This window comes from Haliotis asinina, chromosome 9, assembly GCF_037392515.1.
Source record: "Haliotis asinina isolate JCU_RB_2024 chromosome 9, JCU_Hal_asi_v2, whole genome shotgun sequence".
In the NCBI taxonomy this organism is placed as follows: domain Eukaryota; kingdom Metazoa; phylum Mollusca; class Gastropoda; order Lepetellida; family Haliotidae; genus Haliotis; species Haliotis asinina.
Genome location: NC_090288.1, coordinates 59,407,576 through 59,479,664, shown reverse-complemented (window position 1 = coordinate 59,479,664; position 72,089 = coordinate 59,407,576). Strand labels below are relative to the sequence as shown.

At 41.5% G+C, this 72,089-nt stretch overlaps 2 protein-coding genes across 4 annotated transcripts in view; both read left to right on the top strand.

Annotated features, from left to right (window-relative positions):
* LOC137296367 (fibropellin-1-like) overlaps positions 1-2,574 on the top strand; it is a 19,694-nt gene extending 17,120 nt beyond the window's left edge. The window contains exon 10 of the mRNA XM_067828151.1: positions 2,426-2,574. Coding sequence (XP_067684252.1) covers positions 2,426-2,525 — 100 coding nt within the window. The 3' untranslated portion in view covers positions 2,526-2,574. The remainder of the gene's footprint in view (positions 1-2,425) is intronic.
* Positions 2,575-21,696: 19,122 nt separating this feature from the next.
* LOC137296007 (nischarin-like) lies at positions 21,697-71,021 on the top strand. Of its 3 annotated transcripts, none has more exons than XM_067827635.1 (17): positions 21,697-21,864; positions 46,495-46,578; positions 48,018-48,200; positions 48,375-48,423; positions 49,191-49,286; positions 50,911-50,978; positions 51,595-51,690; positions 51,895-51,990; positions 53,031-53,156; positions 53,915-54,110; positions 54,758-54,816; positions 57,368-57,496; positions 57,866-57,982; positions 58,876-58,972; positions 60,549-61,102; positions 61,696-62,156; positions 64,273-71,021. In XM_067827635.1, the coding sequence occupies exons 1-17, from the start codon at positions 21,778-21,780 to the stop codon at positions 66,839-66,841; spliced, it is 5,067 nt and encodes a 1,688-aa protein (XP_067683736.1). In that variant the 5' UTR covers positions 21,697-21,777; the 3' UTR covers positions 66,842-71,021. The 3 variants fall into 3 exon arrangements, with proteins under 3 accessions (XP_067683736.1, XP_067683735.1, XP_067683734.1); XM_067827634.1 differs by having other exon boundaries at positions 49,191-49,307; positions 64,276-71,021; XM_067827633.1 differs by having other exon boundaries at positions 49,191-49,307.
* Positions 71,022-72,089: the final 1,068 nt, after the last annotated feature.

Below are 72,089 nucleotides of genomic sequence, written 5' to 3'. Positions count from 1 at the left end.
GACATTGACCCAGGCAACCACTGCCGAATGGCGGCCTTCACTGCAGGGTGACGCGTCATACATTTACCACAGAAAAATCCGACTACGGGTGGTTAGAGGCTTTTCATATCATGTTCATTGATGCTATGGCACAGTGTACGTCACCAGAACAACGTCCATCGTTACTTTCAGTGTTGGAAGACGTTATTTATGTGGGTTCGAAACACGAAAATCGTCGTTACATGGGCACACCGCCTACTTTCATCACCGACATGTGCTTTGATATTTCGTGTCACTTTGCTATTACCACGAAATCGTACACATAAAACATGGATCTGAATTACACCCAGGGATCTAGGTATCTACTGCAGGTAACAAGAACTGTGACATTACACCCAGGGATCTAGGTATCTACTGCAGGTAACAAGGACTGTGACATTACACCCAGGCATCTAGTTATCTACTGCAGGTAACAAGGACTGTGAATTTACACCCAGGGATCTAGGTATCTACTGCAGGTAACAAGAACTGTGACATTACACCCAGGGATCTAGGTATCTACTGCAGGTAACAAGGACTGTGATATTACACACAGGGATCTAGGTATCTACTGCAGGTAACAAGAACTGTGACATTACACCCAGGGATCTAGTTATCTACTGCAGGTAACAAGGACTGTGATATTACACCCAGGGATCTAGGTATCTACTGCAGGTAACAAGGACTGTGATATTACACACAGGGATCTAGGTATCTACTGCAGGTAACAAGGACTGTGATATTACACACAGGGATCTAGGTATCTACTGCAGGTAACAAGGACTGTGATATTACACACAGGGATCTAGGTATCTACTGCAGGTAACAAGGACTGTGATATTACACACAGGGATCTAGTTATCTACTGCAGGTAACAAGGACTGTGACATTACACCCAGGGATCTAGTTATCTACTGCAGGTAACAAGGACTGTAACATTACACCTAGGGATCTAGGTATCTACTGCAGGTAAGAATGACTGTGATATTACACACAGGGATCTAGTTATCTGATGCAGGTAACAAGGACTGTGACATTACACACAGGGATCTAGTTATCTGATGCAGGTAAGAAGGACTGTGACATTACACCTAGGGATCTAGGTATCTACTGCAGGTAACAAGGACTGTGACATTACTCCTAGGGATCTAGGTATCTACTGCAGGTAAGAAGGACTGTGATATTACACACAGGGATCTAGGTATCTACTGCAGGTAACAAGGACTGTGAATTTACACCCAGGGGTCTAGTTATCTACTGCAGGTAACAAGGACTGTGACATTACACCCAGGGGTCTAGCTATCTACTGCAGGTAACAAGGACTGTGACATTACACCCAGGGATCTAGGTATCTACTGCAGGTAAGAATGACTGTGATATTACACCTAGGGATCTAGGTATCTACTGTACGTAACAAGGACTGTGACATTACACACAGGAGTCTAGTTATCTTCTGTACTTAACAAGGAATGTGACATTACACACAGGGATATAGTTATCTACTGCAGGTAAGAAGGACTGTGACATTACACACAGGGATCTAGTTATCTGATGCAGGTAAGAAGGACTGTGACATTACACACAGGGATCTAGTTATCTGATGCAGGTAAGAAGGACTGTGACATTACACCTAGGGATCTAGTTATCTTCTGTAGGTAACAAGGACTATGAAGTTACACCCCGATGGGACTCAATCTAACAACAGTACACGATACAGGACAATCACCCTTTCGATCAGCCTGGTTCCCTGGGTCTGTTGCGCCTGCGCCAACGTTCCGACATTGACCCAGGCAACCACTGCCGAATGGCGGCCTTCACTGCAGGGTGACGCGTCATACATTTACCACAGAAAAATCCGACTACGGGTGGTTAGAGGCTTTTCATATCATGTTCATTGATGCTATGGCACAGTGTACGTCACCAGAACAACGTCCATCGTTACTTTCAGTGTTGGAAGACGTTATTTATGTGGGTTCGAAACACGAAAATCGTCGTTACATGGGCACACCGCCTACTTTCATCACCGACATGTGCTTTGATATTTCGTGTCACTTTGCTATTACCACGAAATCGTACACATAAAACATGGATCTGAACGACCACACTGATTGAATACAGCTGTTTCCCTGGCTCACTCGTCGTAGCCTTAGCGCATGCGTAACAGACCCAGAGAACCGGGCTGCCTTTCTGTTGGATACGCCTGAGCCTCTTCTCTTTGAGAATCTGTGATAGCATGTAAGTAGGTGACACGTGACTGCATACTCAACGACGAGGAAACATAATTGTGTGCCCCTCCACGCATACAAGTTGTTCCTTTGCGTGTAGATGTGTTACGTATCATGCCCAATCAATGTCACAGACTCATCAATAACAAATACTGTAGATATGCACGTTCCGATGGTTCCAGGCGACGGCGGACGACGGCAGAAAGCGACTACGTGTACATAAACGAGGACAACAAGATGTGTTTCAGCAACCCCTCGTATGGACATTTGTCAAACATCTGAAGATTGTCTTCTCTGTAATATGTGAAATAAAATATTTTCTTTGTTAGGACCAAGCGTTAAAGATTTAGTAAAGCTAAAATAATGTTGTAGGAATGAATATAATTCTTGACTAAAATTGATCCTGATGACGTCCATTTATAACAGAGGTATGTCTTGTCAGAAAGGAACTTCAATATCATTTATATAAAGGTGGCGGTCTCAGGCTATGGTAATAGCTCATGCAATCATCGGGAACCTAGTGGTGAAAGAGATCGCTCGTGTCGCTGGGTTCGGTTTATCACATGGGTATCACATTTCAGGTGTCCCCCACCGGCATATAGATGGAATTTTGCTAAAAGCGGTATAAAACTAAACTGACTCATCCACCCAGACTCGAGCCCCTGCTGCAGACATTGCTTCTAAATTATATTGCCATGGCATGTGTACTGACACTCGATCCAGAAAGTCAGTGCATTCCTTTGCAATATCTCGTATTGTTTACTTTTAGGACGAAATTTCTGCAAAAAATCTCACGGAGTTGGTCTGATGTTTTGACTATGATCAGCTTTTCATTGAGTATTTTAGAATTTATTCGTTTTCGAGTTAGACTGCAATTCATCGGTCAGCTTTTGAGCCGAACGGGCTGTTTGATCAATTCGACGACTTTTTTAGTGCATGGTCTTTCGCAAACCTTGCTCAGCAAACATTTGCATACTGTCCGGCAACATCAAATGATGCAATGTAAGTCTATATATGTATGTAAATAATTCTGTGACGTTGTTAAGTTGGATTTGATAAGAGCCCCCAGATTATACAATTCGATTATGAACCAGATAATCTAGTGACTGACATTGCGTTCCTCGCTTTTTGGGTGGCGATGACCATCAACTGATAAACATTACTTTCAATATAATGGCAACCTTCAATATAACGCCATATAATTGCGCCGTTAGCATGTGTCACCAACATAGCATTGCCTGCTAAATTAATTCCTACCTGAAAACACCAGCTTCGGACATTTCTTTTGTGATGATCACATCCCTCATGAAGCAAACACATTGGCAAATGCTTAAACTTTAATAGAAATTGTATTTTCTCTCAAAGATATTGTTACTGTTAGGCCGACCTTTATTGTGAGGCATGAATATGTAATGAAAACAAGGGTGTATCGAGACAGTATACCACCGACTCTGGAGACAATGGAAGGCATCACTCATTCTTTCTTGGTGCAGTTTCTGGCAATACCCGGTGCCTTTGGTTCAGGGGGAATTCTAACCCAACTGGTACCATCCTATCCGGCGTGTGAATTCCTGTGTCTCTACAGCGCTATATGTGATTCCTTCACATGGGATGTATACTCGAGAAAATGCCAGCTGCATACAAGAGAGACAACAGGAAACGCTTCGGGGTTGGCCCTGAAGTACAAATATCAGGTATGGGAAGGGATACAAATTGTATTTTTTGTTTATTAAGTCATCAGAACCTCTTCTGATGTTTATGCCGATGTGGCCTGAAATGTAACTCCGCCATGAGAAATATTCCAGCTTTCCATCTTGATTCTGAAGAAATGTCCCAAGTGATGCATGTGAATGGTGCTGAGATTCGAACATATGACCATTGTTTTCTGGTGCTATATTTTCACATGTACACCAATAATCGAACAGGACTACAACGCGGCAAAAAGTGTCAAAATTAACCAAAGCGCGAAAATTCGCAACGCGACATATTTTTTTACTTTGAACTGAAAATTGTCGCTATTTAACATTGTCGCCCGTGGGATGAATATAAAAATAACATTCAAAGCGCGACAAAAGGCCAAGACACCGCGTTGTCGACAATGCGGCAACGCGACAATGTCCCTTCAAGGATTCCATATATCCCGAATCGCTTCCCTAGAAGAGGCCATGGTCACATGTGTCAAGGTCATAAGACCCTCGACCACTACGCATTATGGGAAAATGAAATTAAAAACAAGATATGATCAATGACACGGAGCACTTATTGCTTCGTAATATATTGAGTCTAAATACTAAATAACGTGGTATGTAATTAGTATATAATTTTAGTGAATAAGACAGAAATATCATTAAACTATTGAACAAAATAGAAACGTGAAATGTTGCTGAGGTGAAAATAAAATCTAATACAGATTTTGAAATGTTGTACAGTCAGTGAACATTATCATTAAGCATTCGATGGAACACAGCCAAACTTTTCACCAAATACCTTAATTGCACGTGCAAACTGAAAAACATGGAAAAACACAAACCTTGTTGTTACCCCGACAATTTTGCAATCAGTCACAAAACTGTCTGAACGGCAGAAGGTTATTGTTTCATAGTGGAAAACACCTTAAAATTGGAATAATTTAAAAAACTATTGGAATGCCATGACTGTTTGATTTTAGTAGGCTGAACGCTGAACAGTCACGATGTTGCACAAATACTGTGTTTGTGCAACATGTATTTGTTTTGCCTTTGGATGTAGTAGACAGGCAATTCATAACTTCAAGACACGCCTGCTACTACGGGGATCAACAGCTCGCTGATCGCTCACGGCCAGGGGGCTTCCCGTGTGACGTCACGGCGAGATGCCGTTGCAATACGCCTGCGTCATCTGCATAATCGCTTTGTGACCTCTACTTCCATTCTCCCAGCTATGATGTATGGTTCATCCGAAAACATTTAATGAGATCAAAAATGCTCATGAAATGCTCAGGTTTCAATTTGTTAATACACATAGTTGCATATAAAAGCCAGTTTGATGGTATTCCATGGAAGCTTTTAAATTAAAAGAGTCAATTTTAAGATTTAAGAGGTTGATCTCCCACCAACAAGCCTTATATATTACCCAATTCATCGTCATTTGTCTGTATATCGTCCCAATTTGGGGAGGGAGGTTTAGTGGAAATTGAGCATGAATAAAATGCAAACCATTTTCAGTTTATTTTCTTTATTTGAACAACGCAAGTGTTAAAACATTCTAATGAATTTACATTGTTAACCTAGGGACAAATGAAAAATATTCATCAAACGTTACACTTTACCAGATTGGCAGGTGAGGTACCGCACCACTAGAAGTGGCCATGTTGAAATAACTAAAACTCTACGATTTACTCAGCTTCATTCACATCAATACTGCAAGTTTGTATCTTCAGCAATAGGAAAGAAACGCTTTTTGAAGTATCCGTCCCAAGAATGGAACGATATGCATAAATGGGTTAATATACAAAGATAACAAAGTAAGATGTAGCAAAAATGATTGTAGCAAAATGGAGTACACACTGGGAAAGAAGATACCTTGGTGTCGGTTAATGACTCCGTCGTTTGTTGCTTGGAATTTGGACGCTTTATTAAGTTTTATTTATCCCGTTGTGCACAACATGTGTCAGTTAACTGAGGTAAGCAAATGGATTACTTACAAAAGGAAATAATTTTGGTTTATTTCAATCACTAACTCCTCTGTCCTTAAATCAAAGGTGGAACAAGCTTAAATTACTGTAAAGAGTTACGTTAAGCATGGGTTTGAAGATGTGTATAATATTCTTGATCTGGGAGTGTAGTATCTCTATAGATCCTCTCTCACCTCACCTCCGAACCTTTTTACCTGAAAAGCATTTCACCCTAAGACGTTATGATTCGTGCCCGCACACGCACGCACGCACATCTACCCCCTTCTCCAAACCACTGGAGCAGCCCCTGATGTTCGTGATTGTAATTCTCTGGTGTCCACCTAGCACGACCCAGGACAATATAATGGGCTTTATTTTCCGTTAAACTAGATATAGACAGGGTGCTGTACTTTCCCCCTTCGTGTCCACTGAAATGTGTCCACTGTGTGCGGTGTAAAACGACATTCGTGTTTTAGCTTAGCTGGCTAGAAGTGACAAAAACCTTCAAAATATAAAATGATAATTTGTGTGTCAGTCATTTGATTGAGAAAAATGTACTGTATACACAGTTTACTTTTAAAACGTGAGATCCTGAATGAATATTCAAAAGGGGGACTTCAATATTCAAATGTCACAAGATGTCAGGCTGTCAGCGAAAAATCGAATCTAACGGAAGGGACTCATATCGTGTGTCAGTTCTCTTCTAGCCTCGGAAGGGGATGTGTGTACACCACATATGCAGCGAGGACGACATGTGTGTTCCTGTGGAGGCCGGGAAAGCGTATGTCTGTCTTCCAATTACTATCAACAAAACAGCCACAACTACCGCTACAACGACCACAACTACTTCCACATTCATTCCAAACACTAACACCATCCGTCCACCTATAAACACGACAACACCTACTACCACCACGACCACAGTTATCACAACGACGTTTATCACGACTACTACCACCACAACGCTCTACACCACAACGTCAGTCACTACTATCAGCTCAACGCCTACACCCACCACGACTCACAGCACAGCTACCACCACGACTTCATCGACCTCTAGAACCACAACGCCTATCAGTTCCACCAGAAGTACGACAACAGCAGCTACAGGTAATATGTAGATCGCTGGCTTTATTACCGGCTGCAAAGTTTCTATGGAAACTCAAGTTTCAGTTATGTAAATGCTGCTATTTCCATATGAAAAACATTAGGTCCATTCAACATCTGTTGAAACAAGATACTACCGCATGAGAACGTAAGTCCTCTCTCGACTAAAGTACTAGATTGTTGTAACAGCTTATTCTTAACGAGTTGATCAACGAGTTCATTACGAAAGATTCAGAACATTGCTGCACGTATTATAACTAAGAGCAAGCCATTTTGTCACATACCGCCATTCTTCAGTCTCGCCACTGGCTTCACATTCCTGAACATACCTAATTCAAAACACTGATACTCACATATCAGGCAATTCACAAAATGGGACCTCGTGGGTCTACCTTCAAGACCTCATGACACTGTACACTCCCTCCAGAACTCTCCGCTCCCATGATCAGTTTCTCCTGTCCGTGTCTACTTACATACTCAAATCGTTTGGTGCCAAGTCGTTTCAGTGTGCAGCTGTCTCCCTTTGGAACACTCTGCCCTTCATCTGAAACTAGTGCCAACTCTGCCACTCTTCAAAAACACACTCACAACATACCGCTATCAACGATATGTTTTATATGGCATACATTCAGTTTGACACACAGATAGTTTCCGTGCTCTTTTGAGTCCAATCACACCCAACTGTTAGAAGCATGTATGACTACCTCAAACACTAGAAGTATGTATGACTACCTCAAACACTACAAGTGTGTATGACTACCACAAACACTAGAAGTATGTATGACTACCACAAACACTAGAAGTATGTATGACTACCACAAACACTACAAGTATGCATGACTACCTCAAACACTACAAATATGTATGACTACCCCAAACACTACAAGTATGCGTGACTACCTCAAACACTACAAGTATGCATGACTACCTCAAACACTAGAAGTATGAATAATTACCTCAAACACTAGACGTATGCATGACTACCTCAAACACTAGAAGTATGTATGACTACCTCAAACACTGCAAGTATGCATGACTACCTCAAACACTAGAAGTATGTATGACTACCTCAAACACTAGACGTATGTATGACTACCTCAAACACTAGAAGTTTGTATGACTACCACAAGAATCTATTGCAGCTGTGATTTATTCAAGTTTCGAGCGTTTGCATGTATTCATTCTGTAGCAGTTTAGTAGCCGTGCAATACAGCTGATATGGATTTTCGACCCAAGGCTTGCTATGGCTGGTATGCATTTTCTGCCAATATGGATAAATGCCGAGATGTAACTGATAGGCATATAATAATATATTGTAGGGGATGATGCTCAACATTCCCTTTATATAATGTGACATGATTTTGTCACACTTCAATTGTCCTCCAGTGACCTATAAATACAAAGGATGCTTCCAAGACAAAAAACGGCGGCTACTACCACACTTCCAGGTATCAACTAGGAAACTGACTGTAGATTGGTGTTTTCAACACTGTGTCAGCAGGGGCTACCACTACTTTGGCATGGAGGTGAGTGCTTATTGTAAGCTGTGACAAGATAGTGCTTCGTGATGATTTGGATGATTCGGAAATCATCTGATATGTTGCGTATTTCTCATACGACCAGTGTTTCGTGCAGTCGGCACATGGTATCTCCTATTTGTCAGACATCCCAATAGTCAGACAGGTTAAAACAACAAACCACAGCTAATACCCTGTCTGTTACCTCTTAATGAAATAACAATGATTCGTCAAATACATAACATAACAGAACTGTGTTGCCCTCAGACCGATATCATTGGCAAATGAGGTGTAACTGACATGATGTTATGACGGAAAAGTAGTTAGCCAGGAGATTTTACAATTTGCATTATGAAATGTTTACAAAATGTACTGAGATTTGTTCCTAACGTATCTTTTTACAAATAACCATTGATGTAGATTTTAACATGGTCTTTTTATGAAGGAATCTGGTTTATGCACTAAAAAGAGTACAATGTCATTCTAACTCATTACCCACATCGTTCCGACGACACAATTTACAGTTTCTTTCATCAAATTGGTGCAGATGTTCCATGTTCCTTGTTCAGTTGGTAGATGGTGGTATGACATACGAGTGAGTGAGTGAGTTCAGTTTTACACCACTCTCAGCAATATATCAGCTGTATGGTGGCGAACTGTAAATAATCGAATCTGGACCAGAAAATCCAGTGATCAACAGCATGAGCATCAACCTGCGCAATTGGCAACCGATGACGTGTCAATCAAGTCAGCGAACCTGACCACCCGATCCCGTTAGTCGGTTCTTACGACAAGTATTGTCGCCTTTTATGGCAAGCATGAGTTACTGAAGGCCTAGTCTATCCCAGACCTTCATGACGTACGATAACGGAGTAAGGGGATACTTTTGAAGGGTCGTTAGACACGTTTCAAATTAAACTATCTGTTTTAAAGGAGAATATGTTTAAATGTAATGTGGAATTTTCCACTTCTGGGACCCAGATTTCAATAGCAAACGCATTTAAAATTGAACGAGTTGTATATTTAATTCAGGAAGATGAAATAGGTGACTGTGAAAGCCACGCATAACTTAAACCAAAGCTATTAAAGATATTCTCAATAAATAAAAAAAACCAAAAACACATACGTGGGGTACTTTTCTGTACAGGTAACAAGTTTGTCATAAAACATGTATATGCACATTTTCAATGTTTAATCAACATTTTCCTAAATTTCAGGACCGTACAACAAGATTCATTTCCACTGACTAACAAGATACATATGCACATGAGCATTAATTAAGCACCACCCATTTCATGCTATAAGATTGTGTTAACACGACACACTGGTCATGATATAGAAACCAACACATGGTTATAATTTCGTTGACTGAACCGGCATGTCAATCCAACAACTACCAACACTCCTGCTACTTTCGGCTGTAATTTATTGACGGTCATAAGGGAGCACTAAAAACAGTATCAATAATCATGTCCAAAACTATTGTCACACAGACAATGTCTGTGGTCCAGCAAATACAAAGTCCTCAAAAAATGTTCACTGTTCAATCCTAAGCCAACAGTAATGGTGACATCGGTATTTGGTGTACCCTCCCCTCGCACGGAAAACTGCTGCAACCCTCCTCCTCATGAAGAGCCTGGGCTAATTCCTGTAGATTTTGAACAGGTGGATCCAACTTGACGCCCAGATGGTCCCATTAAGGCTTATTTGGGTGGTTATCAAAATGCGGGACAACAGCAGGTTCCAGTACTTCCTGTTGGTACCTGTGACCATTGAGTGTCCCATAAATATTGATAAGATTCAGCCTACAGTCATAGGAGATACACCCCGACACCATTACAGAGTCACAGCCAAAGGGTTCAGCTGCATGGATCATTCGTTGTTGACAAGTCTCATTACTCCTTCTCCAAACTCGCCATCACTAACACGAAGAAGAAAACGGCTTTCATCGGACCAATGGATCCATGTCCATCACCTCAGATTGTGGTTTTCCCGTTGATTACACCACGCCAAACGTTGAGCCTTTTGGCTATCAGCGAGTAAGGGGCGTTTGATTGGACGACGTGCCCGGAGTCCAGCGGACCTGAGCCTCCATGGGATGGTGCTGGTTGAGAGACGAACACCCACTCTCCATTGTTCTCTGAGATGTGTAGCATTGGTCATGGGTCTGCGCCTCACTAGGCGAACTAGGGCACGGTCACCACGGGGAGTGGTCTTTCTCGGCCTTCCTGATCGTGGGCGATCCATGACGTAACCAGTGAAGGCATGTTTCCTTACAAGGCGACTAATGACAGTGTGATTGATATTCAATCTGGACCCAATGCTGCGACAGGACAAACAAGCTTTATGCATACCAATAATCTGCCATCTGGTATTTTCAAAAGCCTATGCCTCGGCATGTCCAAAGTTCAATTTCAGCACTGTTCACTTATTGATGTGTCGATAAGAAAGCAATGAGAATATTTCATTTCACCTCTTTATACCCCTCAGTCGCTTGTACCATGACAGAATTGTAGCATGAAAAGCATGCATTTGAGTCAGCGCGTGAATTTCATGCTGACTGTGTGTGTATTTAGATATAACTGGTTGACTTCTCTGTTGTGAGCCCTTTTGGTACAATTGTTACGACAGTATATTTTCCGTGATGTGATTTGTTAATAATTATTATTGCGGTAGTTCTAATTGGGTCACAATGTTGAAGGTTTTAGTGTTTGTTATTGTTGGTCACATTTCCTACAGAGAATTATTCAAGCGGCACGCCTCTAAGGCAGTACTTTAGAGTTACCTCCCTTTGAAACACAACACCACGCGACCACTGCGATTATTCTAGAGCTCTCGCGAGAGTTCGTGAAACTATGACTGAAAGTATATATAAATGCTAGTTGCCGTGTAGACGGACACGGACACACATTCACTGGAGTATACATCAACTGCATACGTCAGCCCCTGATCATAAACCGCTGCTAGACCGTTCGCTGTGTTACATTCTGCATAACTGATTCTCTCTCCCACTGAGACTTTGGTGAATTTGCTATATTATATTTTGTGACCCATTGCCTCAGATTTTGTCTCACTTGTATTGTATTTCTGAAATCGGCATTGTGAAATTGTCTTGTGACTTTGTATAAATTTCTTTCTTTGCTAATAATACATATTTTAATGTTTTAGACTTGCCTTTGTTCTGTTTTGCTGGTTCACAGGGGATTCCTTACACCTTTCGTCACGGCAACCTTCTTAACCGTAACACAATCGACAATTATTTTTGGTGGTGCTTAATTAATGCTCTACTGGATTTAGCAATTTCAAAAGATGAATATAGAAACAAATCAGTAGCATTAAAGCAATATGCAATTTATCAAGAATAGTATATATCACATGTGAACGGCAATACACTCAGATAAACCATGTATTTTGCAATTTATGAGGATGAATATTCAAGAGATACCAATTGCTACTCTCATTAATCAGGATGTTTATGGAACAAAACAGTGGTGAATAATGATGACTATTCTTTCGACATCGATTCTAATGTCGCTGAGTAGAAGTGAATAAATAATATATCCATAAAAGTAGTCCTCATTCGTCATCTACCCAACTTCTAAAATACCAATCAAAGAAGACAGTAAGGCTATGATATCACCGTTGAAGGTACTTTGCAAGTTAGCAAAATGATTATACAACATCATTCAAGACAACAACCCTGTGATATCACTGAGTGTAATTTGCTATTAATCCACGTCTTCGTTTAACAGGTGTCACGTCAGTGTTTCTGTGGTAACGCGATCAAGAGAGGATATGGAAAGATGCCTGACCACAAATGCACACACACATGCACAGGTGATCCAACCACAAAGTGTGGTGGAGTTTGGGTAATATCCGTATACGCCATTACAGGCCGCGGCCATTAATCTGTCAACCCAGCAGAAACTGGGTTCCCGGTGGGATAAGTCATGTGACTACAACCTTCTAGCGCCTTACAGGCAGCTTGGCTATCTGATGTAATAGTGTTTTGTGTTATTCATTTGTTACCAGAGTGCATTTTCCGTGATTTGATTTGTTAATAATTATTATTGCGGTAGTTCTAATTGGGTCACAATGTTGAAGGTTTTAGTGTTTGTTATTGTTGGTCACATTTCCTACAGAGAATTATTTAAGCGGCACGCCTCTAAGGCAGTACTTTAGAGTTACCTTTGAAAAACATAAACACGGGTTCAGGAGCATTCCATGTTAGTGGCGATGGTCGTGTGTGCCCGAACTTTCAGGAAATGACTGAATATATGTAAATGCTAGTTGCGTGTTGGCATGGACACGGACACACATTACTGGAGTATACATCATCAGTCGCTGCCAACGCTTTCTTTATCGTCACGGTCGCCGTCAGACCGTTCGCTGTGTTACATTCTGCTTAACTGACTTTGGCGAGTTTGCTATATATTTTGTGACCTATTGCCTCAGATTTTGTCTCATTTGCATTGTATTTGAAATCGGTATTGTGAAATTGACTTGTGACCTTGTATGACTTGCTCTCGTGCTTTATAATACAATATTTGAATGTTTGGGACTTGTCTTTGTTCAGTTTTGCTGGTTCAAGGTTGATTTCTTACACCTTTTGTAACGGCAAATTCTTAACCGTAACAATTTTTAGAGCTGTGAGCATGCAGGGTGGAGTTTTGCGCTACATGAATGGATATATTATTCATTATTTGGCCATTGTGTGGATTTTTCACTCGCCATGAAAGAAAAACTACTGAATTAAAATTTATTAATATTATCAAATGATTCTGTAATCTTGCAATGAGTATTGTGTTCTAGAAATAAAATGAATTCCTAATAACTACAAAAGCGAACATATCACTAATCGGATTAAATGTTCAAGCAGTTCTCAAGCAATCTGAAAAGAAGCAATGTTGGATGCATATTTAATCACGAAAAACAGTTGAGTGAAGATCATTTGGATTCCCAGACTCAGTCTAGTTTATACCACTCTTACATGGATTGCTGCAACATTACTGTCTATTGTTGATGGCAACGTTGAACATGATGATGCTGATGGCTGCTGCTGCTGCTGCTGGTGATGATGTAGAGATTATACGTTCGCTTTCCAACATACGATATGCGATGCGTATGTGGCACTCAGGCCATTTTGTGTTGGATAGAAAGTGCAGTGATGTGAATCATCTCGGGTTTGAGAGTATTTCGAGTGTTAGAGACTGAGAAGAGTTTTATGCAGCTTCTAGCAATATTCCAGCACGACGGGGGACACCGGAAATGCGCTTCACACATCGTACCCATGCGGGGAGTCGAACCTGGATCTTCAGCGTGACGAAAGGACGCTTTAGCCATTAGGCTACCCCTCCGCCTCTCACGGTTCCTTGCTGTGTATGTTTAGTTGTTTGTGGGCTTAGTCTTGTATTGAGTTAATCTAGTATGTTGTCATTCAGAGTGCTGTAGATTACACAGCCGTGGTCTATTTTGGACCTAATTAGTGACGTGTACAACCTAATAAGCAGCGAGAAAGGCAGAGAGGGAGAGAGAGAGAGTGGGGTGAGAGTGAGTGGGCGAGAGAGCGAGAGAAAGAGTGGGTGAGTGAGAGAGTGTGTGTGAGAGAGAGGAGAAAAAAAGCGAACTTTTAAGGCATGTTCAGGGTTTACAAAGAGAAAACAGTCAGTAGATATTACATTAGGACAGTTTCTGTTCTATTTAGGAGATAAACATCATGTGTTGGCCAATTTCCGGGTGTTATTGAGTATTTGAAGCACGGGAATGCATTCAAATGAATGGTTTACAATAAGCAACTACAAGAAATGACGTTTGAGAAAGGTAACAAAACCCGTGTACATAGTCTGCAGAAGAACGTAAATAGGAAATATGGAAGATCTTTTAGCACACGCGATACATGGATGTTTAAACTGTAGAAACAAAGGGAACAGCTGGTAGTCTCGTCTACGTTATCCAGATGAGTCTTGATTCACAAGGGACACTGACGGTCACGTGTTTGGTAGCGTCACAGCAGACGTCATGCGAATCAACGTGAGACAGTAGCTCACAGCTAGATTCACACAGTTCGGATATTACGCTTATGATAGTTTTCAATGAAATGTGACAAAGTTTCTGTTGGCACAAATGACGTACCGTGGTATCGTTGCAGCGATATAAAAATACAAACATTGTATCTTTCGTTGCGAACCAATTAAAACCGTAGTTGAAAAAGGGGCTCAGATAGAAATCTTTCCTCAGGTTACAACACAAAAAAACTGAATCTCTCAATGTTCACAACCACTCAAATTCCTAGTTGTCTGCATTGGCAATTAATCTAAATAAAACATATTCTGATTTAGATCATTCAGGCATAAACCATTACAGAAGAAAGATGGCTAATTCACATCTTTATTTTTCTGCCATATTCACGAAACACTGGTCTAAATATGGAGACATTTAGGCAGCAGCATATTGCAAACTCTGAACCTCGTTATACCAAAGACACATGCGCACACTTGTGTTAAAATATTAAACTTTACTGTTAACTAAATTGATTTGAGATTATAAACTTTAAAACCTGCGTGTACATAGCATGACATAGTAAAGGATGCGATTGTGCTGATTCCAGAGCGATCATTATCAGTGCAAAAACCCCACTGAATGTTGTCCATGAAAGGGTCATTGGACAGACCAACTAACTAACGCCATGCTAACCCGCGTAGTGTGCATCGCGCACCAAACGAAACAATTCTAACCAAAAAAAAAAAAAAAAGACAACTGGCCAGTCAGGAGTCATTTACCCAAAAGACGACGCCAGGGACATGATCGGGAGGCAAGAAAGTCCACGTTAAGACCAACCCGTACGTCAGCCAAACGAAGCGCTATAGAAACAGTGGACAGACTACTTAAGTAAGTAAGTTGGATGTTATTTAGTGAGCTTAGGAGTGCTTCAACTGTACAGTATGTGCGCGTGTACGACCTGTTTGCAATATAATTTGGTTATTGCCCTGATGTTTTTAGTATTTGGAGTGTTTTGTTTAGTAGAGATTTTAGTTCAGAATGTGAATTTTAGTATTTTACTTTGCAACTTTAGGTAGATATTTTGTTTTGATTTTGTTTGTAGACTACCTGAGGACTACTAAAACCCACTTTCTGGCTTTCCATTTTTATATGTCATATGAGGGCTGTGAACAGTTTCCAGGCCTTCTAGAAGTCTGGGAGGTTGTTTTCCATCGGAGGTGCATACACGTATGCTGTACCCTTAAATGCACAATATACGTATGTTGAAGGTGCACTGAGATGACTGGCCTTCATATTCCATTATTAAATGATGGGCTGCTCTGTTCAAGTCTGGCAGGAAGAGCACGGATGATAGCCCCAGATGTGGACGTCCCTCAAGAGCCATTAATGAAGATTCAGTAAAGGCTGTGGAAGAATGCATTCTTGTGTAACTACTGCTGAACTTCAGCAAGGAAGGTCTTAGCCATGGATCAAGTCAAGCAATAATTCACGACCATTTGTGCATGAACACGATATATATATCGGCACGATTGGTCACTGAGTTCCGTAATGCTGATCTGAAGACAAATAGTGCTGATAATTATGCCAAAGGAAACTGTCCTATTGGCTGAGCACGATTTTTATTTTTTTAAAATTTAAAAGCAGATTTTAGTCTGTTTGGGTCAAAATGAATCACAATCTAACTATACTAGCCACATATAGAAACTGTGTATTGTCAAAATATAATAAGTACGACAACAATGTCGAAATGTACATATAAACTTTAATGGAAGGATCATGAGACCATAACATGTCGGGGGAATTTCAACTGAAAAGTCAATCATATTGACGTCCTGAGTCCACAAGCGGGACAGGGGTCAAACGACCATATCACAAATTCAATAACGGATATGTCCACCCTCGGCATTGAGAACAACAGTGCATCGACGACGCACTGAGCCGGTCAAACGTGCAAGGCAGGCTTGTGTGATGTCACGCCAGATTTTGTCACGTTCTGTTGCAAGGTCAAGGACGTTATCTGGCCGAATGGTGTTCCGGTGGGTGTCAAATGCGTAATCACTTGTCGTTGAACCATTCCCCTGCTTACCATCCCAATGGCCTCAACACGTTGTGCAGACGTTAGCCTTGTCATACTATGCGTTTCTATAGCTGTTTATTTTTTTTAACGCTCGCAACAGCAGGGATTGAGCTTTCCAAAGTGACAGTGTTGTGTGGCATTAATTTGCTCCGTTTCTCTTTCCCGGAATGCACCTGCAACAACGTATTGCACGTCTCAAGGACGAAACGAAAGAATTCCAGATAAGGCGCGTATTTGCGTATTTTACTCAAAGAAAATGGCGCCCAAACTCTACAACAGCATTAGCTAATGGTAGGCGATGCCTTTTGTATGTCTGTTGAAAGCCAAGACTTTAAGCGTGATGAGATGAGCTGAAATAACAGGTTCAGTCCGATGTGCTATCTAAACACAGACACAATAGCATTTACCTGATTATTGTAAGATATACTGCCTAGCTATGGTTAACAGATTTAAGCAATAATACCATTCTCCGTGTATACTCAGTTGGCGTGAAACAAATCTTGATTAGGGTTGAAACGACCCTTAATGTGGGGTGAACATAGTTTGGAATTGGAATGAAACAACCCAGATTAAACGACCGGACTGACGCTCTTGGGGGTGAAACGACCCGGAACCGGATAACACATTCGTCTATCATTACGATCAGAAGTCAAAACGTCAACCCATGGAGTGTCACCACCCTCGCTTCTTCCCATCCAGAAAGTTCAAGTCTTCAAAACCAGTGAGGTAACTCGTGGCCAGGGCCGTTCCATTTGTCTGGTCAGATAATGCGATGTAAACCAGATAAGTCTTGCACCTGCTTTGTTGACTGATATAATCAGTTTCACTAAGCTCAGTTCAGTTGTAAGTCAATTACTGTCACTTACCCATTGAACAAACACTGTTCTACTGATACGGTGACATGTCTTTTTCCTTATGGTGGAGTGTAAGTAAGAGATCGGTTTACAGCCGATGTGGTGTATTGTGATGGGACATTTGTATTTTGATCTGAAGGCTGGTACAGGAAGCTAAGTCTACAGATTGCAGGAACAAGACCCCAATCTGTTCAAAGTGGTGGATTTGTTTAAGCAAGGGCAGGCCTTATAACTCCTATGTTCTGTACAGTATCTCGATGTAGTGTCGCATCTTACCGGTCATTGCTATATATTGATATGTATCCTTATTGTGTATATATGGTTTAAACATGTTTTACTCCATTCAAAAAGAAAGTAAAGGATTGGCAAGCAAGCCTGATTGGCTTATATTTATACCTCTCCATAATACAAGTGAAGGTTCACAATTATGCATAATGTTGTACATATTTATAACAACTTATCTCTGATCAATCTTGGTTTTACTGTGGTTTTCGTTCGTGGCCAGTTGATACAAATAGGACAATAATACCGCAAAATCTGTTATGAATCAGATCGTTTTGATGTAATAATGAAATAATGGACTGGTCGTAGGATGTCCATATTCGTCTGATGCGGGACTGGGTTATCACCATTTAGCACATGCCACAGGGAGAAACCTTTTACATACAAATATGATTCATATCGAATGCTATCATATTTAGGACACAGGAACAAATAGTGGAATACATCGTAAGAGGCGACTAACGGGATCGGGGGGTCAGGCTTGCTGACTTTGTTGACACATGACATCGGTTCCCAATTGCGAATATCGGTGCTCATATTGACAGTCACTGGATTGTCTGGTCTAGACTTGATTTTGTACAGAAATGGGCTTCACAAATTGTACCCATTTAGGGAATCGAATGCGGGTATTTAACGCTTTAACCATCAGCACATGCCAACTATTTTAAGAATAGCACATACAACGGTAAAACCATGCAAAATGAGATGTAATAAAATGTCAAAACATTAACTGTGATATAGAAGTGATTCCCTCTGGACAAAAACATCCAAGCAGGTTTTGGGCACGAAGTTTTAAAATACCATTAAAAATAATGTGGATTTCACATTACACAAGGAAACACATCAAAAGATGACATGGAACTAAAACTGTGTTTTAAAGATAACCATACACATAGCATGTTTTTAGTGGTACGTTTTTTTTATATAAGGGTCAGTTAAAGAGTACGTGCACCTCATCCTGTATAACATTGTTGCAGCTGAAAATACCCTTTCCTCTAACGGGGCACTGTTAAAACGGCCTATGTGTGTAAGGGGTACTCCAATCTGAACATAGAGAGAGCTCGTTTTTTGTTTTCTTGGCATCGTCTCGTTGATATAATGTTCACTGCCACATGCCGTCTTGGAAGTATCATGTCCTCTCAGTTAGTCACCTCCTCTGCCAGTATTCCTGCGAGTACAGGTAATCGTCTGCTTCCATTCCTGTATGTGTTGTTGAAATATCCCATCTTGAAGCCAGTGTACTACTTGCTTGGCGTGAAATCCGCGGGTTTCATCAAGTTTATAGATGCAAATTCAATGCAAACTCCAGTTGTTCGTGATCCTCGGTGTTAGTGGCCACATCCACTGGTATCTTTGTGTAGGTGAGTCGATCTCAGTATAGACTGTTGGTTCTGATATTTACACTCATTGACGGCAACGTTCGGTGCAATTTTCTTCAGTAAAAAAAACAACAAAAAACAAAACAAAAACAAACAAAACAAAACAAAACAAAACAAACAAAAAAACGCAAACAACCAAAAACAAAACAGAAACGTCCGAGGTGGCAGTTAATAACTACCTGCAGTGTCAAGAGTCACTTTTCCACATCTAAAATATGAAAGTTGTCCTCGGGGTTGATACAATTCTGCAGGGGAGAATCTTCCACTTGCTCTTTTTCAGTCATTTTTTACGTCACACCAATTGTGTAGGCAGTCGAGAAGAACTTGAAGGTGCGCTCCACTTTCTACAAAGACTTCAAGTCATCCACAAAGGCTAAAATACATATTTTCTCATTATTCAAAGTCACATCCGTATCCAGTTCTTTTAGATTGACGATATGGTCATTTATTTATATATAAAACAAAGAAAGTGGGGATCCTTGCTTTAAACTACATCATATATTAAGCCATTCTGTAAAACGTCCATTAACTTTTGTAGAGCACTTCACGCATTAATACAAACATTGCTTGATACATTTTCCCATTTATACCAATTTGTAATACCATTTTTCACAAAATGTGTATGTTGATACAACCTTATGCTTTCTCAGAATCAATAACAGCTACTAAGCTGGATTTCCTGTGTGACTTTGTAAAGTATTTTTTCCGATAATTGATGTTAGTGATGAGAGGTTTTTAATAGTTGATCTTCTTTTTAAAAACTGTTTTCTTCATGTGCTATGATGTCTTTGTTCTCCGCGTATTTGTGGAAAATTCTATTTAAAACAGAACAATATAGCTTATACATGGAGTTCGTGAATTGATAATCCCTGCCATCTTCTTGGCAGTAATCCGTTTAGAATATACTTATTGAAAGTTTATGCAGAAAATGTACAGAGTTTGTAACTCTGAGAACACTGTCATCAGAAGAAAATGTTATCACATCCCGAGGATGTGTTCTTGTTAGCACCTGTTGTACGACTTCGTATGTAATCCCTTTGTCAGCCTCATCGGTGTCTTGCCATTGTGAGTTAACGTGACCATATGGGTTGGTTTCGGATACTGTGATGCTGACCTCACCATCGTTATGATAGTCAATGTACACATTATTGAGACACAAAGCGTTGTCCCCCTGTCAAGAAAGTTTCCTGTGGCAGGGAACACAGAGCCGCTGTCACCTGATAGTGTGAATGTCATAGCAGAACTGTCATGCAACTCCTACCCAAACCAGGATCTTTCGGAACATAAGCGTTATGCGACGGTGGCCATCCTGCAGTAGACATGCTGAGACTGTCACTGGAGCTAAGGGCCTTCACAGCATCTGATTCTGGTTCCTGCTTATCTAAGGCGGGATAATTCGGCATCCTCGCCTTTGCGTTCTGATATTGTGAACGCTTACTTTGCCATGAGTATTGGCGTTTGTCTGAATTGACAAACTGGTAGCATGCCGGGATAACACGGTATGTGTGTATTTCATGCAAGCCGTAAATCACCTTTCGTCTGCCTTGCCGAGAGCGATCACTGTAGATTCCTATCCAAGTTCAGTTTTAATAAATTATTGGGCCAGAACAAGCTCTGAAACGTTGTTAATTATGATGAAACCCAGAAAATTCTCTATGCTCATCACATGGCCTGTTGAGGTCTTCCTACAGGCGCTTCACAGGTCCTCTCGGGGCCCTGTTTGAGACAAATCACATGGCGTGTTGAGGTCTTGCTACAGGCGCCCCACAGATCCTTTCGAGGTCAAAACACATAACATGTCCTGTTGAGGTCTTGCTACAGAGGCATCAAAGGTCCCGAGGGACCCTGTTTGACGCCCATCATATACATGTCCTGTTGAGGTCTTGCTACAGAGGGCATCAAAGGTCCCGAGGGACCTTGTTTGATGCCCATCATATACATGTCCTGTTGAGGTCTTGCTACAGGCGCTTCACGGGTCTTCTCGGGGCCCTAGTTTGAAGCACAACACATGTCCTGTGGAGGTCTTGCTACAGGCGCTTTACGGGTCTCGTGCCACTATTAATTATACTACTCGGTACCCTGTTTGGAACACAACACGTGTGCTTTTGAGGTCTTGCTAGGAAGTACGTCTTGGAAGTATAGTCGTGAGTGCATATTGCTCAAACGTTCTAAAATTAATAATCCCAGCGACGCGTTTTCCTAACTATGATCGTTCGAAAGTTTTCAGTTTTGAATCCATTGCGGTTCTTAGAAAGCATATATAACAGAACGTAGGAGACACCAATATGTATGGATAAAATTTGCACGACATCGTACTTGCTATTGAAGTTGCTACGGGTGAAAAGTGTCAATCCTTATCGGGAGGCCGTTAACCTAACCTTGGGGCGTAAATAATGTGAAGATGATTTAAATTAAGAACTTGCAATGATTGTCAGTAACTAATCAAGAATTCCTCCGCTCTCATTCTGATTCTGGTACTATTTGCTGGTTCAACGCCTCTTGCACAGATTTTACAACAGCTTCCAAGGGACATCACTCTGAATAACTACATCCTGTCAAGAGAGGGCGTGTGTAAGAAGAAATAACATGGCGTCTAACTGTGTTAAGTAATCATGAGAAGAGATATCAGTAAACATGATAAAGAGGGTGATGAAGCATAATTGACAATGGCCCACTTCGGTAAAGATCTCGACTCCTTCAGTGCTTCAAGAACTGTGCGAATCCTGAGCTCTGAATCTGTAGAAAATTACACGGTAAGTAGGTGTACGTCATGTGTCAGTTGCGTGTGAGAAGTCAATGTTTGTGTATTTTAACCTTTGTGTTTGTGCAATCTTTACACAGGAAGTTCCCACTGAATCTGTTTACCACTATTGATATGGGTTGGTGGATTTTGAATGTCCAAATTGTTTTGTAATCACTGTGTGCTATTCTTTGTCATGTGGCGGTGGATGTAGACTTCGTCACATGTTGGTCATCCTGGGTCACAATAACATCATTAATGTAGGAAATGGTGCAACGTTACACTTAGTACAAGGAGCGGATATCAGTTTGTGACCAGTACGGGAAATATATAAAGAAATACTGAACTCATGAGTACTCTTAGGTTGGCAGTAATATTAGCATAGATTGTAAAGCCCCAGTTGATACGAAAATAGTCTTATTCCAGCCAAAGCCTACACCTTGGTATAGTGCGAAGTCGTCTAGTTATATGCAGGACTAGTAAAGCCCATGCACATACAGAAAATAATATAATATCACTGTAAGTGATATTTTAGTGATCTGTTAACACAGAACTGATACCAAGGGTGATTTTGGGATAGATTGTTTGCAAGAAAGTATCATAAATATTCAAGTGGCCTCCTTTCTGAAACTGAAGGGAGCCATACCAATTCCGATCCACTACCATCATGGTCATGGTACACTCCCGTCTTATGAGGCATGAAGACTTCAACACAAACTGAGGCATTGTGACATCACAGTCTGTGGAATCAACTAGTATTTGTGTTACTAAGTTTTGGCAATATCAAGATTCAAATTTTACTGTCATATTTTTAAAAATCTAGCCAGGACTTAGCTGAACTAATCTCGGAGCATTAGTGCTGTCTCTGTTATCTACATGGGCAGCAATATTGGGGTTCATATTTGTCATACGACACCCTAGGGCAAAATATCACTTTGCCATCATAAAGTGACACCATGACCAATGCTACAACATCATATTTCTCATGTGAATTTGCGTTTTACATGCGGTAACAGCAGTAACTAGCCTATGTTTGAAAGTACCTTTGGGTTTATTTTCCACAATTCAACAACTTTGGTAATAAACTGAATATTATATTTGTGCCCATATCATGAATACTTTTAGGACACTCATGCTTACTTGTCGGAATGTCCCTTGCTGTCACTTGGGAAATACCAATATGTAGGCACTAGTGTTTTAAACGTAGTATGTCATGCACACCCATATAGAAGTCTCTGTATCTTTAAGGAAAAATATTTTCTGGGTTTGCTGGACTAAACAAGATGTTACAGGACTTGGATTTAGGATTAGTGACTAGTAGTCATGATTATGTCTGTGATAAATGATGATAACAAGAGTCTGTCTTTGAGGAAATAGAGACTGGTCCCAAAATCTAATCAATTCAATATTGTTCAATTGCAGTGTTCTTTAGTATCTCTGTTTTGTTCAGTTACTAGAGTACTGTCCTCAGTACATTCAAGTCTGCCATAATTGGTTTGAAGTTTTGATGGAACAGGCCATAACAAGATTTGAGACAGACAATGTTGCTTTGCATGTGATGTATGGCTGTCATTACACTCTGTTGGAATGTGAATCTCTTTTCCCCACAGCTGTGCCATATTTACCACTCCTTTGTTTCCTGTGATTTGTACTTAGAAACATAAGCTTAGAGTTATCAATACATTATGTCATTAAAAGGTCAACAAAAAAGGCAAATGTAATAATGTAATATTTTAATGTAGCCTCCTGGAGATATAGCACAAGCCAGAATGATATTCAGGTTCCTCTACAACGAACCCCCATGGCTAACTCATTTCTGGAAAAGTATGTCACTGCTGTTAAGCCCTTTCCTCTAACCAGTAAACTCTCTCAGTCTCACAAATCAATTGGGATCAGTTGACATTGTATCCATGGAAACTACTTATGGTGCTATGTTGGCAACTTTCCTAAGGATGTGTGACTTAGAACAAGCAACACACTCAGTTTTGAGTTCCCTCACTACAAGCATTCATTAAATTTTGAAATGGACTGACTGACTGAAAAGGACAATTTCATTAACCAGTGATGTAGGAACACGTTTCTTTTGTTTGATTTTACAAGGGTGTTATTGATTTTCCGGCAAATAGGTGTCATCCTTATCTATTGTCAACAGGCTACACACACTCTACTCATGTGCGGAATCGAAACAGGGCCTTTGGTGCGACAAAATCCTTAGACCACCTGGCTACAACTAGGTTTTCTGGACAGTTGATATACACATCCACTCACGTCACAGTTTGTATATGCCAGGATATCAAACAAAGGGTTTACATAACTAAAAATAGGTGCTCCTATACAACCTCTGCAGCTGTCACAATAACAATAGTGAGCAATAGTAATTAGTTGGTTGTGAGTCACACCAGCGTTATTACTTGGTGTGAACTCCCACTTAAACTTATTACTTCAACCCTAACATGACTTGTGCCACTGTATGTTATAACTGTGTTTATGCTGGTCAGTAATTGGTGGGAATTTATTTTGTCAAAGAAGTTATTCATTTATAAGTTTCAAATTTGATCAAAAAGTATGATTAGATCATGCCCATTTGTTGAATTAGCATGAAGTGAAGAGAAACACTTTTCAGTGTGAAATCAGACAACTATTTTTGAGACAAAATTTCCAAACATTCAGTTTTGTTCTGTGACAGTCAACAGACTCAAAATATCATGAAGAGTTGAGTAAGCAGCTCTTTTGGGGTCTGAAGGAGAAGGATATGACAAGCTGAGAATTTTTATGTGGTTTCCTTGTAGCAGGGCGTGGAGTCATCCCACAGATAACATCGTAACTTATCAGTTTGCTGACAGGGATAACCTCTTTCATCATGTGGACAAGATGCCTGACTTGGATCAGAATGTCCATGGTTTGAATCCCAGCGCAGGACTCAGACATTTAGTGGCCTCTAAACATGTTGGAGTCATTTTATCTCATTAATCGGCCTCTGCTGATGCAGTTAACCTCTTTCACGACACAGCACTTAGGTTGTTTGCAGTGAATTTATGAATAAAAGTTGAGTTCCTTGTTGAGTCACTCTCCACAATGAAAGGGCAGTGTGGTAGCCAAGTGCTTAAGTGCTCATTCCTTGTATCAAAGACACGGGTCGATTCCCTGCAAGGGAACAATGTGTGAACCCATTTCTGGTGTCACCTGTGTGATGCTGCTGAAATATTGCTAAAGGCAGCATATAATATAACTCACCCTCTCAGTGTCTCACCCTCCACTGAAAATTATTTTACACAGTGATCCTTTAGTGGATAATCATTGTGGATGCAGCATTTACAACAAAGATATGACGCTTCACTGCAGCACAGCCCAGTGCTGTCTGCTTGGATTTAGCAGGTTAGTTGTATCTATAGTCTGGTTGGAGTGGGTGGGTGAGTGAGTGAGTTTAGTTGTGCACTGCACACAGCAATATTCCAGCTATATGGCACCGGTCTGTAAATAATCAAATCTGGACCAGACAATCCAATAATCAACAACTTGATCATCAGTCTGCGCAATTGGGAACCTATGACATGTGTCAACTAAGTCAGCGAGCCTGACCACTCGATCCTGTTAGCTGCTTCTTATGACAAGCATCTTCAGCTTTTATGGCAAGCATGGATTGCTGAAGACAAATGGGTAGAACATCTGTAGTTAGTATACTGTGTCAGAGGTGATTAGTTTCCAGTAGCACTTAGTTTCGTAATTACATTTCCCCTCGTATCACCTTGATTCCAGTTTTTGTTTAACATGAAATCCTTTTCTCAGAACATTCTTCTTTGGTCTTGTTCCATTAAATTAAATGTGTCATTGAGTGGTTAGTTGCCGTTCAAGTCAAGGAAGCAATCATAAATTCAACATATTCAGTGATCCATAGTACATTACCAATAATGTTTGTGTGAAACTGGCACACATGTGAAAATCGTCGTCAAAGCTGATTACTTTTGCCTCTTGTACGTTTATCAATGCTCTGAGGACACATTGGTGTGCATGAAAACGTCTATCGATGCTGTGAGGAAGGTTTGTGTTTCTGAGGCCAGTAGGAGGAAAGTAGATGTGTTTCAACGCGATGACACACCTATGTCCGTTTGTGTACATATACAAGTTCTTATATGATGTAAATCTGCATTGAATAAGCTTTCAGAAAATATTAAAATAATGTTTCTGTGAAACTGGCACGTATGTGAAAATCATCTTCAAAAACTGACTAGTTTTTTTGCTTGTGCTTCTGAAAGGCGTTTCTCGTATGTGTATCAATTTTGCGAGGAAGGTTTGTGTGTCTGTGACGAGTGTAGCACGATAACAGCAGTGGGAGGAAAGTACATGTGTTTCAACGCGTTGGCACACCTATGTGCGTTCGTGTACATGAAACCTTTCTTTGACAAGGTAAGTCTCCATTTACTATGCTTTCAGGAAATGTTAAAATCGTTTTACTGTGAAATGGCATTAAATATCAACCAATGTGAGAGCAAAGTTAAAATTTACGCAGGTGCATTGTTTTTACATCGGTTGAAGTGACCCATCGGTTGAAGTGACCTCTCTTAGTCTTGTTTTCCAATGATAATACTACAAACAAATAATATAGTCCGTTCAAAATGTTACTCATAATTTTGTATTAATTTATAACACCCTCTTTGTTGTAACGTAAGAAAAATATCTCCATATAAATTATGTACGCTTCAGAAGTCAAAGTCACAAGACGGATAGTAGTATAGGTAATGAGAGTTCTGGACCACTTTTCAAAAACCCCTCTAAAAAGCCTCATTTACTAAATGAGGCTTTGGTGGGACCATTAGCTCTTGCTATTATTGCCCCTACTACAAAGCTACGCCATCACGTTTACCGTGACTTGGCAGGCGGTAACACTGTGCCGTACGGTACGATCAATAATTCTTCTCTTACAAACCCCCTACCCGGCCCACCCCTCAAGTAGTACAAGTTAGGTTCGTCGGCTTTCATATCCACTTTATCTATGTTGTAAGTTTTGACTGACCATATAGGATCGGTGGCTCGCTTACGGTTATGTTATGTTTATATCGATGAAACAGTTTAACGTGAACCGCCTACGATCTCTTTGGTGTTCATAATAAAGGCTTGCTGGGCTTTTTGTATTCCCTGTGCTATATACTTTTTTTTCTCGTCCTCGCTGATAGCAGACTTACGAGACTTGGATCGAATATCTTGTTTCATTCCGTTATATTTTTTGAGTTCAGAGAGGATTGAACTAAACTCCTCTTCTGAGATCTTACTGTCAGAGAGTGCCGTGGAAATACGCTCACTAACTGTGTTCAGCTTTGCTTCGGCCAGAACCCTGATCTCATCGTGTTTCAATGCCTTACGATTAAGTCTGCGTGATACTAACTTAAACGCCAACCCTACCAACCCTGTCACCCCAGCCGTTATTTCAATACCTAACACTATAGGTGCAGCCACGATGGTGGTTAACAATCCAACGCCTGCCGCCCCTAGTCCCATGCTGGTTGCCATAAGGGTAGTGTCAGCCCCATCCACGATATTGAAAGCTCTATTGTATTTTTTACATAGTGCTTTCCGCGTGTCACGGTCTTGTTCTAGTTGACGTTTTACATCACATAACTGCCTCAAGCGGAACCCATCTACGGTTTCTAACGTCTTAGCTACTTCCTCTACGACTGGGTACAGACCCATCCTATAATATATATTTTGAAAGATATTTTAATTGGGTTTCAGTTAATACTCTATTAATGTATTTGAAGTCTACAAGATCTAGATTACCCAGGGTAATAGGTGAGAGGTAAATAAAATTTCCTGTTGTAATAGAAACCCCACGGAGGCTTATTAAGTGGTTTATAGTACCCCCGTTGGTATCCCATTGTATAACAATACGGCAATATTGGTCTAGGTGTTCATCAAACCATTGTATTGACACCCCGGGTAAAATTTGGTGTACTCGTGAGTCGTTTTCATAAAAGAAGACTTCTATGATGAGTGTGCAAGGGGATGATATGCTAGGAAGATATTCGCTAAATGTTAATTTAGTGGGTGGATAAGCACCTAACCCTTTTTTTTTGTGACCAACATGTGGTAAGTGTACTAATTCCCTCTCCGGAATGAAATCCCCAACCCAGATGCCGTTGTTCCTAATCTTAGAGATTAATTTATCTTCATCTTCATCTCCTTCTATTGTGATATAAGGTGAGGTGAGTGTTAAGTTGATCAACCATTTAGGCTCTTTAAAATCTGATAACGACACCCGTTTGTACACGTTGTCTTTGAAGTGTAGGATGTATAATTCATCTTCCTCACCAGGCTGATCGAACCCCTCCGTGTCTCCTAGGTCGTTAAGCGTAGTGTTGGGATGATGACTAGTCATTATTATACTATTATGATATAATTTCCAACTGGTTTTCTGATAATAATTCAGGGGTTAACTTAATACCCATGAAGTGTATGTTGTCAGGCAGGAAGATATTGATTAGTGATATCTTATTTTCCACGATCACGTTGATCCCCTGCAGACTGGTCTTGGAGTCGACACCCACCCGCACGTAAACGTTGCAAACTTGATACTGGTGTCGTTTCACCCACCCGAGTTTGATCCCCTTCACGATCTCGACATCATTCACCGATGGTTCCCCTAGGTAGACTTTGATGAATAGTGTTGAGTTTGCCGGTAGACTCTCTAGTATCTTGACCACGCCTTCGAATTCAGACACCAACTGCAATTTCACGTTTTGTATGGCTGGTTTACTCGATAGCATGTGGGCTGCTATAGTGTTGACTGGGCTGACGACTATGCTACGTCTCTGAGTTGGGACGTAAGCCACGAGCAGGGTTCCATTGTTCACGACTTTGTTTAGGTGGTTGTCTTTGTTATCCGTGAACACGTAAGGGGAGACGAGTCTAATATTGAGAAACCATTTGTTATCGGGTAACAACACCCACTTGTCATCTTCGGTGAAGACGAGCATATATGGTTTGTTTTTGACGACGGTAGTGCTCTCAACATCGCCTAAGTCGAACAGTTTACCTCCGAATGATGGGTATATTCTCCAGTTGTCATCACCGGTGTTGACGAGGGCGTACTTAGTGTTGGCTGTTGCTCCTGTGGTATCTATCATATCACTTAGGGCTCCACCGGAGGAGACTTCAACGCGTTTGTAAATGTTGTTTTTCAGTTGCAAGGCGTACGTTTTACCATCTACTCCGGGAGCGTCGAAACCGCGTGTGTCTCCGAGGTCGGAGATCCCGATATTGACGCATTTTTTCACTCCGGGCCCTTGTGCGCTGGTCATGTTACGTGAAGCGTTAAGCTGAGGTATCCTATATTTACAGGATTATGATTTATATCTAACACCGATATTGTCAGTTCAGGTATGTTACCCTGGGTTAATCTCTTATACTGCCGTGGTGAAAACGACTCGGTTCTACCGTCGTTGAATTTTTCAGTTTTCACCGGCACTGCTCTCAATATAGTGGAAGGGTGACCTCCTTGAATGTTATACGTTGTGCTCACCTGACTGAGATGAATGTACAGCTCTCGGTACGGTACTAGGTCGGGTAACTTCGTGCCTGTGACGGTTGTTGTTGGTTTTATCTCGTCAGGAGACATACCGAGTATCCTCGCTAATGGTCGGCCTAGCCTCAAGGAGGTTCTTCCGTTGTTGATTAACACCACTGTGCCGTTTGAGTCGTTCATCTTGAGTTCGGCTCCCAGGGGTTTGAAGACCTCGTCGTTTAGCGAGCACACGCTGTAGTAGCCGTCAGTTATTTGACTGCGAGTTCCACTGACGAACAGCTTATTGTTGCTGATATTAATGTTAGTCCATTGCGGTAGGTAGGTGATATCGCAGAGTGCGACTTCGAGTTGACCTGACGTGTTATCGATCGCGTGCGTCAGCTGAACGGCCTCACCGCTAGTTATTCCTGGAAGTGTTATGTACATATTATAATATATAAATTATATAATATAATATGGATTTAGCACACTTGAAAATCGTGGTGAATGCAGATGGTACGGGGTTTAAAACAACCTTTATTGATATCTTTGAAAAGTATGTCGTGTCCGTTAATAACGCGCAGGCGGTGGTAAACTGGAATCAAAACCCAATGCAGTTTTGGCAGAACCAACTCAACTTTGCTGTGTGGTGTGCGACGACAGGGTCGGGTGTGACACCAGACTATGGTATAGACGAACTGAGTAAGGCGGTTGTTTTGTTTCATATTTATTATCAAACGAGACGAATATTGAAGGAAATAAGTGCTCCTCTTCCCCAAGATAAAGCGTGGAGTATGACGAATAACCCCTATGATAGACGCGCTTATGAACGTATTTGTGGGGAGTTTGAGATTCCAACGAATAAAGACTTTCGCCTTCCTGGTGTGAACCATGGTCTCGGTATAGTTCTCGTGTACTTCTACAGGTCCGGAAAATATTATGCCGGTTCTAAAGATGGTTCATACAACCCAAACCGGCATACATTTACAGGCCCCACAACGAATGAAAAGATCCATGTCAGCTGTATAAAACAAACCAGTCCTGATGCAGCCACAGCCTGGACTAAAATGATCTCAAAAACATCGAAAGGATTCACTCGTGCTGGTACAATACGCTTGAACGAATCGATTCGAACGTACGTGTGGGCGCTGTTGGGTGCGCAGTCGATGACGCGTTCTAACATCCTCGGTAAGGGAACTGCTTACGACGCTCAGACACAATTCGTTTCCAACGTTGATGATGCTATCAATTCACCAGTTGATCTCCCGAGGGCCATCGAACGCTACCAAAACGTGTTAGAATACGCCAGATCGAAAGTCAATTACGTGTTCGGCATGGGGTTGTACATGGCTCCGAGTGATATGCAACTGAGAATAAAAAAAGTGGTGGGTTATAACAACGAAATAGTCATAGCCACGAAGGATCAAAAGTTGGGTATCAACCCCGATTAACACCCCACATATCCCACACACCCAACCACGTGAAACGGGTATAGTTGCGCCACCACCGGAGCCTAAAGTTCATGTGGAGGTACCCCCGGGGGGTGTGGGGGTTTCCACCACCTATCAGCAGTATATTGATAATAAAACAGCCTTAGTGGTTGGTGGGGTAACTTTGGGACTTATTTGGTTAAAGATTTCTTAGCCGCTACGTACACCAGACCCACCACGGCGACGATGGCTGCCCACAGGTTTTGACTGAGCCACATGGCAGTTTTAGATAGAGCGCTCAACAACCACGAGACGATGCTACCCAGGATGCCGGGAAGGGCTTCGGCGGCTTTACCAGCCAGTTTAGCTAGGCCTTCCCCGAGTTTTTTAATCCAGTCTTTAACACCCCCACCGCCACTTGGAGTTCCCCCTCCGCCAGGTGTGGGGGGTGTGGGGGTTCCTCCCACCAGTGACACCACCAAGGTTGATATGATGAAACCCAATGCAGTCAGAATGCTGGCGATGGTGATCCCTTGCTCCCGGAACAATATCCGAATCCTGTTGGCTAAAGTTGTATCTTCGTTCAGTATTCTATCGATTGTTTCCCGAATGCGACTGATCTGGGATCGAAGATGTTCACGATTCGAGGAAGCGGCTTCCAATCGTGTACGTCTCTCGTCTTCTAAATCGCGTAGTCGTTCATTGATACGACTCTTCATATCATCGTCGTCAGTTTCGGTGAGTTTGGTTTTTTCCCTAGCGATGTGCTCGTCGATTTCGTTCAGTTTCCCCATGTTATTCACGAGTTCTCCACGCACGCGTTTCACGGCTTCGTCTAAGCCGCGCAGTTCCCTTACCGGAAAGTCAAATCCCGGTAACGGTTTGTCCCAGTAGGTGCTCAACAGTTTTTCTATGCTGTCCGAGGCTTCTGTAGCACGCTCTGGCGTCATTTCATCTATAGTGGTGAGGTGGGATCTGGTAGCTTGCAGATCTTCTTTAACGGTCTTAGGTATTGCACCACCGTAATCAGGCATGTTTAGATGTTCACGGATAAATTCAGCACCACCATTGCGGCTGGCTAGAGTTGACAAGGCCAGTGGTTTTTTATTGATCTTGTTAAAGAGGTCAACCCCTGGGGCAGACTTAAGACGTAGAACACCCTTTGTATCAACAAAAAAATCCTTATGGTATCGACCCTGTGGTTCAACGTAGTTTTTATCTCTTCTTAAACTTTCGTAATAATCATTTACCGTTGTTTCCAAGAGTTCTTGGCTCAATGGTGAACTAGTAAATGAGGTCTCCTGCTCATCAGATGCCTGGGCACTAGCGCCCCGCATATCATCCATAGGTATGTCTTCATCCATTAGTATTTAAATATATTTTATTTATATATAACAATGTACGGTAGAAAATTAGATCCTTTCAGAAGATTGAGAGAGCCATTAGGTGCCAGAGCCGTGCGACAGTCGGTGACCATCACCAATAATCCCAGCAAGATAGACCAGAATCAAACTCTGCTGGTTAGATTTCCAAACCTTGGTGAGAATGACCTCATTGTACCAGGCACTGTTCGACTGGCGTTCAATATCACGTTGACCTCCGACAACGACAAACGCGAGCTAGTGCGGAACGTGGGTCGAGCTATCATCAAGAAAACGACCGTCAAGATCAGCGGTAACGAGGTGCTGAGCATCGACGACAGCGACGTGTTTCACTGCTACAAGGATCTCTGGAAAAGTGAGAGAGAACGAGTCAATGATGTGTACCAGGGTATCAGCAAATCAACCCGGGCGCGTATAGGGTACGTCTTCACGACAGACCAGCAAGACAAGCTATCGGACGGTGAAAAGGCCATCGCTCTAGCATACGGGAATCGATTCTGCGTGCCGCTCGACTTCGAGTTGCTCACGGGACACGCGCCGTTTTACCAGGCCGCGCTGGGTGATAGGCTCGAATACGAGCTCACGTTTAACGACTATAGCAAAGTAGTGCGTACGCCGAATGGTGATGAGGCCAGTTATGCCATAGACAACATCTCTCTGGAGTTCGACATGGTCACTAGCCCGGAGCTGGCCAGGCAGGTTCGAAGCCAGTATTCTGGGAAGATGGCTATCCTGTACGATCGCGTACTGAGACATAGATCAGTCGTGCGAGATAAGAGCGACACTGTGTGGAATATCAACCTGAACGTGCCGGCGCGATCGATGAAAGGTATCCTGGTCGTCCCCGTGGAGGATTATGATCCATTCCGGAGGGACAGCGAGAAGTTTTTCAACCCCGAGATTGAAAAGGTGGAAGTTACCATCGAGGGCGTGCCCAACCAGCTGTTCAGTCATGGTATGAGGCCACACCAGCAGTGGGATGAGATAAAAAAGCTACCAGTGGGGGATTACATAACAAAGGACCTGGACCTCGGCTCCGTGCAGATCGGTGAATACCTGACCACCAAGTACGCCCTATGGTTGGACATGCGATCCACGGATGATGATAAACTGCACGGTAGCGGGCGCCGTATAGATAACGGCAGCGAAGGGATAACCATCCAGATTAATAAGAAGGCCCAAACCGCTGGTAAGTTGAAATTATATCTGTACGTAATTATGGACGCGCAACTTAATATAGACAATGGGAGATTCGTGCAAGCCATCTACTAGTGGGGGAGACCCCCCCAATAAACTACCAACCTCTGGGGGGTGTGGGGGTCTCCCCCTCCCCACTGACCCACACTGCGCTATCATATGCGGGCAGACTGGCTGTGGTAAGACCGTTTTCGTATTGGATATGTTGGAGGGTTACTACAAGGATGTGTTCGATAACATCGTTATCATGTGCCCTACTCTGGGTATGAATAAAACGTACGCGCGACCTTGGGTGATGACGGACCCGGACGTACACAAAATCGACCCTGGAACACGCCTGCAGGACTGGTTGAAAGCTCTTCACGAGAAATTTAAAGGGAAACCGACGCTGTTTATACTGGACGACTGCAGCGCTAATCGCGAGATAACAAAAAAGAGAGACATGCTATCGTACCTGGCCTTCTCCGGCCGGCATGCAAATCACAGCGTCTGGGTGCTAACACAGAAGTTCAACTCGGTGTTGAAAGACCTCAGGGAGCAGACGCGATGGGTGGCCTTATTTCACTGCAAGGACAGGGATTCGTTCGAGGAGTGTTTGAGAGAGAACGATGTGATGAGTAAATTAGAACGGGAACGGGTGAAGAAACAGCTCGCTGAAACTAAACACGCTAAGCTCGTTCTAAAGACCGACCAACCAGTAGCATATATAGTTTGCTAAGCAAAGCTAAGTAAAAGCTAAGCAAAGCTAAGCAAATGCTAAGCATAGCTATGATATTTGAAGTATTTGTCGTGTGCAACTTAACCTTCATTTCTCTGTGTTTTGTTTGTATCGGGTATTATATAGTTAAAACTAAATCTTACTTGTTATATTATAAGATGGAGTGTGAGGAATTGCTCGAACAATTGTCGCCCGCAGGCCCCACTGATGACAAGCGAGAGAAACTGGTGGCGTTGGCTGTTGGCGGCAAAGCCAAACATTACTTTGGAGACTACACTCCAGATAAAATTAACAAAATGTCAGCCGAAGAAATCGATAAGCTGTACGCTAGATACGAGTCCCGGCTCGGAGCAGAAATGACAAAGACAATAGGATCGGCTATGACCCAGATATACACCGGTATTGTATCACACTTCCTTCCCATTCCACCAGAGCGCCGACTTTACCTATGGGAGGACCTCGAGAAAGACCCTTTTATCGAACACGCCGTGAGCTCTATCAGCTGCGGGCTGTACCACAAATATGGCATGTTGTTGGCCCCAGTGACGGCGGCGATTATCACGGCAAAACATTGCCAATTTGAGAGAAAGAATAATAATAATAGTATAGATGGATGCTGCACAGGAGGAGACCCCAGTGGATTCACAGGAACCAGTGACGGTGGAGACCCCAGTGGTGGTACCCCCCACACCCCCTATAGTAACCAGGCAGAAGAATCCTAAGAGAGTAGCTGCCGGTAAAAAACGGTGGTGTAACCAACATAAAGTGACTAACCCAACCCGACTGTTGTTGGCTGTAGGCGTAACTGCTGCCGTGGTTATAACATGGTTATACACCTCCCACAGTGAGCCACAACCCAACAGTGAGGTAACCCCCAACAGTGGGGGTATGGGGGTATCCCCCATGGTAGACCCGCATATCATGTTATAATTTAAAATATTTTATATCATATATATAATGTCTGAGGGGAAAACGTTCGTCAACGACGCATACCACGCCACAGTGGTAGCCAGTCTAGCAGTAGGGTACGCTCGGTTGACTAAAATGGTGCTTAAACAACCAACTATCAAGCTAGATTTCAACCTGCAGGATATGGGTATGCTCATAATGAACCTTGGTATGGCGATGGCCACAAAAGACATCCTAGTAAAACAAGGAATAATACCTGATAATATAATGAAATAAATATAGGGATGGCCACGATAGCTATGATGGTCGGTGGGGCGTTAGTGAATGCCCTGGCATTTTCCGGGAGTAATTTCCTCTTCTCGAAACTACGAGATGATCACGCGGCTGAAATACAGGAAGAAAGGAAGCGGCACGATCTCGCTACTGAGAAATTACAAAGAGCACAGGCCGAGTACGTTAAAAAACGCCTCCAGAGGATCGATTTTATTAACGAACAACTCAAGCGTGAAAACCATGCCATTAAAACATTCTACGATGTCGATGAAGGAATGAAAGAATACTACCAACTAACTGGTAAACGATTGGAAGCGCTCAATAAACCCACACTCGCTCAGTACTACACACCATCCAAGGGACAAATGAATCGTGAACTGGGCTTCATAGTGTTGGGTATAGCAGCTACTGCGTTGGTTGCAAAGCAATTAAACTAAAATACCTATATAAGTAAACATGAGACCCGCTCCATACCGATGCGAATATATACTTATGGGGAAGACCGAGGCCTGTGGTAGGAAATGCAGGAATCAGGGGTTCTGTTGTTTCCATATGGGAAGTCCTAACTACACGTGTTCTGTGTGTGGTATCGGGGTTAAAGGACACTACTGTCTATGTAAAGCTCACGGAGCGAACGTAGTCAGACATCAACTCATCTACGAGAATAAAAAAGGCTACATAAAAGAACGTAGGCGACTGCTCAAGATAGCCACTTAAGAGTTACTGTGAACCAATTAGAGATTATACACACCTACGTATAGCTATGTCTGTGGAAAACATATTCAAATATGAACTGACCTTATGGGGAAGCTTCAGATTTAAGATAATAGTGGACGTGGTATGGATTAAAGAGGGTGTTAAGTATACTCACCCCTTCGAATGGGAGCGGGATATCGCGTCTCAATACCATATAGAACGTTTTTCGAGTATAAGTGAATACAAGGAATACTATACCCAAGGCGAGTACTGGATTGAAACAGCCACACTATATATTTTACCAGGTACGTGGGACGATTTGACAGAATGTCTAGAATTGTACCCGGCCACCAGAAAATATTTTTTAAGAGTTACTGCCGACCAATTAGACATTGATTCTCTTAGGTGTAAACACTATGGCTACTGTGCGCGAGCTCAAGAGGGTCGCAAAACAGAGAGGTGTTATCGGGTATTCTAGAATGCGGAAGTCAGCATTGTTGAGATTACTAGGTTTAGAAGCCCCTCCTACGGTAAAACAATTAAAAGCTCAAGCAAAACAGCTTGGACACACGGGTTATTCAAACCTGGGGAGAGCCGGGTTAACCGCATTGTTATCACATGCCCCCGTAGCACGTCCCACTGTAAAACAACTGAAAGCCGAGGCACACGATTTGGGTTTAGGCGGGTATTCCCGTATGAGAAAACCACAGCTTGTAGAATTATTACGACAGAATAGAGCTATTGACCTACAGTTCGTGCGCACTAAGCACGCTGTAGGTAACTATTTGGGAAGTTGGCGCATGCTCGTCGATAGAAACATAGACATTACAGATATCAAGCCTCTGATAGCTGATAAGGTCAACCAGGAACTAAATAACCTAGGAAGTATCAAGTTTCAGATCACGGTGAAAATGTCGCTCGATAAGGAGGGCACCACAGGGGTCACTGAGTATTTTCAACCTTACTTCCGAGGCAAACAAGAGGTCGTCACACATACAGAGACCATTGACGCATCAATCGATACAAGTTTTCAGCAGATACGAGAATACCTAGAACGCTACACGCACATGGGGTCCGGGTGGGCTGTGGATAAAATCGATAACGTCTATCTAGATATAGCTAAATACGTGCCGTTCAGAGGTGGGTCATACCTAGCCTTACCTCCCTACTATAGGAACAAACATGCCATAGTAAACGTTAAGAATAGAGGAAACGATTGCCTGAGGATATCTATCAGGTCAGCCTTATTTCCAGCTGCCACTCATTCAGATAGGCTTTCTAGCTATCCCCAAGATGATGGGCTTAATTGGGATGGTATAGATGAACCCACCCCCATATCCCAGATCACTAAAGTAGAAAAACAGAATAATCTGGCTATAAATGTCTTTGGGCACGAAGGTAATACAATAATAGTACACAGGGTCAGCACGGTGAAGGATTGCCAAGTTATCAATATATTCATGATCCAGCGAGGTGACAAGTTTCACTACACATGGATAAAACATCTCAGCCGGTTGTTGCACGACCAGTCGAAACACAATGGGGAAAAACATTTTTGTATACGATGTCTACACGGTTTCAGTCGAGCTGATTTATTAGAATCCCACCGGGATGATTGTCAAGGTGTGGGGCAGACGGCGATACGAGTCGACATGCCTAAGGAAGGTGACAATATCCTAAAATTCAGTAACCACAAGAATCAAATGTCTGTGCCTTATATTATATACGCCGACTTCGAAGCCTTAGTTGTGGGTGGGGATTCCCCCACACCCCCTAGTGGGGGTAGCTTCACCCACAAGACACAAGAGCATAAAGCCTGTTCGTTTGGATACATTGTCGTCCGTTGTGACGGGGAAACGAAAGCTCCGGTAGTGTATAGGGGCCCTGACGCGGCTGAAAGGTTTCTAAAGTGCTTGCAGGAGGAAGAAAAAATTATTAGGAATACATTGTATAGAATCGCTCCCATGCGTATGACCCGAGCCGACAGGCTAGCTCACGCTAGTAGCACTAACTGTCACGTGTGTGACTCACCGCTTAACGGTGATTCGGTGAGAGATCACTGTCACATAACTGGTAAGTATAGAGGCGCCGCTCACAACGCGTGCAACCTCAAGCTTAAAATCAACCCTAAGACAATAAACATCCCCGTTGTCTTTCACAACTTGAGAGGGTACGACTCACACTTGATCATGCAGGCCATCGCGAAAATCGATGGTAATATATCATGCATCCCCAACAACATGGAGAGATACATCTCCTTCAGCTTAAACGGACTTAGGTTCATTGACTCGTTTCAATTCCTCCTGTCGTCACTCGACAGTCTGGTCAAGGCTAACAATACCTTCCCTATCACCGATCGATACACAGACGCCGAGACTAGACCCCTGCTCATGAGGAAGGGTGTGTACCCATATGAGTACATGGATAGTTGGGTCAAGTTCACCGAGACCAGACTACCTCCTATCGACTGCTTTTATAGCAAGCTGAATGAGGCGTCAGTCTCACGAGACGATTACTCGCACGCGATTACCGTATGGAATAAACTTGGTTGTAAGAACCTTGGCGATTATCACGACCTGTACTTGAGGACAGATGTACTGCTGTTAGCCGACGTGTTTGAAACGTTCAGGCGGACCTGTTTAAAGCAGTATAAACTCGACCCCGCATGGTATTACACCAGCCCAGGTCTGTCGTGGGACGCCTTGCTTAGAAAGACCGGAGTTAATTTGGAATTGCTCACAGATTACGACATGCACCTATTCATTGAGAAAGGCTTGCGAGGTGGGATTTCCATGGCATCCAAACGATACGCTAAAGCAAATAATCAATACGTGAAAGGCTACGATCCTAACAAACCAACCAATCACATTCTATACCTCGACGCAAACAACCTGTACGGCTGGGCCATGAGCCAGTATCTACCTACAGGGGGATTCGAATGGGTACCCCACGTTGATGTTATGAGCATTGCACCAGATTCGAACAAAGGTTATATCCTCGAGGTTGACTTAGAGTATCCCAAGGCATTACACGCATCGCACAACAACTATCCCCTTGCACCCGAACGTATGAGGGTTAACCCAGACTGGATGTCTGAGTACCAACATAACTTGTCAGGTGGTCGTGTGACAGACGTTGAAAAACTCGTGCCTAACTTAATGAATAAGACCAAGTACATCGTTCACTATCGCAACCTACAGCTGTACCTGTCGTTGGGTATGAGGCTGGCCAAAATACACAGGGTGCTCATGTTTGACCAGAGCCCATGGATGGAGCCCTACATCAGAATGAACACAGACCTACGAAAAAAAGCCACCAGTGATTTCGAGAAAAATCTCTACAAGCTCATGAACAACTCGGTGTTTGGTAAGACTATGGAGAACCTGAGGAAACGCGTGACCGTGAAGCTGGTTAGATCTAGTGAGGAAGACAAGCTCAGGAAATTGATAGCCAGTCCGGCATTCAACCGTAGCAAGATATTCACAGACGACCTGGCTGCCCTACACATGAAGAAAAGCCACATAAAATTCAACCGACCTGTTTACGTGGGGATGAGCATCCTCGATTTATCCAAACACCTGATGTACGACTTTTACTACAACGAGCTCAAGAAACAGTACGGCGACAGGTGTGAAGTGCTGTACACTGACACGGATTCCCTGCTGATGGAGATTCGAACCGAGGACGTGTACGAGGACATGAAAAAACACCTTGATTTATACGACACCAGCGATTACCCTAAGACCCATGCCCTACACAGCACGGTAAATAAAAAGGTCCTAGGTAAGATGAAGGACGAGTGTGCTGGCACGCCCATAGCCGAGTACATAGGTTTGAGACCTAAGATGTACTCCATACTGAAAGCCGACAATAGTGAGATCCGGAAGGCTAAGGGGGTTAAGAAGTATGTGGTGAAACAACACATCAAACACGCCAGATTCAAGGAAGCCCTGTTCAAGACCCGTACCTTTAGACATAAAATGAACACACTTAGAAGTGATGGGCATAAGATATACGGACTGACTATAAACAAGACGTCCCTATCGCCTATGGACACGAAACGTTGGATAGCTATTGATGGAATAAACACATACGCGTATGGACATGAAAAAATTTGAGGCTATTTACTACAGCCCGCGTGGGTACTGGAAAGGAGCTAGCGCAGTAGATAAGCTAGCTAAACTAGCGCGAGTACCCCCGGAGGAAGCCAAAGCGTGGCTTGAAAAACAAGCCCTGTGGCAGATCTATTTGCCTGCACCACGCTACGTACCTAGAAGGAGGTTCGGTATTAACATACCTAATAGCATTCACCAGGCAGACCTACTGTTCCTACCCCACGACAAGAGGTACAAGTATGCCTTAACCGTAGTGGACGTAGCCAGTCGTTACAAGGAAGCCGAACCCTTGACCACGAAAGATTCGGCCCAGGTAGCCAGAGGATTCGAACGTATATACAAACGCAGTCCGCTGACGTGGCCAACAGAGCTGCAAGTTGACCCCGGACGGGAGTTCATGGGTGCCGTGTCACAACTGCTAGCCAAACACGATACGAAGGTCAGGCGTGGCACGGCTGGAGCCCATCGCAGTCAAGCTATAGTTGAGAGATTTAATAGGACTTTGGCTGAGCGCTTGTTCGGCTATCAGTATGCTAGGGAGATGACCACCCCTGGAAAACGATCGACCGAATGGGTCACGAGGTTACCCGAGGTGGTGTCGGCAATCAACCATGAAGTCACCCGTCTCACCGGTAAGAAACCGGCAGACGCTATCAAACTAAAATCAATAGTTGCAGAGTCGGCCGCTCCATTGCGTGGGAAGGAGAAACAGATACCGGATAGGGCCCTAGTGAGGTATCTGTACCAGCCTGGGGAACACGAGGGTGATAGTCGTAAGCGAGCCACCGATCCTATATGGTCAGTCAAAACTTACAACATAGATAAAGTGGATATGAAAGCCGACGAACCTAACTTGTACTACTTGAGGGGTGGGCCGGGTAGGGGGTTTGTAAGAGAAGAATTATTGATCGTACCGTACGGCACAGTGTTACCGCCTGCCAAGTCACGGTAAACGTGATGGCGTAGCTTTGTAGTAGGGGCAATAATAGCAAGAGCTAATGGTCCCACCAAAGCCTCATTTAGTAAATGAGGCTTTTTAGAGGGGTTTTTGAAAAGTGGTCCAGAACTCTCATTACCTATACTACTCGGATGTTTGCGCTGAATGATTTAGTCAGGCATCAGTTACCTCGCGTTAATGACTCACTTCCCCAGTCACTTCTACGCAAGACGGTTCTGAAAAATATGCACTTAGGTGAAATTCGCTGTTGAATATCGTCAAATTTTGCATAATTTTTGCACATTTGTGTCATTTTCTAACCATTTGACTTCTTCTTTTTATGTTTTCATTTATGTCATCCATTAACTTGAACATCTACTAATGACTGTGACAAATTTTATTGAATTATTTTCATAAATACCACTTTTGGACGCATTTTTGTGTAACATGCAGAATTTCTCTGTCTGAGATCAGGCAGTCACGCGAATTAGTGACCCCCACTCAGGTAGTCACTTGTACAAGTAATGGGAGACCGTCTCACATACACGTTACATCCTCTACTGATTACAGCTTATGCAATATCCACTGTGTTAAATAAACAATGCCTGACAAGTGTAATGTTATATGTAGGATTACAGTTCCCTGTGTATGACCACACAACATCTACATTTGAACATATATACTCTCAAGACCTTCAAGCCATATTTGGGTCAATGGGCTAGCCTAGGGGTTAAAGTGTTGGCTCATCATGTTCCTGACAGTGTGAGGCCTGTTTCTGCAGTCCCCACCATTATATTACCATGATTACTGGAATAGTGATACAACCAGCTTAAAACCCAGCTCACTCACTCCTGGCTATATTTACCATACTACATGAATACTCTATGTGTTTCGTGTGAGTGTCAAGCTTTTGGGTACTTCACATCCTCAGCCTGGAGCACTTTGAGGTATCCACATGTTTTAATTGTGATAAATTATGGAGCCAGTTTACTGTGTGTTTTCTTCAGGTGCAGCTAGTTTTTCATATCAACATGCACTTATTGCAAGTGAAATCAAGTTCTCTAAATAGAGCACTGTAGGTTCACAGCTCTATCTTTACATTGGGGCAAATGTGTCAAAACACCTCTGTATGTGCATACATCTTACCTCCCTCTACACAACTGTATTTTTCGGGAAAACCATCATTCACATGATTGTAGCAGAGTTTGAGTCTGGTGATCACCATGGTGATGTTAACATGCTAATGTGCTTGACTCATGTGCAATACGTCTGTCTCACATATCACTCAGAGTCCGATAACAGGGAGTCACATGCTCAGAGGACATGATAGGGGAGTGAAATTATCAGAGAATACGAAAAACTCTATAAAAATATCAGCATTTGATATGTGTCTTCTGTCACATCAGCAGCCTGATAACAACACGATAGTTGACAACTATGACTGTTGTTCTTGTACAGGAAGCTGAGATAATATTTCCTTGGCAGGTGTCACCAAGATCTGCATGTCAAAACGATCAGACAATTCTGAGATTGACACAATAAGGCTATATTTTTATGATGTTACTTGTGTTAAGTATGCTGATCGATGAAAGTAAACCTTTAGTTTCATTTGATGATTTCACAAGCAGATGAGGAATTCAGAATAATTGTCTGCAACTGTCTTGTGCAGTTTGATAATAGTTATACCCTAACTCTAATATACCCTAATATCAAGTCATATTTATGTTGCCTTAGCGAATCTGGTACTTCCTTTATTTTGCAGTGCACACAGAAGTCAATTACTATACTATCGATTAACACAAATACTATCGAGGATTGCCCCACATACTATCGATGTAGTTGTTTTTCCTTACCCTGACCAATGCTTAACATGCTTATCTCCTCCCTCTGTGAGAAGATAGTGGAACACTTGAAATCCCTGAAGTTCACTTCTAATTGAAGCTGTCATACAATACACTCACCCATTGGGAGCTTCTCTTTCCTGCCAATACTGTCACATGACCAGCCATGCTTGTAACTCTGTCCCTCATTGCGTGACGGGGATGGGTGAAGGCACTTTGGTTCCCAATACAGTAATAAGTTTTTGCTTTAATTTTAGTCCTGTAATATAATTTTTGTTGTATTCAGTTTTTGGATTGTAATTGCTATCATCTTTATGTAAACTTCATAAATTTTCTTGTGTTTTGGATACATTTTTTCGTCAACTTAGCCTTGGTCTAAGTTGCTGAAATCGTGTTCCCACTGTAAATTACGACTTTTGGCGTTTGATCGGCATGTAATCAGTCGTTCATGCAAACCTATTTGTTCTTCATTGTTCACAAGAAAGTAGCTGATTCAGAATTTGTATCTTCATGTACCCCAGGAAATGTCTGCACCTCCTGTTTAATGTTCAGCACTAACAATGTAATGTTCTACTCTTTGGAGTATCTTCAGCCCCGTGGTTATTTACTCAGATCACCGAGCCTATAGCTACATACCTTCATCAGCGTTGACTTTGTAGTGCCTTTTACTTGGACAACGGCATTCAAGCACATCACGAGACAAGTCAACTCAAGACTACAGTTAGACTTCACCATCAGGCTGCTAACTCAACTCGGATGGCTCGAGAATCTTACTGAAATCAGAATTAGAGCAAAATCTTCAATTCCTCAGGATTCAATTCATCACTCCATGGAACTGCATTGTTGTCCCAGAGGATCGGTGGATCAAAATTCAAGCCATTGTGATTTGTAGAACAAGCTCCACCCTACAAGTTTCTACTATGACCGTGGCAATGTCTACTCTGTCTGCTCACATCAGCACAGGATTTAACCAGACGCTATTACGACGGTTCCTGATTCAGCACCTCAACATGTTGGATCAGATTGCTCTGCTGGACAACTTCAGATCTTACCTACTATGGGGGAGTCACCGATCAAATGTCTGTGCAGGGAGCTATTTACTAGAGCCTATCTACAACAACCATCTCTACATAGATGAGTCGCTACAAGATTTGGGTGCTCACCGAAATAACGAGGTGGCAGCAGGAATCTGGATGAGCAATGAATGCATTCAGTATATCAACCACCTGGAGACGAAAGCTGTTATGAGCGCACTACGGCAATGGTCAAAAGCATTGAGGAACAAACTAATGATGGTTCAACAGACAACTGCACAGAAGCGTTCTATATAAACAAACAAGGGTCAACACAATCTTACACATTGCAACAGCTGACCTTTCAAGTCTTTGACATCATCAACTAACCCCCACATAAAGGCTTCACACATCCCAGGTGCACACAATGTCATGGCTGAGGCATTGTCACACCCTCTACAACCATCTCCAATGGAATGGATGCTACACTGAGAGGCGTTTAGTCTCATCACTCAAACATTTGGATCCCTGCAAATAGACCTATTTCCCACAAGGTTCAACACGCAGATACCAGCATTTGTATCACCAGTGCTGGATCTGTTAACATGGGCAACAGAGGCACTCATTGTCTTGCTTTAAGGACTGACCGTTTATCCATTTCCCACACCAGTACTACTACTGAAGATCTTCGGGAAGATAAAACAAAGGATACTGATACAACTGATTTTGGTTGCGCCATACTGGCCAGCGAGAGATTGGTTCCCAGTACTCACTGAAGGACTAGTACAACCAAAACTGCAACTGTCAGAGTGGGAGAGCCTTCTCGTCCATTCGCACACCAAACAAGCACATGGCAATCCTACATCGTTCCAACTACACATATGGATTATATCAAAGCCTGCATGAAACATGGAGGATATTCTGCTAGAGCGGTGAAGGCAATCACCCCAGCTCTACGTAGATCTACCTGCACATTATATGATGATAAATTGACACGGTTTGAAACATTTGCTAGAGAGAAAGGCTCTAAAGCAATGAAGGCCAAATACCTTCAAATAGCGGACTACTTATGTCATCTATGACATCCCAGAGGACTCAAAGGTTCTACACTCTCAACATACTTGGCAGTAGTCAGCTCTGTTATCACCATGAAAACTGGGATCATACTGACTAAAGTACCTGAACTACTCGCCATTCTACACTCAATCAAGCTGGAAGACCAAGAACACAGATTTAAAGCTCCAGCTTGGGATTTGAATGTCGTACTACAATACTTCACAAGTGTGTCTACAAGCCACTAGACCAGATATCGCTTGAATTATTGATAGAAAATGCTGTTTCTACTCGCCTTAGCTACAGTGTCACACATGTAACATGTTATATTTGGGATTACACTTTCTTGGTAAAGTACAAACTCTAGTACCGCTCAGCCACCACAACTTCCACAAAAGTGAAAGTCAAACAGCTGGTAGTCTAGACTGCGGGATTTGTCTACCCCTCTGGCATTATGTAATCACAGCATCACATATGTCAGAAATACATGCTCTGCACTTCATTCCAACCTGCCTGAACAACTGGACAGATATTCCACATCCCGGCATTATATACAGTCTTCAGGCCACGTGATACACAGGATTTATCACTATGCCCAGTCTGAGCGTTAAAAATATATCTCCACCATACTAAGACATTTCAAGCACCTATTCATCCCAGTATCTAGTGAGACTATCTATGGACATCGCTACCTACAGGACATCGCCACGGAGGACATCACTGGCATTTACCAGTTTGGGCCACTTGTTGTTGCACAACAACTAATGGTTCCACAAAGGCACTGAGTTCACTCACCCTTTTATCATGTGACTTGTTGAAACCAAGACACTCTGAGGAGTATAATGGTTGAGAGTCCATGCACACATCTTGAACAGGGTCGCTTGAGTGATTATGACCTTCTCCTCGTATTTACGATACTTATACATGAAGAAGGGTCACCCTTGGTCTTGATTGGAATTAGACTCTAGCAGGATGCTACCTGATCTATGTATCATCATGCTCCAGTCAATTGATGCTTCATGAGAAGACAAGTTTGATGTGATCCCCCATCACACAGATGGGGAGCGAGGGGTCGTACTGGACATACTTATATGGCAGTAAACAGAATCCAGCATGGCCTGACCCACCTTGTGTCGGGCTTATGGGATTCGGAGAGAGTGGGAAGCATGGCTGATCATGTGACCGGATTGGCGGGAAAGCGAGGCTCCTGATGCTTGAATGCATTGTGTGTCCGCTTCAATTGGAATGGAATTTGAAGGGATTTCATATGTTCCACTATCTTTGCATAGACAGAGGAGATAAGCATGAGTCAGAATAAGTGTGAAATGTCAATTTTATGCAGAAAATTACATTTCATTTCCACCTTCGATTATCTGCTATCAGAGCCTAAACAATTGCAATGCATTGATAGTTTGATGCATCATTACATCCCTATTAGATATGGTTCTAGTGAATGTGCTGTGTTACATAGAAGTACAAATTATAAGTATATATATGTATAGTAAATAAATGCACAAAATAATTTTCACAATGTATTCTTGGCAGTTGGAACATACTCCATCTTCTACTTTTACATTACAACAGGTGTACCTGATTGAGGTGACTGTCGGCCCTTACAGCTGGACTGTGAAGCATCGATACAGCGATTTCCATGAACTCCATGACAAGGTAATATGTTTGTAGGTGTATCCATCAATTGTATTGGATGGACAGTGACAACAGGCAAACACATCACTTGTACTTATGGGATTGGGTGGTCTGGCTTGTTGACTAGGCTGACATTGTATCCCAACTGATTGCTGTTGATCACAGGATTGTCTGGTCAAGACTCTGTAATTTAAACCTCCTTTCATATAGCTGGAATATTGTTGAGGGTGGATTCAAACAGCAAACAAACAAACCAGCAAACATAACACTTACACAGTGGGGTAGGCTGGGTTTTTTCCCTTGCATTTTCACAAGAGGATTCAACCCTTATGGTTTGGTACCCATGTACTGAAGAAGATAGGACAGATGCACCTATGTGTATAGGGCTATTCTGTGTGTGTGTACATTAGGTGTTTGAAGTACAGATAAGCTGAGTTATTTGATAAGGTTAATCACCTGCACTTCTTGTCACTGATGAACTAGTTGTACCAGTTTTATGTAGTGGTCACAAGTGGGGAGTATCTATTATTTTGTTTTATTACACAAGTTCAGTGACACTGACCAGGTATTCGGGATGGAACTAGTGAGCGGTGTTCAGCTCCGGGTTGTTATTCAAACCATGGATTAACAATTTGTACAGTGTACTCACTTCCCCTATTGTACACTGCTTTCATCCTGTGTTATCACAAAACCCACTCAGCATCTGGTGATTGATCAGATTGTGTGAACACAAATACAGGGATGGCTGTTTTCTGATGATGCATATATTTCGACTGATTTTATTTCAAACTGATGAGTTCTGACATCTAAATCCACTGAATCCCACTGAGTCCCCCATTTGATGACACTATTGTAGGTTTCAACTAAAAAGAGACTTCTCTGTTGCCATCCAACAAGTACAGAGGTGTACCTGAAACACAAAGGTTGTAAAGTGTGAGGGATTGTTCAAATGTGCCGCTGTTCACCCAACAAATATTTGAGGTGGGATGAGTGTTATAACTGGATTGCATGTGTATCCATTGATGGGGCTACAAATATGAACTGCATATGATACTAACATAGCTGACAGGATTAGTGCAACCCATAAACATCTGGGTTAGAACACACCATACTTCTTGTAGAAGGTACTAACAGGATTGGGTGATCAGTCTTGCTTGCTGGGTTTACACATGTCATTGTTTACTGTGTAGATCGATGCTTCATGATGTTGATCACTGGATTGTCAGGTCCAGACTGTTTACAGACTGCTGACATATAGTTGGAATAGTGCTTAGTGTGGTGTAAAAAAAAACAGGAAAAAGGGTGCATAAGTGTAATAGTGGATTCAGTGCCATTGGGATGACTGATATGATGTTGTGTATTTGATTAATTTAATAGGAGATGTTAGGCTACTGTGATGTCAGGAATACCCTTATCATTTACACAGTCTGTAACTGTGTTCACGTTCTCTCGGCTTGCAGCTGGTGTCAACATGTAAGCTGGACAAGAACCTCCTGCCTCCCAAGAAACTGTTTGGTAACCAGAGTGAGACATTCATCAAGAAACGTCAGGGAGAGCTGGAGGTGTACCTCCAGACTGTGCTCTACTACCTGGCACACCGTGTACCTCCCATTCTTGCCTTCTTCCTACACTTCAACAAATATGTAAGTCACCACGCCTCCTCTCTTGCCTTCTCCCACTCTTTAAAGTATATCTAAGTCACAGTTCCCCATGCCTGCTTTCCTTCTACTTTACAACAAACACATATCTTTGACCTTTTTCAACTCTTCAACAATTGCATGGATATGCTGAGCCAGTTACATTTTGTATAATTACAGGAGATCCATGGTATCACTCAGGCACTTGCAGAAGAGCTCTACAACAGAGGTAGGCCACTTGTCTTGGATCAAGAACACATAGCTTTTTAATCCATAACTAATTCCTTTTGAAATATCTCAATGTGAATGTTTTTCCACAGTGTACATGATGTTTACATTTCCAACTGACAAGTCTCCAAGATGCACCAGAATATCTGCTATCACTCAACTCAGTCTTTAGCTAATAACTCCTAACATTACAATCTCAGCTTGTTTGAATTTATTCTGTCATATCCATTTTTAGAAATGATCTTTAGCTTTGGCTCATGTTTGCTGAAGAAGCCAACAAGGTATGGTATGGTCATACTCACTGGCATTGTTACATACTCTGATGCAGTTTCTCTTTAGGTATTCGGTGCCAACACATGGAGCAGTACAGTCGATGTAAACAAAGGATATCTCACCAAATTGGAATAGTATTACTTGTTTTAGGATGTTTTCTTAGTGAAAGTATACCAATATGTAACAGATGATTAATTCTGGTAATATATCATGGTAATATGGAACAGTTGAAAAACATATACAGTATATTGAATGTACTGTGTAAGATGTGACGGATTGTCATATATTGGCTGCCTGTGCAGAGGTACTTTCTTGGTTGCTTAGGAGAGTGACTTGATGGATGCATGCTGCAACCAGTTGGTTAGAATGCTGTATGTGATATCAGTCTTTGGACTATCTGGTCCAGAATAAGTTAATTAGTGACCACTATCACATTGCAGAAATAAGATATTAAAGAAAAATCAAACTAATTCAGTTGCCATGGTAACCTTTCAGGAGAGACAATCCTGCAATCCCATGAGATGTTCCAGATGTCACCACTGCAGCTCCACGCCGTGACGGAGAGGCTGAAGCTGCCTGAACCAACATGTGGTACTTTAACCATGTTAAAGAGTTATGATGCGTTTCAATAGTTACTTAGTGTCCCTTCAACACAGTATGTAACCTTCTCACAGTTTTCCGGCTTTCAGAAGCAATATCTACTCATATCATAGTGGACACAGCTCACAGTTTCTAGAGTATACTGTCAGCAAATATTAATCTTATAGAAGCATTTTGTAAAGTTGTAAAGATGAAGGAAAACCAAGTTCTTTGGTATTGTCAACTTCTTTATTGCAAGGAGTGTGACATTTCTGGGTAAGCACTAATACTGTTGCTTAAACTACAACTAAAACTGGGTTTCCTTCAGCAAATATGTTGGCATGATAAGTGTTACCTGTCCTATATAGATGGTCCCCATCCTTAAAGAGAAACTGAGTCAGATTGTTTCTTCATAATCTTTTCATTGTGACACTATATCATGTGTTACAGACCGGTGAGGATCGGAATTAGAATTGATCTTCAGCAACCCACGCTTGTTGTACGAGGCAACTAATGGGATCGCTTAGACAGGTTCACTGACATGGTTGACACATGTCATCTTATCCCAAATGTATAGATCAATTTTCATGCTGTTGATAACTGGATTGTCTGGTCAAGGCTTGATTATGTACAAACTGCTACCATATAGCTAGAATATTGCTGAGTGCAGTATTGAACAACAAACAAACCAGCCAAAGGTGTTACAGACGGATGAAAAAGGGGAGTTGTATATTTCTCCTGAGATATGAACGTTATTTATAACCTCTTGATATGATGAAAAGTTTAAAAATGTTCACTAGCATTTAAAGAATGATGACTACTTGAATATGCTTAGACCTCGGAATGTTGTACAAGTCCATTTTTTTAATGTAATGTAAACTTGATATTTTTTACATGTTCACAAAGTGAGTACATATGTCACATTCATACATTCTCTCTACTCGCTAGAACTGGGATAGTCCAATTTATGTTGTCTTAAAGTGCAAGTGAATAACTCCAGAGACTTTATAAGACAGTGTTTCATTGGCTTATATTCCATGCAGATTCTTCTGAGCTCACTGTGATTTATTGTAAAGCTGTCTTATTTGATTCCATGAATATCTATTCAGAAAATAGACTGCTCAACTTGTTTGGAAAGCTCTTGAATATTACCGAGGTAGAACATTGTATCAACATATTTGTCAGTATTGATGTCACATTCATAGTCATGTTATGTGATTGCATTGACAGTTTTAAATGTTATCCTGTGTTGGCTATGGCAGGAGTATATGACACCATTTGTTGTTGTCCAAGGTTATGATCCTCTAGACTGTGGCTTCTGAAAACTGATTGCTGCCCAGGACTTGTGTAACCCTTGGGCTTAAACTTACCCTGACATCAGAACCATATTGAGTCTAGAATACTGAAAAGAAAACGACCATAAACCCAATTCACCGATGTAGAGCACACATTTTGAAAATTTAGATAAGCACTGCTGCATCTCACTTTAACAAAACGCTTCTTCTCTACCAAACATTAACAAGTTCTATGTTGTGCACTGTGTGGCGGCCAGATAGTTGTGAACTCCGCTGACTATGTGGCAGTCTGTGGCTGCCAGGCTACATCAGTCCACTAACAGTCAGCTCTGTATTTGCAGAAAGTGGTGATGTGAAGAAGGACATTGGCCACATTCTGGATTTCATCACAAGAATGAAGAGCCTCAAGGTAAGCATACTGAATGTTAGGGCTATGATTCACCCAGTCCTTCATTGAAGTGGATTTTCCATATTGGACTCTGGATTTGACCATTTTGGCTTGATGCTTATACAGTTAAAAACATCAGGTTTCATTTAACTCTCAGAGTCAGCTGTTTTAGCATGGAATCCACTGTCAACTTGGTGATGTCTACTAAGACCTATTCTCCTTGGATAAGTAGCCCAGCATCAACCAATCACATTTCGCCTTATTTCAGCTCTTGAAACTGATCAAGTTGGAGTCAAAATTTTGTTCTGGTTCTATGAAAATAATTTAGACAGGTATGCAAGTATCAAATCAAAAGAGTGATAGTGGTTATCGAAAATCAAAACTAAAGTGTCGGATTTGATTTTTGATGAATTGAACAGGACCGTTGCAGCCAAAGAAAATGTAAAGTGTGTCAGTCTTGACTTGACTGATTGCACAGTGCCTAAGTTTCAGCTAGGTGTATGTTTACAGTGTGTACTCAGTTAGTCAGTAGGTGTATTCTGTGGATTATATGTAATCAACATATAATGGTGTAATGACTTGATAGATTCCAACACAGGTTCTCAAGTGTATCATATCAGAGTTACCTCCCTTTCAGATCTGTGGCAGCAAGGAGTCAGTTGGTTCAAGCAATATTGACATGAACCAGCTTACATTTGATCTCACATTGTTCAAGTCTTTGAAGTATTTAGAGGTGAGTCTTAGACAATAGCACACATGCCAAGAATACATGATTTCGACCAGTTCTATGTTCCAATGTAAGATTCAAATATATCTACCTTCTAATTTGAAGCATGCCTTGGTAGTAATTTTGTGGCTCTTGAGTTTGTGTCAGTGCTAGAACTTCACATTGTTTGAATAGTTTACATTTACTGATGAGTAATGTTTGTGTTTTCAGATATTGAATTGTAGTCCAAGGAATATTGGTGGTTTAGAAACAATAAAACAGACGCTCAAGGAATTCCAGCTATGCAGATCAACTAAAACAATTCGAGTGGGTAACTTTGCACAAGTACTTATCAGTTGTTGGTGTTCTGGGTTGCCATTACATCCAGCTTGCTGAAAAAGGCAATGGTTAAGAGATTTTGCAGTGAAACTGACTTGGAACACACTGGGGACTCAAGACAGGTACCCAGTAATCTGTAGTTTGAGTTAGAATTGATTCTGCAGGTGTGATGGAAATGTTGTGAGAGGGAAAAACCAAGCTGTATGAATAGTCAACTTCTTTACTGCAATGAATGCGACATTTTGGTGTAGATACTAACACCATTATTAAGCAAGTGATACCACAATAAGTTGACTAACCACAAAAATTGGTTTTGCTTCATCTTTACAACTTCTATCATGCCTCTCAAAGAAATGTTGTGAGAGGCCTAATAGAATGGTTATTTTGGGAACCTGATGTCTATGTGGTATATTGTCTGAGAATTCATGACAATGATGAGAATACAGCTCTTTGAGAAAGGGGGACTGCACAGTTCATTTTCACATGACCATTAATAAACTTTTGGGGACAAATGTTGGTGGGGGGCACAGCCCTGCAACCCTCTCTGATCAACATTCAGTGAGTAGCGTTTGTTTTATTTTGTTTTCATGCGTAATCCAAACAGCAGACGGCTTGTTTGCTCTATATGCTTGATATGCCTTTAAAATGTCCTGTTAATGCTTGCCGATAATATTGAATGTCAAATTCTTCTCGAAGTAATGCGATAAAATATGTAGTATATTCTTGATAATTGAAATAGAATGAAATACTGGGCACATTATCATCAGGGATTGGCAGGGTGGTACACTTCTCAGTGATTTTCAGTCCCTGGACTTCAAACTTGTTCAGAGTGCAGTATTTTAGTGTGCACTTTTAACTTATATTGTTGGTCCAGATGATTTGAATATGAGGTACTGTACCAATGTGATCACAAGGCAAATATTCAGGGATCGAAGAAATGATTTGTCTTGTTACATTTTTGTGTGAAGAAGTTTGGATGTTCTGATATACACCTCTGAAATACATGTATGAAATGTACTTGAATGCAGGAGTTCCTTCTTCAAGACATTCCACACTGGCGTGGGGAGGATGGCACACTGCTGGTGTCGTACTGGGAACATGTGGAGAAAGCAGACATGAGTCACAACTTTATAGCTGAGATTGACGACAGTGTGGTGAGTATCGGTAGGAGTTTCACCAGGATCGGCTGATCGTTGTTTCAGATTCCATGTTCATCTGATTAGGATTTTCCACTGTGTCCAATTCCCCTGAACAGGTCTGCATTTGTGTCATTTGAAACAGGGTTGTACACAGACTGCTCTGAGTGTAGTGGGTCAGATATTGTTTGTGGTTTGAAATTGGGTCATACACAGACTGCTCTAAGTGTAGTGGGTCAAATATTGTGTGTGGTTTGAAATTGGGTTGTATACAGACTGCTCCGAGTTTAGTGGGTCAAATATTGTGTGTGGTTTGAAATTGGGTTGTATACAGACTGGTCTGAGTATGGTGGGTCAAATATTGTGTGTGGTTTGAAATTGGGTTGTATACAGACTGGTCTGAGTATGGTGGGTCAAATATTGTGTGTGGTTTGAAATTGGGTTGTATACAGACTGCTCCGAGTTTAGTGGGTCAAATATTGTGTGTGGTTTGAAATTGGGTTGTATACAGACTGGTCTGAGTATGGTGGGTCAAATATTGTGTGTGGTTTGAAATTGGGTTGTATACAGACTGCTCCGAGTTTAGTGGGTCAAATATTGTGTGTGGTTTGAAATTGGGTTGTATACAGACTGGTCTGAGTATAATGGGTCATATGTTGATGCTCATGATGTGAATCATGTGATTGTCCTGAACCAAACTCAGCTGTGTACAGACTAGAATATTGCTGAAAGCTTTGATATAGAAGTGGTCAGTCAATCCCATGACGATGTTGCAGCAACTGATGCCAAAAGTGGAGCACCTGGACCTCAGTCACAACCAGCTGACGACCATCCAGCATCTGCAGTGGCTCAGCCACCTCACCTTCCTGGACATCTCCCACAACAACATTCACAACCTGGACTCACTGCACACTAAGCTTGGCAACCTGAAGACCCTCAAGTTGGCAGGCAACAAACTAGGGAGCCTTCAGGGTAGGGCCTACTAGGACACTAGGACACAGTAGGACTGGAGGAAATCCAAGTATCATGGATTGTCAACGTCTTTATTTGCATTTCAATGTTGGTCACATGCTTGATATCAGTGTTGGCACCTACACTGAAATGTTAAACCGATTACAACAAAGAATTTGACTACCCAAGTAACTTGATTTTCCTTCACAACTTGTAAAATGGCTCTGAAGTATTGAAGGGCTGGAAAGAAACTATAGTCATTCAACTAGATCTGTAGTAAGCATGGAATAGGTCATTTGCAGAACCATACTGTATACGTGTTCAATATTGGAATTCATATTGAAATAACAAGCAAAGACATTTTGGACTCAATTAGCTTCTTTAATGCTGGTTCTAGACATGGTTAACGTGAGCATTAACATTAAAGCAAGTGTTTGAAAGTTACATCTGTGATTACATATCCTGTGTTTAGTGCACAACCCCATTATTATACATAACTCATGCATGTAATGTTGCAAAGTAATAGTTAGTGTTATCAGGACTGAGTCAGAGGTCTGCTTTCATTGATTATAATCTAGTTTAAAGTTGATCAGCTACATAAGTTTACTGCACCTCTTAAGTGTTGGCTGTTTTTTCCAATTATTGGAATATATTTTCCTTTTTAACAGGATTTTCAAAGTTGTTTAGCCTGGAGATTCTTGATGTCAGCAACAATGAAATTGGACAGGTAAGACTTTGCCACCCTGATCTATTTGTGTTAAGGAAGACTTATCATGCTTCTGTGACTATTCCGGGCAATCCTTGTACTGTTCTGGGGATGAGTATCTAAGAACCGCTATAGATTTATGAAAGTGCTACCAGTATGTAGTTGTATGTCAAGTCTGGGTTGGGGCAGTGGGGTAGCAAATTGGTTAAAGCCTTCGCTTCAAAAACTTGCTGGAGTACTGCTAAAACCAGCTTAAGACCGAACTCAATCACTCACTCAAGTTTGGGTTACTGTTGACTGATGTTTGTAGTTTGTCTAACATGTTTGATGAGTATGAGATATTTTTTTCCTTATCCTGACTCATGCTTAATTGCTTGTCTTGATCCCCTACTCGAAGTTTAATGGAGCACTTGAAATCCCTTGAACTTCCCTTCTTCAAAGAAGGATGTATAAATCACACTGACCCACGAGTACCCTCCCTTTTTTTGATATTTTGGCGCCATTACTGGTCATATGACCAGCCATAATTGTCATTCTCTCCCTCTTTGCCCTACAGGAATGTTGTGTGGGCGACTTGTCGTCCCTACACAGCACTTTTTCTCGTGTTGTTTTTCTTGTTTTTTGTTTTCTACCAACTTTCAACATCACAGTAGAAAGGATTCCCTGCGCAGAAGATCTGCTTGTCATCAGATAGATTCTTGGATGAAAAAACAGATGTTGTTTTCTCCGATGCGGAAGTAACTTTGTGGATAGCTAGTGGATTGGATTTAGATTTTCTGTTGAAGCAATCTATGATTATTTGTGAATACATGAAGATCTCCAATATTTGGCACAGGAACGATGTTCAATAAAGCCTTTCGGACAACTCGCAAATTCACTTGCAGAAGAATAGAGATGACTCATCGAACAGCGATACACTTTGCTGGCCTGCATCTACGGCCTTCCTGCGACAAAGTATCAGCATCAACTCCCGTCTTACAACACAATCGACTCGGCGACTACACTCAAGCACCTTCAGTCTACAAACATAAACCACCCTTCCAATGTTAGAAAGACTTTATTTACAGTCCAGATCGCAGTCTACAGCGTCATTCGATTGCTTTCAGGAAGCATAGAGGCCTTCTAACAGCAGATTCAAAATTGCTTAGCAGATGTTTGCAGCAACAGATGACAGTTTCTGCCACGACAGCCAATCAGCTATAAATAGTCTTTACTTGATGACGACTCGCTCACAACATACAGTGTTGGCGATCTAAAGATGAAGAATGACCCGTCTTCACGGCATATCATTGAGATTCCAGTATCAACATCTTCATTACAGATGAAGGGAGTACCTGTTCGTACTACCTCACTGACTGTCTACATGAGTATTCAGCTGATTGAAATGTTCCTGCAGCAACAAGCATGGCATACACAGAACAGTATTGTATTGCTGGAAGATTATCAATGATTTGGATCTGACGCAATTCTGAGGAAGAAGAATCTTTGCAACAAAGAAGTGTTGAGACAGAATTCAAGTCATGATACTGCTTACCATTGTGACAGTGGCAGTGTATTCTCAGTCTATTCACTTCAGGGCAGCAATGGTTTCTATTACAACATTTGCACAGAGATTAGCAATGCCTTCTTGGATTGCTAACCTTAGCCCAGGACATGCAGCGGACTAAGGAATTGAACGCCTGCGCAGGAACTTATTTATCAGAGTTGGACTACCACACTTTTCTTGATGTGTACGCATCCCTTCAAGGATGGGGTGTTCATTTCTCAGCATCTCTTGGGCAGACCTGAACGCATATGTGTTCCCATCTTCGGTATTAAAACCTTAACTACTGGCGAAACTCAAATAGACAACAACATTACAACTGACTTTGATCTCGCGTGCTGGCCAGCAAGAATGGGGTTTCCCGTACTCATTCAAGAACTCGGAAATCTAACAATAAAATTACCAGATTGGCTGAATCAGCTAGTACATCCGCACACCAAACAAGCACACAAGAATCTAGGAATATTCTAGTTACATGTATGGATTGTATCAAAACATCTACAGAAATCTCACAAACACCGATGTAAGTCTAGATGAACACTGTTATTTAATGAGCATATAATACAGCAGGACTTTTGCATTAAGAAAGTATCCAAGAAGTGGCATGACCCACCACCATTTCCGTCGGATGTTGTAAGCAATTAAACATGAGTCGGGGAAATGAAAAATATGTAATTTTCGGAATAAAATTGATACTTTATACTTACCCTGATTCATGAGGTCAACCCTCCCAAATTCCCCTTCGTGTTTCTTGGATTTCCCTGCAAATCCTTATGTTTCGGCAACAATTTCTCAGAGAGTGTGACAATTATGGCGGGTCATGTGACCAATAATGGCGCCAAAACATAGAAGAAAGGGAGGGTACTTGTGGTTGAACATGATTTTATGTGCTCTTTTGAAGAAGGGAATTTGAAGGGATTTCATGTGTTCCATTAAACTTTGAAGAGGGAGACAATCAATTAAGCATGAGTCCGGATAAGTATAAAATGTCACTTTTATTCAAACCGTACATTATGATGTTGTCCCAAGGTGTCTGATGTTAAGCCTATTGGTGGCCTGCCTTGCTTGGAAAACCTGCTGTTGACTGGCAACCCAGTAACCATCGTTCTGGACTACCGAACCAAGGTCCTTGAGGTGTTCGGAGACCGGGTAAATGAGGTAGGTACAACATAACACAAAAATACCTTTAAAATCTTTTGTATTTATAGTTTTATTGACCACTTATTGTAGCAACGGGCCCAGTACATTAGCCCAGTCTACACAAAACTTTTTAACAAACTGAAATAATTTGCAGTGATGCAATGGTAGAGTATTGTAGTACAGTTCAGCCCAGGACTGGAGAGTATTACATGTCAATTTGCAGAACAGTATTTAAGGACAGTATTTCATGACAGATTGCAAGACAGTAATACCAATCAATCAGGACAGGAAAGTATTATCTGACAGTCCTTAGCCCAAAGATGTATGAATCTGTCATGATATAAGCACTGTACATGGTTATGTGATGGCCCATGGCATTATGCATAGGTGGTACTGGACAACCAGAGGCCCAACCAGAAGGAACTGGACACTGTGGCAGTATTGCAAGCTCTTCAGAAGGCCAGGGACAACAAGGACAAGGTGAAGAGGCTTACCCCTAAAAAGGTAGGTGAACTTGGTAACATACTGGAATATTGGGGGAGTTTGCGGGTGAAGGGCTGAAAGCATGTAGGAGTGATTCCCCATATTTTGCTTCTGTGGCTGGTTGACATTGTGCATCATTCCTGATCTGAAGGGAATGCAATAGATAACGTCTATTGGTATGTATCAGTTTCATGAACAAATCTTCAAAACTTACTCATATGTATACTGGCAATCAGGTCACGATTTACCATTACTCATAACTGGTACTTGTGTTTATACTCTATTGCCTCAGTTGTATAATCCTTAACAGTGAACATGTTGAGTTCACAAGCAAGAATTATGATGCTGATGCATGGAAATTCAGGGAAACAGTGAGCATCAGTCTGTATAATATTCACTTTCACTAACATACCAATCTACCTGTCTGGAGCCGATACTATATCTTGTACCTTCATTCTGTATCTGTAACAACATCAGCGTTAAGGAAATGTTTTCTGTCTGCTTTCAGACAAAACATGAACATTTTTACTCTTGACAATTAGCCATGTCAATCTACCCGTACTGTCTTGTTCTGTGGACATCCCCATTCCAAATTTTGTAAAATGGTCAAATGTGTTCTGTTAGAAATGTATTTTCTTCATTAGTGATAGCTAATATTTTTTATTTCAGTGTTTTTATTAATTGACATAAAATCAATCATAGGAATTATTTGTTCTTCACCTCTTGTCTGTTGCCTTCATGACTTGAAACATAATTAATTTTTGAAAGAAAATGGGCTTGTCCACAAAACATGTAATGAACAAGTACTTCACCGATATCAATTCTTTGTCATTGCCTGAAAATTGTTTTGTGTTTTGTGTACTGTTTCTGGACTACCAGGGAGTATGCTAACACATGACTTGTATGGTTCCTAGACGGCCTCCAGTGCAAGTTTAACAGACTCAGAGTACAGTAGGACCCCCCCAAACCTGTTGGGGGAAGCCAGAAATGGCAGCTCTTCCCCATCCTCAGGTAATCAAGTATGTATCTCTCCCTTCTCCATACACTGCATGCTAGCTTTTGGAGCCTTGACTGCGCTGTGGGCATCTGCTACTGGCTTTCTGTTTTTGTTAAGTAGAGAGTACACTTCATAGGTATGGTGTTTTTTCTTTCTTCTGCATACTAACAAAATGGCAACTTGCACTCCAAGTTTCATGTTGAAGACTATTCTGTTGAAGAAATGGACTATGAATACACAATGCCTTTTAGCAACAGATCACATGTAACAAGTGTAATATTTGGGATTATGCTGTCTCAGTTAACTACAGATTCTATTATGTATGTGGGTTCACTTCCATCTGTGATTCTGGTGAAATGTGCTGTAGTGATGAAGGAGAGTTTTCAGATGGTGAATGTACTGCTCTTGTGTGTAGGCTGGCTGTGTTGGTGTGTGATCACAGTCTGATGATATGCTCACACTAGCGTGTGTTGATTACATATGTACATACAAACATATATATAGCGCTAGTTTCTGGCATATGCCACTGAAAAGGGCTGGAAATGAGTCTGGAAAGATATTGGTCAAGTTTGGTAGGCAGCACTGAACAAATAAATTTTCATTTGTGACCTAAATGTTGGTAATTTCTCTTGCGATCTGCAGTACATAGGCATACTTCTGACATCTTCTTTGTTCCTTCACATAAGCACATGTCGTCATGAATGATCATCTGAAATGTTCAGGTATACTGGCTACCTTTGGCACACACTATAGAGGGGTTAGAGGAGTGGGGTAAATGCCCAGTCTGAGTAAACTTAGTCTCAGTGTATTTCGTTCCACTCCACCACCGAGTCTAACAAAACCTAGTAGAAGGTCACGTAACCTTTGAGTGACTAATGACCGTCTAATCAAACACGAGACGGTTAAATAGATTTAACTAATTGGACAACGGCTACTATTTGGGGATCGGAGGGACTTTCAAAATATTCACCATTGTCATGGTTGTACATACGCTGTGTGCGTCACCCGGTAGCAAGTGTACACTAAATAGCATTTGGAATCGTTTGGGTACGAACCTTTTTGAGATAAAAAGATCAACATGTATGTGCGAATGTGCACTTTCACGATTTGGTTAGCTGTGTTCTGATTGATCATTCTTAGAGGTTACCTAATGTGACCTCCTATAAGGTTTTGTTACACTCAGTGGTGGAGTGTAACAAATTACACTGAGACTAAGTTTTCTTAGACTGAGTAAATGCCCTTCAAAGATTTGATCATGAAAGAACTGTTCAAAGTGTCACTGACTGACTCACTGACTGACTCTCACTCATTCACTCGCTCACTCACCCACTCACATGTAGTGATGAGGTTGTGGACATACACAATAGACATATACTTCAGTGTAAGCCACTTGTTTGTTGGCACATGTGTTCCCAGGGCCAGTGAGTTTCAGTCTGACATGTTGTGATCTCTTACATCTTGGAAAGGTTTTTTGTTTTGCCACTCTGTTAGTACTGTTAAATATATTGCTGCAAGTTCTTTCCTTTAGCATTCTTCTAGTCTGAGTTGTGGTATGAAAGTATAATGTTAAATTCTGTTTTCCTTTTACAGTAGATTTAAGACATGGCAGCACACGAGCATTATCAGGATCCCCACTATGTTCATCTTATAATGGGTTCAGCAGCAGCCCCTTCTTTAGACCAGAACATACTGGACTTAGTAACAGCCCTTTGTCAAGAACAGAGCAGGCTGGTCTTAGTAGCAGCCCATTGTTCAGGTCAGAACTAAGCAGCAGCTCCCTCACTGGACCAACACATCACAGACCAATCAGCAGCCCTGTTACAAGAACTGAAGAGGCAGGGCTAACTGGCAGCTCCATCACCACAACAGCACATCAGAGGCCAATCAGCAGCCCTGTTACAAGAGCCGAACAGGAAGAGCTATGTGACATCACTCTTACTGGAGCAGCTCATCACAGGGAGAGCAGCAGCCCAGGCTCAAGACCTGAGGAGGCAGACCTACATATCGGTCTGCCATCCAGGCCAGAAGAGAAGGGGAACAGTTGTTCTGCAGATATCTCCAGCAGCAGCAGCCCCCTTACAAGATCAGCACAGCTGGGAATCAGCAGATATGAGACTGATGCCCTCACCACCTCCAAACAACAGGTTAATTACTTCATTCAGCAGCTGTGTTTTAACCTCAGGAAAGGGGACTTGAAAAGTATCATCATATTTTCTGTAGATACGACTTGGTTTAAAGGATAACAAAGTTCTTAAAAATATCATTACTGGCTCTTAGGAGCACTGTACAACCCATAAAAACGTTTTGATGCACTGAAGGTACACACTGTATGTTATGTATATACATGTTGTTACATCAAAGATTGATTTCTCCTCTGAGTTGGGAACCTTATTAACTGTGAACCTTATGCAGATGAGTTGCACTAGGATCATACATCAGTTTTCTGAAAGGCATGTGCAGATATCTTACATGTGAACAGGTGTGTTTGGGTGCAAATCTTTGTTAAAAATTCACCAATTTTCACTGAGTTTCATTATGTATTAACTCATGACAATAATCCTTTCAACTTTACAAATTTGTTTTACAATACATCAGTTCATGTGTTAACAGTACCTTTTAACAGCATGGGGTATTTTATTTAGAACAGTTGACAGAAGTAAGTGGCTACATTTACACTAGTGATTCTAAACTTTTGGTAGGTAGTATATTTGACCATCTCTTTATGTTAATTCACCAGGGGCCCACCTTGTCTTCTCCTGATGTGGCACAGATGAATACCATGATGGCAGCTGCAGATACAAAACACCTCAAGAACACAGCAGAAAATGATATTCAACCAGTTGACAATGACTTAAAGACAGCTAAGAGTGGTAAACAACCAGCAGCCAATGAATCACAATCAGCTGACGGTGATAAAGAATTGGTGGCCAGTGACTCAGAAACAGCTGATAGTGGTAAACAATCAGCAGCCAATGACTCAAAAACAGCTGACAGTGGTAAACAACCAGCTGTCAATGATAAACAAGCAGCTGATAGTGGTAAACAACCAGCCGTCAATGATAAACAAACAGCTGACAGTGATAGAGAAACAGCTGACAATACTGTCCAGCCAACAGACAAGGCAACAGGAGAGAAGATGTTCATAAGTGATAGCAAGGAAACAAGTGCTGAAAGCAGCCAGGCTTCGTCTGACAAAACGTAGGTAATAACATTATCATTTCACTGACAATGTTCAAGAGTTGAGCACTTGCACACCAATCTACAGACATGTTGAAGACCCACACATTGGCAGGGTCTACTGTATGTGAAGGGAACAGTTACAACTGTTACAACATTTACAACAGAGTTACTGTGTAGAGTAAGATGGAACAGTAGATTCTGTAATTCCATGTTCAAGTGTTCTCTTAGCACCATGGTTGCCAGTATTGTAGGTGTGAACGTTCAAGTACGAAAGACTCATCTTACCTTTGCAGAGTCAAATATTTTGTCTTTTTATATTAATGAAGCTTTTGCCAGTGAATTCAGCACAATTCCAGCTGCATGAATCTCTGTATAGTTGCATCCCTAATTTGTACAGTGTGTTTTAAGCTCAGATTCACCTAGGGTGTAATACTTGCCTCCTGGCGTCCATGCACAACCTAATTAACTACCAGAGAGATTGCTTCCACATTTCACCATATAGCTGGAATATTGCTGAGTGTGGCTTTAAACAACAAGCAAACATACAGTGTTCCCAGAAATTATTGAGAAAATCTTTGTTTTTTTTCTAATGATGCTAAGATTGGAAAAAGGGCTTTCACTATGCACTAAGCATACTAAATAAGGGAGACAACTCTTGAAGGCTTAGAAGGCAGCTCATTACGTCAAGAGTTATCTCCCTTGTTTGAGCAGACGGCTTCCTGTGTTGACATGGCAGAATTTACAGCAAGAGAGAAAAGAAAGCTCATTCTAGGTGATTTTGAAAGGGGTGAGGCTGATGCTAAAGTGTTAGCTTGTAGACATGGTATTCCTCTGTCTACAGTATACAGAACTTTGAAGAATATTCAAACAGGAACCGGGATAGAGCAAAAAGCAGGGGCAGGTCGGCCTAGGAAATTCAGTGTTGTGGATCGCCGAAGACTTGGGCAGATTTCGAGTAGGGGCAAATTGAAAAGTGTTGAGAACATCAGAAATGAAATGATTAGCAGAGGAAGTCCTCAGGTATGCAATGAAACAGTTAGGCAGGAATTACTTAATTGGGTGAAAAAACGTGGAATTCCCTCGCCGTTGATGAAAGATGCACAAAAGGAAAAACGTTTAAACTGGTGTCAGGCTCATGAAAATCAAGATTGGGATAATGTTTTCTTTTCGGATGAAAGTTCTGTTTGGCTTTTCTCTGATTGTGTGAAAATTTGGACCAAAGATACTGTCAAACCTATCTACCAGCGACCAAAACATAGCCCGAAGTTTCACATGTGGGGTGGCATATCGGCTCGCGGAGTGACGCCATTGTGTGTTTTCACGAGAAACTTGACAAAAGAAAGATACGTTGACATTCTAAATGGTCACCTTCTTCCGACAGCACAAACATTGTATGAAGATTATTGAATTTTCCAGCATGATAATGACCCAAAACACACTGCGCGCTACTCAAAACAGTGGTTGTCGGGCGAAAATGTTAAAGTTTTAGACTGACCCAGTTACAGCCCAGACCTAAACCCAATTGAGAATGTGTGGGGAGTCATGAAGGACAGAATAAACCAAAAGGGACTGAGAAATATTGAAGATATGAAGGCCGAGGTGGTCCAATATTGGGATACCCTGTCACACGATTACCTACAAAGTTTGATGGGTAGTGTGCCTCGGGCGTATTCAGGCATGCATTGCTGAGCGAGGAGGTCTAACAAAGTACTAAAACAAGACTGAGACTGTAAAAGGATGATGTTTTAACATGTTTATGTAAGTAAAACGCCAGAAGTTAATAAACGTAATGAGTTACATGACGCAACATGATTCTCAATAATTTCTGGGAATACTATATAATGCACATTTACATAATTAAACTGATCCAAGGTATGAAGCATATTGAACATTTAGCTGCTCTGTTTAACGAAGTGTGGACATTGATATGTTTCAACAAAAATAATACTGCAATTTCGAAACAAAGAATATTTGATAATTGTTTGTATGTAGTGTTTTATGTGAAGTCTTTTCATTTTGTAAGAAACGTATTCCGCTAGTGAGATACAGTGCATTACTGCAATGAGGTGTCACTTCAGCTTCTTGTATGAAAGAATCACCATTGAAAATGTCTACTGTCTTTTTTCTTATCTAGCAGCAAGTTGGCTGTGATCAACTATGCAGATCTTCCAACTGGTGCAAACACAGAATTCCGGAGCTGGCTGCAGAAGCATCTGATTGGAGGAGGAAGCCCATCAAGGGAGAGTACTAAGGAAAACATATTGGATATCCTGTGGTGTAATGCTGTGCAGTACTCTAACCCCACTGTATTTTTCTCTTGCTGTGCTGTGTTAACTAAGAGCAAGATTTTCATTGAGAGACTGACTGATCTTGACTCAGGGTTGCCCGGTGTGCCTGACTTTGAACCCTTCTACATCCTCCCCATGTGCAATATCCAGCAGATTGTTCTGGGCTGTTGTTTGGCTTATGTGAAACTTGAGGAATCTTTTGTTGGGAAGATGGGCACCTTCATTCTGATAGGGCTGGACCCTTCAGTTTTGAAGACATATGTTGAATCTTTCAAATTGAATTGTGAAAGTATGAAAAGTTTGAATGCTCCAGAGATCTTAGATTCGTCTTGTGATTCTGATATTTCTCGTCAAATTTTCAATATGGAAGACAAATTTGGTTCTTCTTCTGATCGCATTGTTTATTCTTGTGTTGTGGTAGCTAAACCCTCCCACTCTAGATGCTTGCTTGTGCTGTCAGAGAACAGAGTTTACCTTATAGACATTGATTGTATCTACTGGCCACTGCCCTCCTTCGAGGCTGACTCAGAGGAGATGCATCAGATAGGCGTGATGCAAAATCACCCAATAACAGATAGAATCAGCAACATCAGTATGTACAGTGCAGTGAATACAGTAACAACTCCAAAGTCACAGTTAAGGGAAACAAATGTCAGATTTGCTGAATTTGGATTGTCTATGATTTTCCATGAGACTGCAGGACCAAAATTGTTTGATGTTCTCTTTCCTTCCACATCCTCGCGTGATTTTTACCTTGACCGACTGACAAACCTTCGAGCAGAGCATGCCCACCGGATGTCACCCACACTGCGAGAAGAGCCTGAGGGAGGTAATGAACTTGTTGATCCACCAGACTCAAAGAGGATGAGTAGGCTGCCATCAGCAAGCTCCTTACCATCCAGTTTTGACATCAGCAAATATTATGTGTCCAAGACACATGGCAGTATAAAAGCTTTACCGTCAGAGATTAAGATTCAGATTCAAACCCCAAACCAACCTGTACCTGTAGAAACTGATAACCCTGTGCACTATACATCAATGAAAAAGCGCACATCCAAAGAGGCAGTTTATGCATCAGTAGATGTGAATATAGGTGAAGTAGATTCCCTGATGCTGGCCTACCTCAGTGGTGAGCTGGAGGACCACTTGAAGCTGTGTATCAGAGACTATAAACTAATCCATCCTCTCCCTACAAAGCTGAAACCGTTTGCTCTGATGGATGGAAGGGACTTGGCAACATTCTTCCACACTGTGATAGCAGGGAAGACTTCTCCAGATCGAGGAGGCCTCATGGAGGAGCTGCACCATGTTCTCTGGACAAATGTTGTACCTTACAGCAACCCAAAGATGGAGATCCCAACGCTAGTCATGCTCAGCACAAGAGGGATTTACTTTGTGTCTGACTCCTCCCACAAGTCTGAGTCAAGTTCCAGACCTCCGTGGATGACCCATGCTAGACACCAGTCAGACTCAGCTTTTGCCTGGAAAACTGATGTGGGCAAAGATGGTTCAGATAGGAGTGTCCACAAGATAAAGAAACGAGGCACCATCAAGCCATACTGTGTGTTGAAGTACTCAGACCTGCAGCAGGTTAATGTGGGTCTGTTTGATCAGTGTATTAGGCTGACAGGTCAAGATGCTCACTCTGTGTTTACCCTGGCCATCAGAGAGAGTGTAGCTGCTGGGAACTTCCTCCAGAGCATGACTGGAATTCTCTCCCTTTTGGCCACATCCCCCATGATTGACAAGGACAAGCAGGACCTGGAACAGGACTTCTACAAGGCATTCACCAAGAGGACAAAGTCCACCATTGAAGGCCTGGAATACATTCATCCCAGTCAAGTTCGCTTCTGTTATCCAGGAGAAGATGCTATAGAAGACATTCTGTATCTTGTGAAGGAGAAGGTTCATGGTTCTCTACCTAACAGCAGCAAACTGACATTATGGATGTACATTTTGGGATATGTGGTTCCAGAGGAGTTCTTGACAGGATCAACAGATAGAATTTTAGCAAGGACAATAATCCTAAGTAGCACCCACATCTGCCTGGCTGAAGAAGATATTGTGACCTACCCCTTGCCTGACTTTGTTAGAGGTTTGCCTGAAAATCCACAACATCTAATTGTTGAGTCTCGTAAAATTGAAAATTTGAAGAGGATTGTTCTATACTCCAGTTACCTGAATGTGATCCAGTTGATATTCAGTGACGAGAAGGAGGAGTTGGTAGTTGATGCATCACTTGACTACTTCAGTGAGGAGAGTATCAACAAGGGGAGAGAACCCCGCCCAGAGTTCTGTGTGCGACTCTTCATTCAGAGTCCAAGTGAGAAGGAGAAGTTTCTACAGCTGTTGAAGAAACACTGGACGGAACTCAACCCTGAAGTGGGCAGGATTCTGGACATAATTACTGAGTGATCATGGTGTGTTAGGTACTGTCATAGACCTTGTTGCTGCTCCAGTAATAGCCACAGGACAGTCCTGTGGGTAAAGTTGTATTTATGTATTAGGTGTACTAGTGCTAATGAAGCATTCCATAACCCATTTACTCACTGTTCTGCGATAGTTCATAGACTGTAGCATGTTACACCTCTCTGACTGTAGCACGTTACCAAGGTAACTAAGATTTTGTAATTCCTACATGAGTATGAGGATGTATATTTTCCCGAAGCTTCATGACTGTGTTTTCTCTGGAGTTGAGTGTTTGAGTGTCAAGCCAAGACCAAACTGATGTGTTATGTCAGTCCATCATGTGACCATGAAGCTGGAACCTGGCTGTGTCCAGGATTACCAGGAAGAGGTGATGACATCCTCTCTGTGCCAAATGCTTTTGAATCAACTAGCCCAAATTCGTCTTTCGGCTTAATGTTCCATGTAATTTGTGTGAGAATTATCATAAACTGAGACTGTTATTACCGTTACTCATGCTTATGTTGATTGATATGGTGAGATTTGAAGCTGGTGAATGTATGTTTTGACATTAGTTCTTCACATATTTTTTGCATAAACTGTTAGTACGAAATGAAGGATGGGAGTGAGACTGACATTAGTTGAATTGCCCAAGATGCTTATTGAGAATGAGAAACAGAAAGGGAACCTTATTCCTTGTGATTCATAGTGTGTTCTTGGGGTGGATGATGCCCTGGTGCAATGATGAATGTGTTCTGTAGTTTATAATTCATGAAATCTTCAACTATCATGTGAAAAAAGGATGTTTGTATGATAATTGATCATATTTATTAATTTTGATAAGCTGGTTTTTGGGTAGGGCATTGATGTCATGATATTTTCTGTTCATTATCAGTGTCCCCCTTTGTGGTGTAAGGGTTTTGATGTTTGAAATCAATATGTAGATGTTTCATTTTGTAAATACTGTGTTGACTTGTTATGTTAATTGTATTTAAGGAAACTATTCAATATTTAACCATGTGGCTTGTAAATATGAGGGAAATACTGCCTTCTTTCTAATGTACATTTATCAAGGCAATAACGCTGTTATCATGGTTACACATTCCATAATCAGTGAGATAGTGTTCAAGCAGGGAGTATGTTGTCATAGATGAGTTAATCTGCATCTCTGGGTCCTATTCCTGAAAGTGATGATAGCGCTAAGACCATCATAGATCCAATATCATAACACAAACTTGCAACAATCTTAGTGCAAGGATTGCTGTGTGGAACAGGAACAAGACATAGGCATAATTCTGTTGGTAATGAAGTCTGCAGTATATCGCATTTACCTTACTGTAATCGAAGTCAGACTTTAATGTGTGTCACCATAGTTAGGAAGGCAAGCTTAACAAGTTATGAGGATCACAGGTGTCATGAAGCAATATTGTTGCTTCACAGTAATAATTTCCAGTAGAGTCTGTAGGGTGGAATAGGTCAAGGTTGTCATGTGAGGGCTTATTGTAGCAACCACTGGTTTGCCTGACCCTATCATGTACAATATGTCGTAATATGGCTGGAATATTGCAGTGGAGCACCATGAGGTTCACCATGAGGTTAACATATAGTCAAGCTGAACAGCCTCTGCAACTGTGTCTTACCTGTAACATAGTCACCACCCTCCACAATGGGCACAGACTCTGCTAAAACAAGCCTAAACTTATCTCACTCTCTTGCTCACTCATACCATTAATCTTTTCTCTAAGATATATAGGCTTGTACTGGCAAACAAGTATAAGAATGTTTTTAGGAGAACTAGGTGGTGCATGGCAATAGGCAGTCTCAAAACTAGCAAAGGAAGGATAGTGCACGTGCATTTCGCGCGTGGCTGCACACGCCTTGTTCATAAGACTTGGTAGTATCAACACTTGACTGCCGACAACCTGGGACCCCCTCGCTCACAATGACAAGCACCAGTGTGCAGCACTCATGCAACCTAATGTGTGTCAATTGTCTCATCGATGCTCAACTTATCTTTGTTTGCTCGTAAAATGAGCAATCAAAGCTTATTTCCTCGATAGAAAAGTGAAGAGTAAGCTTGTCCACACATAGGATAAACCACCTAAAAGTACATTTTTTTCTTTAGCCTCATTTATCATGAATTCCCATGGGAAATATAATTACATGTATCTAACAATCACTCCATCGTGTGCAGAATTACCTCTCATACCAGTAATTGGTAAAAGTTCTCTGCTAGTGGTTCATATCGCTTATTGCTGTGCTGAAATGCTGTGGTACTACATCAGCTGATAAATGTTTCAACATGAAAACATGTTCCCTTCGTTTTGAAGAGGTGAACAAGCCCAACTATTCTAATGTTGTTCATGCGACCATATATACAGCATTGTGGATACTATGTTTTGTTATTGGGTCCCCAGCACTTTAGAAGCACCACAGTTACAGGTAAATGTTATGTCCCTTTACTGCGCCAGGATCTGTATACCCTATTCTTTTATTTTCTCAGGCTATGATCGTCAGCCACTGAGCACAATATCCATTATTTCTGATGTAGTCACTAGTTAATTCTGGCATTCATGAAGAAGACAGACAGCAATGAATTATACTTTTCAAAGTAGTATTACTCCCAGCTTGGTCCTTTGCCCCAGTATCGTAAACTGATCACTGTGATATCTCTGAATACATGATGCAACTTAAAATGATGTAAAAGACACTCGTTACTCTTCAACTAGATGAAATACTGCACAGTCAACATAAGTCACTTTTTCCCAAACACATCAACATGTGTGGAATGCCACTTGTTATGCCAGCACTGCAATTTCAGCCCCAACTCTTTCTGTAGATTACTGTTCTCTTGGCGCTGCATCTATATAGCTGCACAACACTGCAGTATGACGTTTCATGCGTGTGTGAGTGACTGTACTCTTTGCACTGTACATAGCTACGCTACACTTTCTACACTTTCTACTCTTTACTCAGCTTCGCCACCATAGCTGGAATATTTCTGATAACAGCGTCAAACAACAACATGCAGCTACACTACAATGTATAAACTGACACCTTATGTCTGTGACTAAGCTCTCAACACATATACAAAATACACTCTTCACTCTCACCTGTGATAGTACCCTTTGCACCGTGTCTACATAGCTACACGACTGTGTAAACTGGCACTCTATGTGTCAACTTGTGACAGTACCATTTACACTGTGTCTACATAGGTAAAGTACTGTGTGAAAATTGACATTTTATATGTCAACTTGTGACAGTACCCCCTGAACTGTATCTACATAGCTACACAACATTTGTGAAGTGACACTTTGTGTCAACTTGTGACAGTACCCTGTACACAGTGTCTACATGTATATTGACACTTCTTTCAATATGTGACTGTACTCCTCTTTGAACTGCATCCACATAACTGCACAGCACTGAAAAATGACTTTTCATTTGTTGGTCTTACACTTTACTCTTTACTCTGTATCGAGATACCTACACTAAAATGAAATTTCACATCCACATGTGACTGTACTCTTTACACCGTATCTACACAGCTGTGGTACACTATGTTGATTGACACTTCACATACACCTGTGCTTGTACTCATTATATTCATTATAGCTACACTACACTAGGAAAATAAACACCTTACGTCTCAGTCTGAGACTTCTCTTACACAGTATCCACACAGCTATGATACACTGTGTAAATTGAAAGTTCATGTAGATATTCACACAGGAACACTATAAAACATGGTGAAAATCAACACTTGTTATATAATATTGTGACTATACTCATTTCCCTGTACACTACACTGTATGTGTGCAGATGTGTCTTTAACACACTTTATCTACATTGTGCACCTTTACTATTTCCATTCCACAGTTTCTTTGCTCTGTACAGTGCATCTTAACCTGTTACATAATCTAGTTACAGTTTGTATGTAAATCTGTGTCTCAATGTGATACACTGTAGCCCCGAGTTGGTCTCTACTTATGATCTTCATTATTTATCCATAAAACATTATCATATTATGAATGTTCAGACACATCTGAACACCTGTCATTTCTCACTAATCTCCTTAGCAACAGTAAGGCATGTCTTATACACAAGTCATCAGCACAAATACACACTGCCTTCTGAAAGTGCAGAGGCATAAATTATTTGTCAAAAGGAGGCATAACTCCAGATTCTTTCATATTTATTTAATCTGTCCAGCCAGGTAGTATTAAACCAAGATCATATGAAAGAATTGAGAATCAGAATAATTACAGTAATAAGAAAGAATCATGTGTTCTTTCATTTCTTTAGAGTTTTGTATATAGCTATCAGTGATAAGAATCCGTTATCTCTACCAGGTCCTGACAAACTGAAATTGAGGCTGTATGAAACATTTAAGATGATGATGACACCATTAATATATCTATGATGTCATGTGTTGAAGGCATTAGGAAACACTACTTTTCTGAGACATCCATGAACAAACTCCCTTGCCTAATATTGCCATTGTCTATGTGTATTGAGTATGGCTGAAACATATTTGTATTCATGTCTCTCCCATGAAAACGCAAGTGCAGTTTTCACTTATTAATTTGGTGATATGCATATTGTATTTGACAAGAAGTGATGACTTTTCTCAAATATATAATGGCATTTTTATATATACACTGTACTCCCAACTTGAGGATTTTTTAATAGTATCAAATATACATTTGTATGTTTGTGATAAAACCTGACGATTTTTTAATAGTGTCAAACTTTAGGAAATTCACAAATCATGAAACTTTGTTATGCACTTAATCAGTACATGTACCCTGTACACGTACATTTTTTTACTTGCTTTACTGTTTACCTGTAGGCTGTTGTATCCCACCTTCCAGACAGTGCACAAAGGAAGTCCATCACCATTTACAGGGAACTTGATATGTGTGCTGCTATTAGGCTCCAACTTGTCAAATAGTGAACAATGGAGAACTCAATTCTTGTATCATTCTTCATCATTTGTATCATGTTGTTTCATATTAATATATTGTTTACCTTGCAAGTAAAATCATGTCAAAGTGAAAATGTCTTGTCATGTATTTAGACTCAGCTGATGCAAGCCTGAAATTCCTGTTTGAAGAATGCTGCCCCATAGCTACCAGGTTGTGGTGACAGTGGGTGCAATTGGTTACCTTAGTTTGAAAAGCATTCACTCCTTTCAGGTTTCGTATGTGTGTCAGTGCTTAATAGTCTTGTTTTAGTGTTTGTCTTACTGACG

Excerpts from the sequence above, each read along its gene's own strand:
- LOC137296007 (XM_067827633.1), top strand. The coding sequence starts at position 21,778 with ATGGCCCACTTCGGTAAAGATCTCGACTCCTTCAGTGCTTCAAGAACT. Across the intron at positions 54,111-54,757 it reads CAAACTAGGGAGCCTTCAGG|GATTTTCAAAGTTGTTTAGC; the intron begins GTAGGGCCTACT and ends CCTTTTTAACAG. Across the intron at positions 57,497-57,865 it reads TCGGAGACCGGGTAAATGAG|GTGGTACTGGACAACCAGAG; the intron begins GTAGGTACAACA and ends CATTATGCATAG.